Here is a 62,726-nt window from a genome sequence, read left to right on the forward strand (position 1 = left end):
TTTACCAGTAAGATGAACTGGATTCCCTTGCCACCTGAAGTCCTTAAATAAAGAAAGCATATGTTCTGACAGCTGAAGTGAAGGTTATATGCTCAAGAATTTGTGGTTGTCAATTACATTCAGGGGCTCAAATGGCCATGAATTATTCCTTCTGGCTCTAGACTGCAGTAAGCTATAGGATAGTGTCCCCTTAGAATTCAGTGGCAGAACTTATTATCTGCAATGGGAACAAGATTGGTTCTCATACACTGTCATGAAATAGCTGGGCTCATTGTAGCTAACATCATGATGCATGCAGAATTCAGGTACAGAAAGTCAAAAGAAAAACATCCTTGATGCATTTTAGTGTTTGTTATTTAGGTATGACTGTGGAGACACAGAAGATCTGATTGTGGTTATCAGCACAACTCTTGAAAAACAGTGCATGGGAGATTCCTTTGAACTAAAATGATAAGAGATTGATTTCAATATGGCACATGCAAAGTCTCCCACATTGAGAAATGCTGCTTTCCAGCCTTGATCCTGATAAAACCTGTGCAGCTGTAGTTCCAATGTAGCTTTGAGATTTGAAGCCTTAATTTTCTAGTAGATTACTGTGAGCTAATTAATGTCTTGATCCTAATGAAACACTTGAGAGAGATTAATAACAGTAATGCAAAACCTGTCCCTAAGAATTTTTCTGGATTGGGACATAAATCTTTTGCAAGACTTGACCTGTGCCTGGCATCTCCCACGAAAACGAGCAGCCATTTCAGGTGCTGCCTGTGATAACTGAAGGCTGACTGACAGTGATCTTTTCTCACAGCCATGGCACTGTCACCTGCACGCAGTTGTCAGAAAACCAAACTTTGGTTTGCCTGTGTGCTTTGTTCCTCTGAACCTGGTTAATGCATGCAAGTGTGTGTGTGTATAGTGGTAATGTGTGAGGAGCAGATGCAGCAGACCTGGTGAGCCCATGACATCTTGGACTCTTGCCACTCTAACCCTACAGAAGTGTGGTGCTATTGAACAAGAAAAGCATAAACTCTCAAATCCTAGCAATGTACTATTTCCTTTTTTAAAATCCTGCTGCTTATACAAGTTTTCCTCTTGGAGCATACATATACGCACACGCATATTGTTATCAGGCATGTAGCTATTAAACCTGAAAACAAAGATTCTAACCAAAATCCAGCTTACTGCTTTGCATTAAAGCACAGCCACAGGACAAGCAGCCCAGGCCTGCCTTCAGGCAACCTGCCAGCCCCCAGATATCCTGCTGGAGGCCACTTCTGGTCTCTGTCTGGAGCACATCACTCAGGTAGTGCTGAGTGATGGCAAGGCTTCCCTGTGGGCAAGCAGCCAGAATCCTCCCGTGGGTCATCCCACCTCACAGCCATTGTGGAAAGGGAAAGGCAACCCAGAATAGAACTGGGCTATTGCACAGACACAGAGCAGTCTGCCATCCTGCTGCCTGTAACCAGCCAGGCATCCTGTAGCCCACCTCTCCTGCAGAACAGCAGCACACCTTCAGCAATGTCAAGACTGAAATGGGAAATAAAACCAACGATGGAACAAAAATAACGTATGCTTTTAATGAGGAAGCAACACTGCTTCCTTTAAAGTCTGGAACAGATTGTATTAGTAAACTTGTAGACAATGGAATAACTGTGCTATGCTTATCTTGGTTTTGTAAAGAATGTCAGAGACCAACTGTGTTATAAGCTTCGGTTTCATTCAATACTGTACGAACTCATGCAAGATTTTCTAATTAGCAGGTCTGTTTTAACCTACCTCAGCTAGAACGCTACCAGACCCCAAATTTCCTTGAGTGTGCTCTTCTGTGAACCTAACAGTTGTAATCATAGCATTGGCTTTGAGTATTGCCAGTCAGAGTAGTGTATGGGAATATTGTACATAAATTGCACATAGTTTTTTATATTGGGAAACATCCTGTGATAATTTTATTATGGAAGGCACTCCACGTTCACTTGTATTTAAAAAGCCAGGGCATTGTTTGTTTTGGGACAGAATCTTTGTCTTTACTCCCAACTTCTTGAGTAAAGGAAACTCAAATGAATTTACATCTTTCTAATCTTCAACCATTGCCAGATGTTTAAAATTAATTCTGAATGGGTTTTAGAAGCGTTTGCAGTACTCAGGTTTTGTTTTCATAGTTGCTTTGGTGTCGGTTCCTGGTGTACTGTATCTTGGGGAGAACACACTGAGTGACATGTTGTTAATTCCTAATGAGTATATGGACAGTAGATAGGAACAGTGAATAGAGAAACTCGGTTTTTACCCTCCACACATCAGACATTCACAAAAGTAGGGTAGCTACCATTAAAGCCTCCTTTTAACCTAGCAGAAATGCAAATAATTTAAAAGGAATACAGTTAGAAGTAGGCTACCTGCATTAGTAAGACTACTTTACCTTAGGTCAAAAACTAAACATGTTTGCATGTGTTGGTTGTGTACACAATCAAGGACTTACATTTGGCATGGCCTGTAGCAATAAACCAGTTATCCTCATAGAGTGCACTCTTGTGACTTCAGCTGGATACATTTTCATAGTTTGATTAACAGAAATAATGCTTAAGCAGTTAAAATTACTCTAGGAAACTAACAACTCCACACATGAATATTTATGCAGAGCATACAGGGGCCATCTGAACACAAAGCAGAGCAGAACTTTCCTTTTGCAGAACAGCCTTAGGTGGGGAGAGGTGGGGCACTCCCACTGCTCTCCTCAGGCTGGAGGTAGTTTCCTTCTCTGCAGGCAACTTCCCCAAGGTCCATCTCATAAACTCAGCAGTTTGCATATTCTTTACCTATAGTATCTCTTATGCCAGTTTTTGTTTCCTCCAAATCCTTTCTTTAGGAGAGAGTCAGCCTTTAGTCCCTGCAGGAGCTCTTGCTGGCTTGCCAAGGGAGAACCCAGTGAGCAGAAGTGTGGCGTAGATACCCAAGGGCACCACTTTGTGTGCTCTTCTTCCTTTTGTTTCCTCAGAGTATTTCTGCAGCTCTCTGGGGTTCCAAGCTCCTCTGGCACCTGGACCCACACACTGCCTGTCATGGGACTCTTCAGCTCCTAGGGGCCAGGTTGCTTCTTAAGAGCAGGAGAGCAAAAGCCTTTTGCACTGGGATAAATCCCATCCACTATAGCACAGAGCCACATAAGGTAGCTGTAAATTGACTTAATGTTTTAAAAAACCCACCAAAACACAAAACCCACAAACACAAACTTGCCTTATTAACAAAACAAAGTTTGACTTCTTCACCAGTATGGAGCCTCTGAACAGCTGCAAAATAAATACAGCAGTTGAACTTTCTGTCCTGCAGAGCAACAAAGGACTCTCAGTTTTCACCTACCCCTGGGAGCCCCAGCCTTAGCCTTTTGTAAACCTTCTTCCTGGCTCTTTCCTCTGTGAATCTCCATTAAGTTCAGAAGCACAGTCAGACTTCCCAAGGCATGCAATGCTATACAAATTCCACTTCCTTCTTTTCCCTCATCAACTTGAAAAAAGCTCACAAGATCTTTTAGTAAGACTTAATGTCAATATAAGCACACATGTAGCTGACAATCCCTTGCTCCTTCTGCTGTGGAAAGGTATGTGCTATAAATTAACTCTCAGTGAGGACAGTAGCATACTGTGATGTATTACAAATTTGGAAAGCAATTTGGTTTCTAAAAACATAGAAAAGATAGGCAAACAGCACTGTCACCTCCTATACTTGCCTATGCACTTAACATACATAAAGGAAAATATATTGGACTGAACAAAATAAATTAAATAAGCATGAGCTTACATTGATCAGAGTTTAAGAGGAAAAGTATTAAATGCAATTTATTATATGCATAACATTCCATCATGTTGTAAATAATGCCATGATAGTGTATTGCTGTAGTTTGTTCTTGGCTGGTGATAGAGTTCTGTGGTAGTGCTGTGTAAGTTGTTTTTTATTTTATTTTTTCCCCCTCAAAGCATAGTTAGCAAAGATGGCAGAGACCACCCCACACTCTGGTTTCCCAGTTGTTCTAGAGCAAGAAGAAATGTGAGATGCAGCTTTTTTTTTTTTCTTTCTTACATGATAATATTTCTTAAGGTAAGAGAGATGAGATTAAGGCTAAGCTGCCACCACCATGGTATGAAAACCACTGTTTGCAACTGCCAACAAGAGGCAGTGCATTTCTGGGCCACAAATCAGATCACCTGTATGGATCCTCTGAGAAGGGATGCAAAATTCCACAACCAGCAGCTTTCTGGTGCCATCTAGCATGTCCTTTGGTCACAAAACAGAAAGATGAGGAAGGAGAGTTATTAGACCTTATCTCAGGCCTTACCAGCTTTGCAGCATTTTGCTTAAATAGCAAAACTAAGAATTCAATTTTGAACCAGGCAAGATAATTTGAAAACACCAAGCATCTTGGCTAGATCAACTTTGGAAGGGAGATTACAGTTACAAATCAACCACATTGCAAGTGTAAAGGGCACTTGTCACTGAAAGTTACCAGGCAAAGATGGAGAGTTTTTTTTTTTTTGTTTTTGTTTTTTTTTTTTTGGAAAAATAAGTGAGCTGCTTCTAGTTTTTACTGACAACATTTCTGGTGGTTCCTCTGCCCAGCTCTACTGAATGCTGCACACACACAGCCAGGTGGAGCAGCAGCCTGAAGCACAAATCATTAATAAAACACACTTGGTCTTCTCAGGTGCAGAAGCTCATATGCAACCTCAGAGACTGTATGTGTGGGGCTCCTGCATCTTTGCACAATACAGGAGACAGATGTGTGTTTCACTGACAGAGGCACTCAGCAGCATTTCCCCCTTCTGTTAAATGACCTTTTTGTTACTTTTTTTCATTGCAAACAGTTCCAAGTGGAATTAATTTAAAATTATTGTCATGCTAATTGGAGAATTTCTAACATTTTCTTGTGAAGCAGTAGATAGAAATATTCCTGGATCCTGATTGCATTCCTGTATCCTCCACCTCCCTTAAATGTTGTCAATAAAAACACTAACCTTTCTAGGTAGCATGGTGAGAAGACATTATGTGATGAATATTAAAAATAAATGCATGAGGTAAACCTGCTGTTATTTCTGATTGTTATATGAAGCATGAGTAACACTAATTTAAATGTTGGCAACTAAAAAAAACGCAAAGGAATCAGAAAATGGTGTTCAATTCCGGTTAAATGAAAGAAAAGAATTTGTTTCTATGTTTTCTTAACTGCACATCTTTTTTCTTTACTGTCATTTCCCATAGCTTATATGAATTTGGAGCTGGTGAAATATACATCTCTGCTATATGTGTCTGTCACCAGATCAAGAGGAAAATACAAACTTTTTATAATTTTGTACCTGTAGTAAACGTTTGTATTTTTTGAATTAGAAACAAACTGCTTTTTGTCTTTTGGTCCAACTAAAAACTTGTGTATTATTACTATTATTACCCTTTTGGAAAATCTGACATATAAGTTTATGCTGTTTTACAGTTTCTAAATAAATTCTTAAAACATTGCCAACAAATCCAGCATCAGTACTGTATTTATTATTTAAATTATGATTAAAAATATTATGCCATTATGTAGATGATGCAGTCATACAGTTTGCACGCCTATGTCCTACTGCTGATACTGCTGTTACCACAGTCAAGAATAATCCAGTAAATGGAGAAAGCAAAGAATGTCCTTCCTCAGAGCAACCATCTGTTCCTCAACTTCAGACATGCCCTGATTCAGTGGCATGAGACATCTCTCTTCCTCAGCACCACTCTGCTAGCTCTGGCTCATGTTGGTTACAGAACACCTATACATAGAGCTGTGACCCACCTCAGACACTTTGGGAAATCACCCAGGCAGCACACTCAGCCCCTGCAAAAAGGCACTCACAAAGCTGCACAGCCTTCACATGTCTGTCAGAAAGGCAGAATAAAGCATTCTGACACAGTGCCAGCAGCACCAGGGTAAGAAATAGGAACCCAGCCAAAACAATCAGGAGAAAGTATAGACAAGAGCGGAGACACCATCAATCACAGCCTTTTTTTCTCCTGCAAGAAACACACCTTGTCATCAACTCCTTTATGGCAATGGGTTTGACTGGGAAAAAAGATTTATCACATGTGGCTTAACACATAGGGAAACAGGGAATAAAAATAACTGCAATAGGGAAAGGCATGAGAAACAGCAGGTAAGGAGAAATCCCTGAGTTCTCCCTTCATACCTCATTCCTCTATGCAACTGCAGACAGAGGGCAAAATCAGACGTGCCCTGCTCTCCTCTTCCCATAATCACTGTTATTCAGTCAATACTGGATTTCATGTGTCAGCACGTGCTCCAAAACCAACACAGCTTGCTGTGCTGTATTGGTTACACTTGCACACTCTGTTCATCACCAACACACACTAGCCCAGAGAAACACTCAGTCCAACAGATTCTCGACACTTGTTTGCCAAATGCATCTAGTAACAAAACAGAACTGAAAGTGCCACGTTTACCTGAGCATAGCATTCCAAAACAATGGATGCCTAGCTCAAAACACCCTGGAGACATGATATGAAAAAACAAACCTATCTTCATATAACAGAAGTCTTTCATAATGCAATCACATTGATTTGACACAATCAACATGGGTGAAAACAAACTTCAAATAAACTTTTAATTTCCTTCCCCAAAAAACTGTCATGTTCCACTTAGCATTTCAGTTTTCAACTTTTCAGTTTAAAAACTGATTTTTTTCAACTTTTTACAGATCTTGCAAGCTCAGCTGCAAAAATTGCACTCCATTCTGACCAGGTTTCACTCCCAAATAGCTTTTGGTGGCTATGGACGTAGAAAGTGAACATTTTAACTAACCAAAGCTGATGGAGAACATAAAAGTCCCACATTATACACAAGGTGAGCTGAACAAAGCTTTATCAAGAAGTGAGCAGCAAAAACTAAGCTCAAGGGTTAACCAGGAATTATAAAATACAGGTTATCCCACAACATCCGAAGCCTATCTGTTGCCTCAACAAGTCTTGATGCTCTGTACTAAATTCTTAGTGGTTACACCTTCACATGCCATCATGATTTGACATTTCTCTAATGTCAAATAAGTCATTAAGCCTGTAACCAGACAGGAATCTTAATTCCAGTTTGAATCTGCAACCAATACTGAGTAAGAAGAAATCAAATTATGCAATTATGAAATGTGATAGCAGCATTTAGCAACAAACTCTGCACACCCCTTCTCTTCCTACATGGCTCCACAAACACTCCCTTCTGCTTTTTATCTGGCACTTGACCCCTCCAAGCCCTCTCCCTCCTCTTGGTCCTCTCTGTGCTGGCAGAGCCCTCCTCCAGGACCTGCAAGGTAGAAGGTGTGGGGGAAGCAGTGTGCTAGAAAGCATCCCTGTCCACAGTGTGGCTCTCCCTACCCCAGAACACTTTCCCATCCTGGGAGGGGGGCAGCCTCTGATGGTGCTGTTCTATTTACCTGCTGCAAGCTGACACAGACCTTGGGGGCAGGGATCACCTTGCCCAGGCTCCCAGCCCACAAGGGTACCAGTGCACCTAGGACAAGCACTTAAGGCTGTTTTCCTTGCCATGTACACATCCTTCACTGCCAGAGCTGTTCCAACAAGCTCATCTCCTTATAACACAGAAAAATTCTGTCATTTAAGTTATCCTTATCTTTGTCTCCCCCCAAAATACTGAATGTTCATTTTGGAAGTGTTACTAACAATTGCCATTTCAATGGATGGGCCTTAAAAGCAACAAAATAAAATATTTAGTTACAGAAGACAAACAGTGCTGTTCCAGAAACACCAGACTGCTGAAATCCAAATAGCACCAAAAGGCAGTTTTGGTAAAGATTTCACAGAAAAGCCTTAAGAGGCATGGAATAAAAAACAAAAACACGAGTTAACCAGGAACAACCAGTAGCTAATGAGTGTCCATGCTCATTTGGCTCAGTCTTATATGGTTTTGTTTTGAAAAAACAACCGACCAAGCAAACCACTATTCCAAAGTGCTTATTTGGAGATCTCTACAGAGATATACAAAATGAATGTGTAATGCCTGCCTGGGACAAAACTTCAGAAAAATATAATTTTCATTCCAAAGCAGGTAATTTTGAAATATTAAGAGGTTTTGCTGGAAAGAAAAATTATTGTGCAGTTCCACTATCCACAAATAATCCACAAGGATACAGAAACAGATTTATGTCCAATAAATGTTTGGAGAACACCTATTTCTGGTTCAGAGTGAGTAAGATACTGCTTTTTCCATATTCCTTCCATATAAAAGTAAAGGTATATATATTAATCAATTAATTTATGGATTAAATTAGTATTTTACTTACAGCCAATAAGCTGATTCTACAAAAAGAAATGTTTTCTTTAGCACATATTGACTAATAAAAATAACCTGTATAACCTTCTTAATAAGAACTCTAATTTTTATTTATAAAACGGTAAATTCTAATACTCATCCAGAGGCAGAGTAGTACAGAAAAATCCTGCAATAACAAATAAGATTAAAAAATTAGGATATGGTGGATAGGCAAAAGGCCCAAGAAGTCTGTGTTGGTAACAATGTGAATTCTCTTATGCATATTGTCCATTTCACTCTGTATCATGAAGTTCATTTGCTAACTTTAGATGATTTAATTTTCTTTATGTCACGGCTTTGCAAAATCAAGGTCCCATTTCTGAATTTTCCAACTTGTCCTGCAGGCCAAATGCTAGGCACTGATTTCTTCCTTTTGGCCTTCCTGAAATAGGGAGAGAAAAAACAATAATTAAAAGAAACAGCAGAAACATATGTAAATGCTTAATATGGCGAAAAAGTCACCTATTTATACAGAGTTTGGTTCTATGGAGTATCAAACCACAGCATGTAAAGATTCAGAACGTTTTTCCTTCACAGACATGCAAAATTTGCAGCACATTGCATGACTTACATTTTTAAAATGTTTAGAAACACAAAGATTTTTGGATAGAGAAGGAAGATAGAGTACAGAGGGAACCTGCTGCACTAGGATTAAGAAATGTCAGCTCACTTTCAAGCCTCTGCAGAATGTTGCCTGTGCTTTGCAGAAATTATTTCTTAGGGCAAATGCTCTAAGCAAGTAGTATCTCATGAGTCTGCTCATAGGCATTTTTCATCCCTCTGACTTCCAGCTGCAGTCTTAAAACATGTTGGAGCAGAACTGACATACTTCCAAGTAAAGCTGTGAAACTGAAGCCTCTGTTACTGCTAGTCATAGAGCAGTGTCACCATTTTTTGAGAGCTCAGCACTTGGAGAATTGTGTTGCACTGTGATGTGCATGATTTCTGAAGTAAGACTGTGCAATTCCATAAGGGAGATACACTGGAGAGGCCATGTCAAAAACACCTTACCTCTCCTTCTGTTCTTTCTGCTTCTTCTTCTTCTTAACAGCATCACCTTTATGTTCCTGCTTTTAAAGACACATGTTTTAATGAAAAACGAACAGAGCATGTTGGTTGAACAACCACCTGCACAAATAGCAAGCAATAAGTAGCCTTTGCTTCACAGAGCAGCAGGCACTTAAAGCAAGCTGGGAGACCTGAAGGAACAAGTGATGCAACACATTATGGAGCCACTGCCAGGAGTGCCCAGAGCCCTTCCTAATGCCTTACAGGAAGTACAGCCCACTCATGATCAACATGCCATCCTTGCCACGTGCAGAAGCAGAGGCTTCCTTCTCGGGCATGTGACAGGTCCTAGGGTCAGAAGATGGACTTGCTAGCAGGCAGGTGTGTCCTGTCACCCAGCTGAGGGCAGCTGTCAAATAACAGGGTTCAGCTGTGACTGGTCATGCACTGGATGCACTTTGAGCCACATGACAAGAGGAGAAGTAGGTCCCTGGGTAAGAGGGTGACAGGAAGCCAGCTGACAGAGCAATTACCAGCCCCACCAGCCTGCTCCCACCTACGTGAGAAGGCTCCATAGGGAGGCAGAGAGTAGGCTTAGAGCCAGATGGGCTGTCCTAGAGAATGGATGAAACAGAAACCTCACCCTTGCTTTAAATAATGAGTAAGATCCTAGATGGAATTGTGCTGATAAAAAAGCAGTTGAAGATCCGGCTCTCTGTGGTTAGACAACATGCAACAAACTTTAATTGGGGACCATTTTGTTTCGTCTTAAGAGGAAAGGATTAAAAAACCCTCTGCTGATTTTGTGTCATCAGCCCATCAGCCTGGAAGGGCGAGGCAGTGAAACTGACCACAACACAATCCTAATTCTGTGCCTTCATACTGCACACAACCAGCTTTTACCAATGAGATAATCCTGTGGGAGCCAGGAAACCCATCCACAGGGAGCAGCAGGTGTCAAACTCAGGCACTCCTCCTACACCTGAGGCATTATCTGTCAGGCTCTTGGGCTGGCTCCTACATTCTGCCTTTCAATACAGAAAAATTCAAACAAACCTTTTCCTTATCAGCATCCTTCGCTGCTTTTTTCTCTTTCAGTTTCTCTTGGTAAGTCCTGTAATTCACATGTGCCTTTTTGGGGGGCTGTAAAAAAGAGAGGTATCTCTAATTAAATTTTCAAATAGGTTCAAAAATGATTCACAGACTTGCACAGACAAAATTTTTCACGTGGTAGTGGCAAAACATTAATAATGCTTATAGTTCCTTTTGAGTGAGAGGAATGGACTTAAGGGATTGTATCAAAGGGATTTGTACACAAATTGTATCTTGGTGAAGACAGTAGAGAGAGACAATAATGCTCTGTTATCAGTCCTACAAGGTTTACACATACACTGAGCTAGGAAAAAACCCCACTTCCTAAAAAACACCTAAAATATTATATTTTCTTCTACACTAGTTATGAAGAACTAAGAAACCACTTATCCATCTTTAACTCACTGGGAGAAAGAAGTTTTAAAAAGTAAGTCCCTCTCTCCAACTACTTATTTTTGAATGGCCTGATTAAAAATTCATAAATGTTGGTTTTCAGCCTGATCAGTCATATTTCATCTATATTACTTCCCTGATAACACAGCTGTAATAATTTTCCAATCATCTATGAAAATAGACAAGACAGAATAGATGATGTAAAAGTAAGGATGAAGTGGGAGCAGGGTCATGGCAGAGGATCTTGTGTTTTAAGAGTAATACCAAAGCCCCTCATGTTCTTTACTGCTTTTCTGCACTGTCACAGTTGGGTGATCTCCAGCACAAACCAAAGGACAATTACCTTGGCTCCCAGCATGATGGCACGTTCCTGTTCCCAAATACGTTGCTCCTGCTTCTTGTAGCCGGTGATCCCAAACTTGTGCACTTCCAGGCGAGCCTAGAACATTACAGAAAACTGCAGGCATTTCATAATGTCCAACTTGTTGTAAAGCAATGCCTGGCAGAGTGCAACAAAATCATACTCCTGAGGAAATCCTGACTAATACTGGAAATTGGTGCACTGTAAAATAAAACTGATTTCACAGCTATACTGCAGAGCAGTTAACCACTGTCAAATTCATCTCTGGATGGTGAGGACTGTCAGGGGGACAATTTTCAATTCTCCTAATTTCACATAGAGTAACACATGGAATGGATTTCCTCCATGTAAAAAATGAGCACTTAAACACTGCAAAACATGGATGGGCAGATGGTGAAGTGGTTTGACTAAACACAGAGTTAACACTACACACAAACACCTTAGCAAAACCACTAATCAAACCACAATTTTTTTAAAATCAGTAATTAAATTCCTACTCTTCTTAGCAGTACAGAGGTCCATGCAGAATCTTCAGTGAGAGATTCCACTGGATCATAGCACATCCTGAGCAGAGATTAGGCACATAAAACTTGCAGAGATCTGCAAACAAATTAGTAGCTAAGGTGGCCAAAGTTAGTTATGCACATGTAAGAAGAGATAAGAATAAAAAGACAAATGGAAAAAGCCATTTGTTGTTCCAAAAAACAGATGCCAACACACTTTTTTTTCCCATTAGTCCCACCATAGCATTCTCAAATATACACATACATGTAACTCCACACTAGTGACATTAGACTGATCCTACTGACTTACCTTTTCAAAGTTAAATTCTTGTCTGACTTCATTTTTCTCTTCATTCACTATTTGGGTCTAAAAACAAAACAAAACAGAACATTTCAAATTAATATGACAAATAACCCCAGTTTAAATGCTGACTGTGATAGCTTTTTGAAAAACAGTGAAATGTAAAGTCAGTTGTATGGAATACTGCACCAGTTTCCAGCAGTATTTTTTCCTAGCTTTATTACCTGTACCTATTAAAAGAGACAATTTCAATGGCATTTTTCTAGGTAAGTAAAACTGCCACATGTGAACTATGCATCACTCATATCTCCATTTCCAAACCTGTACCAACAGCTAATGGAGGACAGAATTTTTTTCCAAACAGTGCAGTGGTAATAGTGCATGTACTCACAGCTGGGGCAACATACAGCACAAGCTTGATTCCTAACTGCATGGACATATATTGGTGTCCATATCCAGCATCACTACTGCCAGAGAACCAGCTCCAAAGGGTACAATGTCAGGAAATGGCAAAATCCACTCAGCACAGGCTGAAGAACTTGCTCCAAATGAGCTCAGTGAAAACTACATCTTTTCTACTCCATGATTTACACAGAAATTTTTCATCCACAGTTCTCAGTTTGGAAAAGGACTCTCCAGTGGGAACAGACTAAATCCTAGAAAGAAAACTCACAAAATCCCCAGGGAGAGAGTTACATGCTTACTTGTTACAGGAGTGTCCCACATGGGACACTGTGGAGCAGTTACAAATATCCCAGGGTTATTTTAGACTGTCTGCTTTCTGATTTCAGGGAGGATGTGCTGAGCCACCTGAGTGGAAGCTCTGCCTCCTCCCAAGCATGCTGATACAGGCAGGCAAACAGCCATCTGTTCAAGACATTACCCTGTTCACCTTCCCAAGGGTACAATCCACTCAGAGGAAACAGGAGTACTACATAAGCATTAAAGCTGAACTGAAATACATTTCATGCATTTCCTTTTCACTCTCCAGGACCTCAGGGCACAGTGAGTCACAAGTTCAGGCCCAAGGGTTACACCAGGGCTTCCCTCTGCATCCACCACAGCCAAACTCCTCCCAGCTCTGCAAAGGCTTCTATGTAGAATTGTGATTTCAACCACAAATAAACGTGGTTATCTTCAGATCATTTTGCTAACAAGCCTAATACCAGTATTTTCAGGCAGAAAAGCTATAAAAAAACTTAAGAAAAATTTTAGAGGAAAACATGCTGGAAAAAACACATTAGTTTATGGATTCAAACAACTGTTTGAGTCTCTTGAAGTTGGCAATTCCAAGCAATCAAACCCTCAATATCAGTAAGTCTCTGAATTCAACACAGCCTTATGTTGGCCCATCAGAGCTTATTTTAGAATGGGCTTCTTATCTTATGGCCATAAAGACAACTCAAGGAGAACAACCAGAGAAGATGTAAAATCTGGAGACTAATCAACCTCTCTGCCCAGCTTCCAGCCAAAGCTATCCAGACCTCCCTGTTGAAGCAACTCAGCTACAGGTTTAGCCAGTGCAAAGCAGTTTAGCAGTGACAAACCAAACCAGAGGATTGAGATCTAATGCTGTTATGCCTTCCCCCACTGACCACCTAACACTGATCCTCCAAGACAGATGCTGCTTGTCAACAGCCAGTGCTGCTGAGATACCAGAGAAGAGGAGCAAGTTTTGGCACCTCACATCCACAGATACTGACAGTTACAGAGCAGCAGACAAAACTCATGGGCACCGCAGTAACCAAGAGGCTTTGCTTTCCATTTCTTTCACTTCCTGCCATAACATCAGGCCTGTCAGCAATTTATTTTGCTGAATCAAATACATGATTCTTATCCGGAGATCTTCTGAAATTGAAAAACCGGTCTTCAAGTCCTGCCCCCTCCCCTGCTTGATCCTGCCCTGTTTCCAGCAGCCCCACTGGGAATCAGCAGGACTAGATGCCATCGAGCTGAGCACGTGGATGGCCAAAGCATCCGGATTTCCAGGCAGCGGGACAAACAGGAGAGGGCAGGGGGCGCGGGAAGGGGCGGGAAGGGAAGGGGCGGCTCGGGCCCGTGTGCCCCACCCGTGCCCTACCTGTGCCGGGCCGGCGGGCGCTGCGGCGGGGCCGTGCCGCTCCTTCCTCTTCCTCGCGCGGAACACCACGACCTCCACGGCGGGCGGGGCGGGGGCCGGCGGGGCAGCGCCGGCGGCGCTCAGCTCGGCCCGCAGCTCCCCGAAGAAGCCGCGGGCCCCGCGCCGCCCGCCCGCCGCCTGCTGCGGCTCCGGCTCCCGTCTCTCCGCCTCCTTCTCCTCTTCTTTCTCCGCTGGCGGCGGCACTGCTCTCGCTCCGCCATCCCCCGCAGCACCCCGAGCGCCGCCGGGCTCCTCACCTGTGCCGAGCACATGCCGTGGGTCAGCTCCAGAGCGCCCGCGCCCGGCCCCCCTCCCCTCCGTTCCCCGGCCCCCAGGGAGGATCGCGGTGCCGGCGCAGCGCCCGGCCCGGCCCCGCGCACCCACCCAGGTCGTAGAGGGCGCCGAGCACCGCCTCCAGCCGGCGGCGCGGCTCCCGCGGCCCCATGGCTGCCGCGGCGGGCGAGCGGGCGGGCCGGGCCGGCGTGTGACCCCCGGCGGCTCCCGTCGCAGCCGACATGGCGCCGCCCATGGCGCGGTGCCCCCGCCCTCCTTCGCCGCACCGCAGCAGGCAGCCGGGCCGGGGCGGCGCGGGGCCATGGGCGCCGCGGGAGGCGGCGGCGGGCGGCAGGGCAGCGCGGCGGGCTAGGGCGGGCGAGCGGGGCGCGGGGCGGCGCGGCGGAGCTCGCAGGACCATGGCGACAGCGGCGGCGGCGGCTCCCGGGCGGGCGCGGCGAGGGGCGCCCATGTACTCGGTAGGCGGCAGCGGCGGCGGGAGCGGTGCCGCGGGGAAGGGGCTGCTCACCTCACGGCGCCGCGGCGGTGCGGCTCTCCCTGAAGGGGAACGACGGCGCTTGGCGCAGTCTGCCCCTCCACCCCTTACCCCGGTGTGTGTCCCCGGAGGGAGGGACGAGGCCTTTCCCCGGCCCGGCGGGTCCGGATGTTTTCCCTCAGCAGTTCGCGTCCCGCGCGCCCATCTCTGTCTCGGCCGCTCCTTCCCTTTCTGTCGTGTCAGTCGCGACAGGCAGCGCTGCGGATCCGAGCGCCGCGGCTCCCCTCAGGGCTGTGCGAAGGCCGGCGGGTGAGCGGAGGTGGAGGTGTCTCCTCACGGAGGCTGTGTCTCTGTGCGGGGCAGCTCAGCCCCGCACAACCTGGCCTGCCTGCCGTGGTGAACCCAGCTCGGGGAGGGAGGCTCTCGTGGGGATGGAGTGGCCGAGAAGGGTTTTCCCATGTCACATAGTGCAAATTACTTTATTGACCTTGTTTGTTCCCTGCAGCTCCTTTGCCAGCCTCAAACAAGGCTGGTTTGAGTGTGGGGTGCTAAACCTCACCTCTCTGCAAGCATTTGGAGGAGGGAAGTAGGGAGAGAGGGAAACAGCTCCTTGTTCCGGCAGAGATGCCCAAACTTCACTTCTGTGTCTTGTCTGCATGCTGGTATCCCAAGGGCATCGCCAGCACCACTGTTAGATTGCATATCCTAGTTGTATGGAAGCAGAGGAGTTCCAGGCTCCTGCTGCTTTGCTTCCACACTTCACCACTACTGCAGTAACAGTGCATGTCACTGAATTTTCAGATGTCCAGGTTTCCAAAAGTTGTGTTTTCTAAGTGTGCTCTCTACCAGCTGGCAATTGAAGTTGGAACAACAACCTGGCTGTAAGCACAGTTACAAATCTTTAGTATTTGGTAAAGTGTGTGGTTTGGCTCCCTCAGTGCTCCTTCAGAACAGGATGTGAAAATAACTATTGCCATGGAGAGAAATCAGTTGCAGGTCAAGTCTGAAAACATCAGATGAAGAGCAGAGGCAGACAGGTGATTTTTCAATGGGTCCTTACAAAACTCTGCTCACCAGAGCTGTTCTCTGGAACAGCTGTAGCAGTGCAGTGATGCTGATGTGGCTGATAAAGCCCGTGCTGAGGGCTGGCTTTCTTTGTCTGGATTTCATGTAGTTGCAGATTGCAGGATTTGAACTTTTGTAACTGGCATAAATGTTGCTTAGATTTTCTGAGCAATGACTTGTCACATACTGATCTGAGTAGGTGGTACTTAGAGCCGAATAATATTTTCTGCTACTATTCTGAGCTATCTTTTTTATTATTATTATTATTATTATTATTATTATTATTATTATTATTATTATTATTATAGAAAATAAGGGGTTTATTTCTGGTTTATTTTTAATCAAGGGAGTTGATATAAGGTGTCAACAGCAACAGAGGCCTAATAGAAACTATTTCCAGTCATCTTAACAGATCTTAGCTTACTCATCTCTTGCAAAACAGTAACCAGTTGAAAGCTGTGAAAGAAGAGAGGTGGAAAGTTGTAATGCTAAATCACATAGGACAAAAACCCCTAAAAATTTTATGTTAATAGAGGTCTGGGTTTAATACCTGTATGGGATTGTTTCGAAAATCCCAGGCGAGTTTGTTCTGCAGTTACTGTGAGGTAATTCTCTAAACTGCAGCTGTGGAAAGAAAAGTTATACAATCTACTAAATGCAATTATAATAGAGAGATGTTCTCCAAATTTGCCTGTCCTGTGTGGGTAAAAGAACTTGAGAAGGTCAAAGACTATAGTAGGAATTGTGTCCTCCAATAAAACAAAACTGACTTTTGATGTTGATGAGACTTTGAAGGATTTTTTGTCATTCTTAAGTGGAGATATTCCTGATTTGTTTTGATTTATTCTGCCGTGTGGTGATGAATGGACAGGAGCTAAGGGTTTGCTCTCTACTAAATGTCAGCTGCTCTGATAGTGTTGCTGATGTGGCTCTGGTTGGCTGGCAGTGAAAACTGACTCCCTCTCCCAAGGCTGAAAACCCACCTGCCACTGCTGGGTATTTTGTTTGTCTGTTGCTGGTGTTCCCCTGTGTGTTTGCTGGCCAGGCTTTCCATTCAGCACCAGAAAAGGTCAGTGTAAGAGCCCATGAAACATGTTTTATCCTTCATAATCAGATTGGTTCCGCATGGGTCATATATAGAAGGAGGAGGCGGATTGAATGAAAAGATTGCCAGTGCTACCCTTCAAGTGGTACTGTGGAAAAAGACATAAGCATTTTTATTTTTAGTATCTTTTAATAAATATACTTGGTCATAACTAATACTTCTATATTTTTGTTTCACAGAGGCTTAGTCCACTTGTCTTACTTATTTGGTGGCTGTCGGTGTTTTGAAGTTTAGAGAAATACAATTTCAGTCTTGGGAAGACTGAAGGGTCATTCATACAAACTGATACAGGAGATAATAGGAGACATCTCTCTCCAGCGCAAGGGTCTGCTGGCTCAAAGGGAAGAGTTTTGTCTCTGAATTTTTTGCAGCAGGATGGATCTACAATTAGTTCTTGATGTCGTGGGGCTTTTTCCTCAGAGGCTGTGCTTTCTTTTTACCTACGTGTACACCATACTGCATTCACGTGGCTTACAGTGAGGTGGTTTGTTTTTTCTTTTTTTATTTGTTCCTGCCTGGTAACGTTTCATGTACCTTGCGTTCAAGCTTTGTGAAAGCCACAAGTCGCCAAAGCCTCGGATGCAACTTTTAAGTAGCAGGGATTATTTTCTGTGTGTTGATGATTGGGTTTTTATAATGTCAATCATGGCATTGTCTTAATGAAGCTGTGAGAGTTGGAATCAAAGGTCTTTTAGTTAATACCTATTAATCATGGAGAGGCTGGAGGCAGCTTTAAAAACCCATGTCTTCTCTCAGCTTCTTCCTGTTGAGTGGTATTAAGTAACATGGCATAGGGTGATTTGGAGATCTTTGCAGTTGGAAGAGATTAGGGTAGGGGGCTTTGGGGCTTTTTTTTTTTTTTTTTGGGGGGCGATATTTGTTTGTTTGTTTATTTTGCTTTTTAGTTTCTTTCTGGATCACTCTTCCAAGCAGGTAGTATTAGTTCCTGCAGTCACAGAGTGTAGCCTGCAGACATTATTGAAAGCTAAACATAAACCCCAAATGTTGCAGAACTATTGCATATCGGTATTTTGGTGCTGTAGCCAAGCAGATCACCAAACAGCTCAAGACAGTGTCTCATTCTTCATTTGTATGTTCCTAGCAGAAAGAGCTCACATCAAAGAAAAGAGATGAGTTTGAGGATATCTTGGAGGAAAGACGGTTGTCCAGTGACTTGAGATACGCGATGAAGTGTTACACCCCGGTGATCTACAAGGGGCTTTCACCCTGCAAGCCAAACGCTATCAAAAGTTCTGTGCTCCAGTCAGAGCAAGTTCAGTATGTTATCAAGCAGGTGAGTCTGGACAGGGAGCACCAGCATGAGATGGAGTGAACACAGCCAAGCTTTGTGTGGCAGCAGGGAAAAAGAGATTGTTGCTGATCTCCTTAAAATGATAATTGTAGTTTGGAAGATAGACCAGTAAATAAATAACTCTCTTTTGGCAGGAAAAAAACAAAACAAAACTGGAGTTGCCACTAAAACTGTCAGGTTCATGAAACAGTGTTTTGATTTTGCCATTAGTTAACAACACTTTGCCATTAATTCATTTTGCCCGACTTCTTTTTTTTTTTCTTTCCCCTCCTACTCCACTGTTCTCACCACAGAGCAACATTGTAGAAGACATTAGCTCTCCTTCTTAGACATTCTTGTACTTTGAGGGTGTCTTGTAGGAATTCTATAGGTTCATTATGGATTTATGAACAACTCCTAAATGCTACTTTCACTAAAATGAGAATTATATTTCACAGATAATTCTATCAATTAGAAACACTGTTTAAGATGTAACCATAGGGCTGGTACTACTTTAAAACAAATAAAGTATTTTATGGTTAGACTGACTGTTACTTTGCACTGTATTTAAATGCCTGAAATAAGTGTGTGTGTTACTTAGCAGGGTAATTAATTTCAGTATCCATAAAAAATAATTCCAAGCATGTAGAAATAGGTAAGATGTTTTGGTTAGTCCTGAGGGACAGGCTACTGTAAATTTTTTCTATTTGTTTCTTTTAATGGTTAGTATTACCTGTGATACATCAAAATGTGTTACAATGTGACGAAGTAAATTATGTCACTCTACACCACAAAGTAGCTCTGTTTCTGTTAATGGATTGCTAAGTAGTATGAAAGCCAAAAAAATCTTTCAACTCTAGATACATTAAAAAATTTACTGAAAAAAAATACTTTACAGAGGATTTGACAGAAAGATATTTGTGTGATGTTTTCTTCTGAAGTGCTTTTTTGATGGATATTTTCTGGGCTGGCATCAAGTGATTGAAGGGAGTTAGTAGGCCTGCCACTGCAGCTTGGTTACCAGCTTTGCACTAGAGATTAGTGGAAGTTTCTAACTGAGAATGTCCTGGGCAGTGTGCCCAGCAGTCTGTGATTAGGGTCCTTCCTGCCTGGGCAGGGTTTGCACAGCTTTACACAGGCCTACTAGAATTTGTTCTTGAGCCAAATTGTTGAGGTTACTAAAGTTCAATGTGGGAAGTTAAGGTCATTTGTTTGTTTTAGCTTGTTATATGTGACTGGTCTGGTTTTTTGATTTCTGGTTTTGGGAAATTCTTAGCTCCATAGTGGATTTGCCTTTAAATCACACAAGTGAACCTAATGGTAAGCCTTTTGCTGGTAAATGAGAACAGAATCTCTTCCTGCTGAATAACAAGAAGAATTTTTTGGCTTGCTAAGCAAGACTGATCTTTTCAGGCTTAAGTGGAAGCAGTTTTTGGCTTCTTTAAGTGGCTGAAATAATCGGTTTGAACTACATGTGGAAATACATAGCATGGTAGGTAATGCATTTAAGAAAACACAATTGACTTAGTAGATATGATAGTAAGGTATATGGAGGATTGGAGGAGATGGATTTTCTCATATGTCACAAAAAGGAAATAGTAGCACTGGCTTCCAATTGGAAATATGCTTTTTTGAAGGCTTTTTTCTTCCTTTCTTTTCCTCCTCTGTGACTAAAAGTCATGTTTCTTATTCCATAACAGTAAAAGGCTTAACTTTTCATTTAAATGTTTCAAGATTCAAATACCACATTGGAAGGATGACCATTATTTAAGTCTATTTCAAGGAACTTCAAAAGGGAATGTGCATGGCAACAGAGGAAAATCATTGATATGCACAGTTGGTAGAGACTTGTGTGCTTTGTATGCAGTTCAGCTTTCCATTGCCAAAGGAATACATTACAAAGAAATGGAGGTGTGATAGAGCTGAGGTTCTTTGGAAACTCAAACCAAAATGCACTTAAAATATTTACATTTTGACCATCTCTGTAAACATAGGCTTCATTTTACTGTTGTAATAAAAATATACGGAGCCTTCTTCAGACTGATAATATAGGAAATATTCTTTGAATTTAAATCTCTTCTGAATATTCTACAAGTTAAAACATTCATATGATGTGTCTGGGGGGAGGATTGTAGTACACCTTCCCCCTCACTATTGACATCTCAGATAATTTTGGTTTTTGAGCAGCTTTAACTTGGCTTAACTTGCCAGCTTGTGTTGGCTGGCACCAAAGAAATTCTGTATGATTAGATCCATGCCTATCACATGAAACAAAATCTTGAGGAATATTGCAGTAGTTCTCCCATAGTAGCATAGTAGCTGCCATTAGAATGGTGTGCATGGGCAAGGAAAAGGCAACAAGTTGTCACTGCTCTTTTGTTTCTCCTTAGTTAGCAAAAGAAATGGGAGAATCACCTGATATTATTCAAGAAGAAGCTACGGAAATCCTGGATGAGATGGGCCACCGTATGCAACTAGGAGCTGTCAGATTTTTTGCCTTCACTCTGAGCAAAATATTTAAACAGCTTTTCCAGAGAGTTTGTGTGAATGAAGAAGGAATGCAAAGAGTGAGTACTGGTGGGAGGAAAAAGTTAAAATATTTTTCAGACCTGTCACTTGGACAAGAGCTGTAATCATCAAATAACAAATGTGAAAAATACCCTCTGGGAAAAAAAAAAACCCTACACTCACTTTTGTTTATTAATGCATTTCTTAATAAATGTGGGAGAAAAGACAGATGATATGTAAGTATTTTAGATGCAAACAGCTATCAGGATTTTTTGTATATTTTTCAAATGCTTCCTATGGTAAGGAATACCATGTGCCTGTGATTCTGTTAGATCAGCCACTGAGAAAGTGTTTTCTATCTGATATTATAAAATACTAATGCATTTAGCTGAATTTGGGATCACAATATAATATTACATGGCTGAGTGGACTGGCTGTTCAGCAAAACCCTCATACAACTGAGAGTGGTGAAATACTGTGCACCTCTGAGATAGGAGATGCTTTAAGTTTGCCTCAGTTTCTAGGAACTTTCATTTTAGGATGTTGCTGTTCTAGAGGGTGCAGTGCATTCCCTGGAAGTCAGCATTGTCAGTCCTGGCAGCCTCTATTCGGTTTCCCATCCCCATCAAAAGGGATTGGAATTAGACTATCCCATGATGGGATGCCCCTAGTTTTTGAGTCCTGTGATGCCTGTGAGCCTCAGGCTGCTACTCTGGAAACAACTGCTCCAAATTGCCTATGGGTTCTGTGCTGAAAGGGGTATCGATTGTGTGGACAGAGAAACAACCCTCAAGCAAATGGGGTTTTGTTTGCCTTAAGCCCTGTGCAGGTCTGTATTTGCAAATTTCAACAGTCAGTAAATATTGGGACATGATTGTTTGCACTGTTCTTTTCCAGTTGCAGCATGCCATTCAGGAGCATCCCGTGGTGCTGCTGCCCAGCCACCGAAGCTACGTTGACTTTTTGATGCTGTCTTATTTGCTATACACGTATGACTTGGCCTTGCCTGTCATTGCTGCAGGAATAGGCAAGTATGTTTTTAACAATGCTTTCAGGATTCAGAGAATTGGTAACATTCTCTGGCAGCTGCAACTATAAGTAGTTGTGCTTAACTTCTGCTCCAAATATATCTTGTTAAATCCTACTTGGGTGAGGTGCTTACAATGTCTGAAAGCTGCTTGTTGGTGCTGAGTCCTGTCAAAGGGGAATTTTTTTCATAGTAAGTTTGCCCAGAAGTACCCCATCTGTAGACCTGAGGCTGGGGCAAAGATAAGGGTTGTGAAGAATACTTCTATTTGCTTTCATAGGCTGGTAAGAGGAAAAAACTTGCCCAGGTGCTGCTGTGGGTGCAGAACTTTTTGTGAAATTTCGTACAGTTTGAAGTGCAGTCACAGCAGCCAAATATGAAGTAGCAGATACCTCATGCTTGTTTCTGATGCGACTGATTCTTTTGAAGTATTGGCAGAACATTGTAACATACTGAGAATAGACCTGGCAGGGAAGTGATACGCCATATCAGAGGCCAGGATTTTGGGCATACTTAGTTGTAAAGCAGATGAAGCCAGTATATTTCTGGAAAACAATTCTTGAGGGCCTGAACAGTAAATGTCTTCCAAGTTAATGTGCTTTTTGATAATCTGGATGCTGTCAGCACTGAACTTAGAAACCTGATCTTGGAAGTTGTAGGTATCAAACAGGTCTTCTAAGCAGGCAGAAAACCAGCTCAGGTCAGTGCAGCACTGGAATATGCACAGATAAGCTAGCAGAGATCTTGGAACCTGCTGCTTTACTCTAGTCTGCTTTTCAGTCAAGAAGTTAGGAAGACTGATAGAAACTGTGAGAACATGCTTGCTATGGAAGATGGGATTTCCCTGGTCTTTGAGTTTGCTATATCTGGGTGATGCAGGTTAGATTCACAAGTCAGTGTTTCACAGCTGCCTTGATCAAGGTGTTGCAGTTTGCTTGTTTTGTATTGTTCAGAATCTGCTCATATGTTGTTATAGATATTGGTGAGAGTTTTGGACCTCAAAATAGTATCTTAAGATACTATTAATGTAGCTTACAAGGATTTTTTTAATGATTAACATTTTTTGAATGCTTTGGGTGCTTTGGGGTCAAAGTTCTAAAGAATTAGGGGCTTGTAGCTTGATGCTGTATTTCATAACTGTATTTCATAACTGCATATCATGTTATAAGTTCAAAAGATGTGGTTTACAAACTCACTCTCAAAGCAGCACCTGTGCTGAGTGGAGAGACTCTCCTGATACAGGAGAGTAGGTGCCTTTGCTTTGTAAGTTAGCTCTTAGCTTCAAGAATACAGATAGCTCTGTGGGGGATTAGCTAAAGCAAGGTAAACAGTTGCCAGTAACTCTCTAGTACATGCTCATACAGTACATTAGCAGCAATCTAGCTGGTGCTGGGATGATGTTTCTTACACCTGTGACATCTTCAGGGCAGTCATTGTCAGTGTCGCAACTAGAAATGTGAATTTATGTGACTGAGTGAATATCTGTTCTGCAGTGTTTCATGGATTGAGGTGGCAGGGAGGTTGGAGTGGCACATTGCCAGCTGATGTGTGGACTTGTTTTAAATGCTTCCATAAGAATTTTGTTAACATTAAGTGTTTTTTCCTGCTTTTGACAAGCTAAGCATTGATTATCATTGCTTAAAACTGAAAAACTATAAAATAATTTTAGCTGGTTTGGTGTACATCCCCCAAAATGATGAGTCAGGATCATAGATGGTCTAATATAGTTTAATTGGCTGCCTAATTTCTGTGTCTTCTGGGATAGGATGGAACTGCATTTTTCTAAAGATGCATGAGACAATGTACTTCAGAAGCTTAATCATTATTATGGCTGAACTTTGACCATCTAAATTATGAAAATAAATAGCTCTAAGTGAATGCAGCTTAAAAAAATGGAAAGCATATTATAATATGCCATTCTTGTCTATAAAAGTCTTGCTAGACAATTTGAAAGCAAATAAATATGTTGGCAACAAAGGAATCCTTAAAAGAGATCTTCTGTATTCTGGTAGTCTGCGTGCTAGAAATTTTGTGGTTGATTCTGATGGCTGGTATTAATCACTAAATTCTGTGTGTGTGGGGTTTTGTTTTTTCTCTGATTGTTTTTCAGATTTCCTAGGAATGAAAATAGTTGGTGAGCTGCTACGAAGGGCAGGTGCCTTTTTCATGCGACGTTCCTTTGGTGGGAATAGACTCTACTGGGCAGTGTTTGCTGAATATGTAAAAACAATGTTAAGGGTAAATAGCTTGCTGAATTCTCAAAATGTATTCTTAAGAAATTCTCTGTTGGAACAATTCCTGTGAGATATGCAGGATGTCATGGCTGTGTGATTGAAAGTCTTCATGGTGATCTGATTAAGTGCTTTTTACCTCAGATTTGCTGTAGGTGAAGACCATGTGTGCACTCTATTATTATTAAACAGTTCAGTAAGTGATAAATTACTGCTCATCAGTTGCTTTGGATTGTGTGCCCATATCTCATGACAGAATATTTTCATTAATCAAACTGTTTGGTGCGGCAAATACAATGGATGAATACAGGCTGATAGATGAAGTTAGATATGTTTGTCTTTCATTAGAAACAACCAACTTACTTACATTTGAAGTACTTAAAACTATTTGTGGACAATAAAGAAGAAATGTTATTTTCTGACTAGCTTTTTGTTTGTTTGTTTACTTTTGAAGAGTGGCTATGCCCCAATTGAATTTTTCCTTGAGGGGACTAGAAGCCGCACTGCCAAGACTCTAACTCCAAAATTTGGTATGTTTACTTAAGATTTGGAACTTTTAATATTATTAATGTTTTCATTAGTGGCTATTGTGCTTTGTAAGTTCTTTGGATAGAAAAGGATGTTGAAGTAGAGGGAAATTGGGGAAGTCTCTGAGTATGGAAAACACCATGGCTAGGTTCCAAGGCCATTCAAAGAACAGCAATACATTTCACTTGTATTCTACTGCTTTTGCTCCCTTTGCCCCATTGTGTGCTAAATTCAGTGACTTCACCCTTTTCTTCCTAGACAATAGGCATCACCTGGCCAGCAGGAAATATTGTAGTTCTAACTGTAAAACTAATGGGGAACCTTTGAAAGGAAGGTGCTGTTTAAGCACAGAGCAGTGCTGCTGGAAAGAGCACAAATAGCTGTCCAAGAGTGTTGCTTTCATTTACCCACTGTTTTAAGGCTTGGGCAATGTCTTTTGCTTCTGCTTGCTTGAAGTGAGAACAGGCACAGTGCACACCTATTAGCAGTTTTTAAAATGCAAAGATATCCTTTTCAAAGTTAAGTTGCAGTTGCTTCTACCTCTTTGAAAGAGTCGGGTGATTAATGGGGTTTTTTTCCCAATTGGCAGGTCTTCTCAGCATTGTGATGGAGCCCTTTTTCAAACGTGAAGTCTTTGACACATACCTTGTTCCCATCAGCATCAGCTATGAGAGGATATTAGAAGAATCTCTCTATGCATATGAACTCCTAGGAGTCCCAAAGCCCAAAGAATCTACATCTGTATGTAAATTCCCTAAGAACAGAACATAAGTGGATGTATACACACCCTGTAGCACCAGAATTTAAGTTTTCCCCTTCTGTTTTCATAGGGGTTGTTAAAAGCCAGGAGAATCCTCAGTGACAATTTTGGTACCATACATATCTACGTTGGCCAGCCAGTATCCCTTAGAACCTTGGCATCTGGGAGGATCAATCGCTGCCCATACAATTTGGTTCCCAGGTACCACATCTTTCCATGGTGTATGCCCAGGAAAAACATTTGTTTAGTCTACACCTGTGTGAACTAAGATGTTCTCTTGTACTTTGTTTTCTTCTCTAACCTCCCTCCATGTGACTGTTCAGACTGCTGAACAGACTGGTTTGAGCAGAGACTTATTTTGTGCTTTTGACTGGGTGTTCCTGAAATGAATTGTTATACTTGTGGCTTTGCCATGTGTTGAGAAGAGGCCACTTTAAAATTTAATGGTGATGTATGAACCAGGCAAGCTCTGTTTCCTGAGAATGTGGTGCTTTTGCCACTTAAAAGGTTCACCTTTCTCTCACTTCCTGCTTTAGTACTGCAAGCTGGTAAGTGATCGTGTGTCAGAGAGCTGTGGCTGTGACTGGATTGTGTTGCTTTTGCAGTTTTTTCTGGAAAACATAATGCTTTTGAATTTTGTTTGAAGACAGCAAATGTACAGTATCTGTACAGAGGTCTGTGCTTCAGGTACTATCATGCAGCTACTGATGCTTTGCTCTGTGCTTTTGTTTTACATAGCACATAGAATCTCCCTGCAGAGGTAAATCACCCTGCTGTAAAGTTATGGATCTGGGAACAGTATGGAAGAGATAAAGAGGGGGGTGATTTATATTTGACTTTTTGAGCTCTTTACCTTAAATTGCTTTTTTTTTTTCAGACATCTTCCTCAGAAGCCATCTGAGGATATCCAAGAATTTGTCAGTGACGTAGCTTATAAAATGGAGCTCCTGCAAATAGAAAACATGGTTTTGAGCCCGTGGGTGCTAGTTGCTGCTGTCCTGCTCCAGAATTTGCCAGCCATGGAATTTGAACTTCTAATAGAAAAGACTCTGTGGCTTAAAGGCTTAACACAGACTTTTGGAGGATTCATTGAATGGCCTGGTATGCAGAGAAAGTGTTATTTCTGTTCCTCTTGTTGCTTATGAAAGATAAATTATATTTCTATGGAAGCAATATATGACAACAGCTTTACAGAATTCTTGGAGTTATAAATGGATTTTAGGATATGCTAAAAATCATGTTGAAACCTGACAGGTGTTGACTTTACCTCTTGAAGATAATACTTTGAAAAACAGATGGAAACAGAACAGCTGTTGTATTGTGAAGTGTGGCAGGAGAGGAAAATTTTAAGATAGCTTATTAAGAGTATTGAGATTCGTGTAGCATCTGTCTTTTTGAACTCTGTGTAAGTCACAGGCTTTTTCCTGTGGGCTTTTAAAATTTACCTTTTTTAAGCTAACGGTTTGCCTTTATCTCATGTTCACTGTTTGCAATAAATGATAATACACAATCTGATGTGCACCAGTTAACTCCATGTAATGCTACATTTCCTGCTTGGTGCTGACTGCAGTATAAGTTGTTACTGATGCAAAGAACTAGCAGAAACAAATGGGTGGAGGAAATCAAAGCTCTCAGTTGTCTTTTTATTTTTAAATTTCACTTTATAAACGATGATGACTTTTGAAGGGAAGGCTTCTTCGGTGGTTTTATTAATATACTTAGACACATACCCCTTTTTATATACAAATGTATCTATATATATGTGTATAATGTATATATTGGCTGCTGAAAGGTCGATTGTGCTTTCAAACTTTGTTTGAAGCTTCTCTCTGAGAGCCAGAGTGACACAGGCAATTTTAGAGCCTCAGGATGTAAGTGGTAAGGCTAGCAAAGAACAGCATTGTGTAATGCAAGTACATTTAGCTTTCTGCTGTAGGTAGACTTAAGCCAAGGATCTTGGCTTTTGTAGTCCTTTGTATAATCAAGGATCCCTCTCACTACTGCAATAAAGAAATAGGAGCAGGCTACTGGCATAAACGAACTCTGTCACCTCTGGAAAAAAACACATTTCTTTCAGGGATCAGCACTACAGGGAATTCAGGCAAGGTCTGCTTCTGCCAGACTGGTAAAAGCAAGAATTTCAGGGCAGTACTTAAACAACATTTAGAATCTTACTACACAGTACATGCCACGTTCAGGTTTGCTTATTTATTTTTGTTTATTTTCTTAGCAACAGTAAGTAAGCATTTGCTTTAGTAGAGTTGTGATGTAGTCAGGAAATAGCAAATAGACATGGTAATGAAATGGAGGGATGACAGCAGCTGAATGGATTTTGTTGGAGTGTGCTAGCTGTGCTCAACGCATCAGTTCCATAGAAGCTGGGTTTGTTGTTTTGGTTTGGATTGTCAATTTGAAAGAAAAAATACATTTTAAAAGCCAATTTGCTGATGCCAGCAAGTACATGTACCCTCTCCATTCTTTGGTCTCCAAATAGCTGGTTATTTCTGCCTTTGTCAGGCTGGTTGGTTGTTACAGGCAGGACATTTGCAAAGTTTTATATTCGAAACAGGAACTGTAAAATTACTTGCACAGACTTCTGCTTTCTATTGCATTGGGAAACTTGGGAGCTTTAGCAAAACCAAAACAAAGTAGGTTGAAGGAGTAAATAAGATGCAAGGAGTCTCTACATGAAATCTGTACTAAAGAAAAGGAATAGGATGGTTTTTTTTCTGTCAGAGGCTATATTGATTTGAAATGCCTGTGGTGACGTGAACATGTACAGTGTATTTTAGCATTCAATGTGATGTTTTTATTGCTTGCTTGTCAAATTTATTCCAATTTGATGGAGGGAATGTTTCTCATTCAGTAAGTATGTTATGTAACAATATTTATGTTAAGAATTTTTATAAATTTTAATTTGGGATGAGGCCTTGCTTGTGTATGAGAGTTGATGAAAAAGTTTATAAAAAGACCGTAACCTCTGATTCAAAACTTGTAGTGTTGGAAATGCTTAAGCAGAAATATAGTCTCCATTTCCTTACTAATGAATGTATCCATCAAACAGATCTATCCTTTTTATATTTGGAGGCTCAGAATACTTGTTCCAGTGACAAAGGAACCATTTCAATTTGTAATTGTTAATAGGTGGAAGAATTAGAAGTGTTTTAATTATAGGAATGTCTGAAATTTGTTCTCTCAGTGTCATACTATGCCTAGTTTGCCAGTTCCTGGTATGGATTATATTGGAACATCTCTCTAACTGAATGTTTGCTGTAGTGTCTGAAATACTGGTGCATTTTAGGCTGTTTCAACAGAGTTATGCTCCCTTTTTCAACTTCCTGAGTGTTGCCTTTTCCTCCTAGATAACCTGTGTGCCAAAAAAGCAGTGCTGTCTGGCCTGACCCTGCATTCCAACATCGCTAGCCTGGTCGATGGCCACGTGGTCCTGAACGCCAAGGGAGTGGAGGATGGAGCCGTAGGGGAGCTGGTCTTCAGGCACGCGCTGGCCGTGCTGATGTGTGCCACCTACAGGAACCAGCTGCTGAACGTCTTCGTGCGCCCGGCCCTGGTGGCAGTCGCCTTGCAGATGGCACCCAGCTTCAGGAAAGGTACACTGGGGCTCTCAGAAGCTGCTGGTTTGCTCCTTGTGCCATCAGCTGCCAGAGGAGCACGAGGTTCCTGTGACTGCTAGCGGGAGCTCTCCGAGACTGTTATACTTGGGATAAGCTGCATGTGTGGGGAGGGCATGGGGATATTTTGCTTGCCTTTTTTTGTTTGTTTACCTTTTGATCCTTTTGTAGGATTTGATTGTGGCATTTAATGCATGTTCTGAGAAGCTACAAGCCCCCACTCTTTCCTTAACAGTTGAATCAAACAGTTGAATTCAAACAGTGCTTTGAGTACTTGCTGTTCTGTTATGGTTTCTACCATTGCATGTATGCTTTAAATGTCAAGTCCATATTTTATTTGAAGTAGGTATTCTCTTAAATAAAAAATAAGTGGCTCTTCACTTGCACTTACAATATTTTTTTCAGAGGAAGTCTATAGCTGCTTCAGCTTCTTGAGGGATGTTTTTTCTGATGAGTTCATCTTTTTTCCTGGCATTTCATTGAAGGTAAAACATCCTTTATACAAAAATACTGATAGTAATGCAACCAACTAAAATAGCATCTGATCTGCCAAACAAGTGAGAACTTTTTGAAAAACACCTGCAGGGATATCACCTTGGATCTGTAAGTGGGAGGGAGAATTTAAAAGGGGGTCATTATGTTGGTTGCAAAATACTGTCTGGATCCACAAAGTTGCTAATGCAATTTTTTCCCGCATTCCAGTAAAAAAAAACAAAAATCACAAAATTGCCCAATTCTGAACTATTAAAATGAAGTGTAGCACAAGTTTGGCTTTTTTGCATAAAGCTACCAGTCTTTCAGCACAGATCTGAAAATACGTGTTGAGACAGTCTTTTCAGTGAAGTGTGAATGCTGTCAGGGGTGCAGCCTGTGAAGGTTTTTGATGTGAGAGCTTTCCTAATGGCATAATAATTTCCCTCTTAGAGTCATATGGAAGCTTTACTTGCATCCTTTTTTGCTTGAAAAGACTTTTCCCCTAATTTTACCTCCTGCCCCATGCAGCCATCTATCAGACAAAGACAATATTGTTCCTGCACACTGCCTTATTCCAGGGCTCTGTGTGCCTGTGTGCACCCCTAGCAGCTGGATACAGGCAAGCTGGGAAAACTGCAGGCTTTCTGCAGGACTGGCTCTGTCAGTTTGTACACAAGACTGCTGGGTCAGAGCTGGCTCTGGTCCAGCCTGCTTGAAATGCAGGTAAAAACTAGTTTATCAGTAAAAAAAAGCTGGTTCAGCCTCACACCCAATATAAATTGATATGAGTAGTTTTTGTTTGGATTTTATAGTGATCACATACGATTTTTATCAATGCTAAGGACAAATATATGATGGTGATCTTTCCTGCATTAAAAAAGAGATAAGTATAGTTTTCACAAGAGAATTCGGCCTTTTTGAAAGGCTGATTTGTATTGTTAAGTTCTATTTGTTTGCAATTGTTGCCTCTTGCAGCTTTTTGGAACAGCAGAAAGTAGCAGGGAGCAGGAAGATGGTTGGCTATGACTGACTTTGCTAGAGTCAGATGAAAGAGTTGCTTTGATGCTTAGGGATCTTTTACCCACCCACTCAGCCTTTATTCATTCATGTGTCTGTCATGTCCTTGCCCCAACCCTTTGTGTTATCTGTCCCCCTTTTGCCCATATTGGCAGTAAAATGGTTTAGTCCTTGACATTTCCATACTTCGTAACTTTTTGGCCATTTTGTTTTCTGTTTGATAGAGGGCAGGTCAGTGATCTGTGTTATCATTTATTGCAAACAGTGGACATGAAATAAAGGTAAACCCTAGTTTAAAAAAAGATAAATACCCACAGGAAAAAGCCCTAAACTGGACAACTTGACTCTGTTTTGACAAAATCCTGAGGGAGCTCAGGCTGTCTGTTGCCACGGCCACTTTCTTTGTGCCAAGGCCTGTTGTGCACTGAGGAACTGCCGTGCTTAAGAACATGTTCCCACCGCCTTTTTGTAAAGGGTGTTTTTGGGAGACAAGAAAGTTTTGGTTCAAGTCTCTTTAGCACTGATTTCAGAAATTAAAATGGTGCCCTGTTGTGGTTTTGTTGTTGATTTTGTGGGACATGGTAGCTGCGCTTCTGTAAGTGTTAGAATTTTAGTTATGTGTTTCTCACCCAGGATTTTGAGGAAGGATGTTTTCTACTCACAAAATGTGATGCCATTCAAACGAGTCAACAGGAGATTTACCCTACTGACAAAGGAAGTGGTACAGTGTCTTTCTTGTCAGCTATGTTCAGACCTTTTGTGGAAGGTTATCAGGTAAGTTGTCCTTCAGAAAATGGTTTCTTTTTTTTCCTGTGTTTTATAGGGAAATTAGGAGCTGTGAGGCTGAGAAATGCAAAAGTTAAGAAATAGCAGTAATAAATCTTAAACACCACTTTCCCCCAAGAATCCCAGTTTTAACTTTTGGCTCAGCCTTGTCCAATTTTCTAAAGCAGTAACTGCTGTGTAAGGTGATAGCTCATTGTGGGTTTAGAAGATTCATAGGGAGTGTGCTGCTACCAGCTTCATTGTTCATTTTTATGAGGAGCTCTTGCTTAATTTGTTTTATGTAGGCTGTCCTGCCAGGTGTGGAAATGAGTTTACATCTCCTATCTGATAGCTTTCATGGGAGTCATTAATTCCATCCATATATTTTTAAATTATTCTGGTTTTTCCAAGGTTTTAATAAGGTTAAACACTTACATTCCTGTAGTAAGCAATGCATACAAACCCAGAAGGCTAAAATCTCAGGTAAGTCAGTATAAAATTGGTGAGATGTAGATATTTAACATAGTGCAATCTAGTTAGTGATCTGATACATGAGGTGGGTGGAACTGTACCTATGTGCCCATTTTTTCTCATCTTTAGAACAGGTATTGTTTTAAAAAATTAAACTCTTTTTGGTTGTAACAACAAGAATATAAAGTTAATGTCTGAGGTAGCTATTATAGAAATACTGAGTGTTATTTTAATATTGGGATTCTCTTCCTTGTAAAACAGCAATAAAACTGTCAGATGCCCTATGCAATGGTACCCTTTGAGTTCCTCTCCTATACTTTTCAAAGTGGAATAGTATTGCTTACAAGGACACATCTGTTTATAATTCATTACAAGCTGACAATCCAAAAGAAGGGAATGCTCATTTTCTTGAAAATGTTAGTTAATTTTCAGATACCTCTCAAAGGAAATGAAAGAAGCATTTACTGAGAAGCAGTTTATACCCGCAGTCCGCAACTTTGTTTTTCAACTTCTCGAGAAGGGTGTGTACAGCTATTATGATTTTACAAGAGTAGCCTGTTAATTGAAAATTATAAAAATTCTAATTGTATTTCTGCCTTCTCCATAGGGAGTACACAATGTTATGAAGCGCTGTCTTCTGACATGCAGAAAAATGCCTTATCAGCTCTTGTGCAACTGGGTGCAGTGAAGAAGAAGAAAATGTACGTAATGTTACAATTTCTGGTGTATAGAAATCTTAGTGGCAATTCTTAATGTCTGACCTCCTAGTAGAACAGCAGAACCCCAACTGCCTGAACACCAGAGGTTGACTGGATTTACTTCTTTTGGAGGAGATCCAGTAGTTCCTTCCTGTACATGATGTGGAAGTGGAATGGCATGCCCTCATAATGGAAAGACTCCTGTGGGACCTAACAAAAAAAAATCATTAACTCTTCTATAGGCTGCTTCTAATTCCCTTTACCTTTTGGTTTTCAACTTTCCTCCCAAGGCTCTGATAAGAAAAGAACAGCACTGCTTGTTTGTAATTCTGTGTGCTACAGTAAACCTTGTCAGGCAATGTAAGCAATAATCAGGAATACTTGTAGTTTTGGGGAACTTCAGTACTGAACTCATCTCAAAGCAATTTAACTGAAAGCTTAATCATTTGAGTCTTTTTACACAATTCATGGTTTATAGACCTAAGATTAAAACCAATCTGTTGCTGTATTATGCATTATTCTCTTATCAAATGAATTTGTGTTGTGGTGCTTCTTACTGTGTTTAAAGGTATGATCATGGAAGTCCCCAATACAACAAGTGCCTGCAGTGTCTTGAGTGTTTGACAGAAAATAGTGGGCAGCTGATGATGACCTGAGCTATTTCCTTATGCCTCTGGTCATGAAATGAATAGGTTAAGATAGATGTCTATAGCTAAATTCCTCTTTCAAGTAAAGGGAATAAATTAAGCACAACAGAATCTGGGGACTGTCAATAAGAGAGAAGATAAAGAAACCATGACTGTTCTTCAGTAGAAGTCTGACATGTCCTTAAATTTGGTATGTATGCTTGTAGGATAAAACAAATTACATAATTATGAAAACAGTTTAAGACAGATTATTTGTGTAGAAGTGACTGGAATAAGAAATATTTGTTGAGTAAACTTTTTTTTATTTTTTTGTAATTGTAGGCCCAGTGGATTAACTTACAGTGTAAATCAAGAGGCTGTGAGCAAAATCCTGGACATGTTTGGTAAGTGTTCTCTAATTAATTTGAAGAGAGTTTTACTTTGAACAATGCACATATGTTAGATGTAGTACTTTTCCCCTAGTAGTTCCATGGATTTAACTGCATACAAACCTTAGTAATATTTTTTACAATGTTTCTTTTCTGATGCCATTAGCTGCAGCTTTGAATCTCCCTCCTTTATTTCCCATACTGTGCAACCCAGTGGCTGAGCGCAGTAAAGTAAGGAGCAGTTTATTGGTGTGGTGTTTTCAGCATGTTGATCAGAAGTATTTAGTGTGGGTCTTTTTGTTAGATGCTCGGATACCTGTACAGAAACCTGTGGCTGCACGACTCTAACTGGTTCCTGATGCTGTGAGTGGCTGTAAGCTCCTGCTGAGAACATGGACCACAGCCCTGCTGGAGCAGGGATAGGAACAGATGAGGTTCCCCTCTTGCCCTGCCAGCCTACAAGCGTGAGAGGCACAGAAGTGTTTCTTCAGCTGGACAGCTCTCCATTACCACTTCGGAATTGCTGCTGAGGGGCTTGGAGGTGTACATACATCCTCACCATGATTTGTTTTTTAAAACAAATTAAACATTGTCTCTTTTTTTAATAAATATTTTAAGAGACGTGCACAGCAATGGCTACCTAAATACATTTTTCTAGTCTTATAACAAGGAATGTGATTGGTTTCAAATATTTCATGGATGTGAAAATGTAACAGGGAATTAAAAGACTTGCTATTAAAATTAATATTTAGAAAAAAATGTTGCTGGCTAAATTCAAGTCAAGGCCTTCATGAATGAAGAGCACAAATCAAACCCTGGGCAATAACCAGAACTGATACACATGTTGGGTTTTGTGTTTCGGTATTTTGTGTTTGGGCTGGTTTTGGTTTTGTTGTTTTTTGTTTTTGTTCTTTTTTTCTTTTTTTAAGACAGCTTGGCATTATTTTAATTACTTAATGAATGTTATATTTAAACATTGAATTAAAGCACCGTCGATAATGTGCCTGTCGTCTCTTCTCCCAGTCTGCGTTGTCGGTTGGGGCAGCAGAGCTCTGCCCTCGTGTCCCCAGTCCTCCGATACAAAAGCGGAGCCGGGACAGGGGCGGGGCCGCGTCCGGAACGGGGCCGCGCCCGGAGCACGGGGCCGGCGGGGCGGGGCCGCGCCCGGAACGGGGCCGCGCCCGGAGCACGGGGCCGCGCCCGGAGCACGGGGCCGCGCCCGGAACGGGGCCGGCGGGGCGGGGCCGAGCCGCGGACGCTGCGGCGGGGCCGGGCCGGGCCGGGCGGGGCCGGTGCAGCGCCCGCCCCTCTCGGCGGCCCAGGGGAAGCGGCATGGCTCCCGGCGTGGAGCTGGGTTTCGCGGCGGTGGCGGAGGGCCCGGGCGGTGCCTGGCGGCTGCGCAGCGCCTGCTTCCCCAGCAAGGTGGGGGGGCGGCCCGCGTGGCTGGGCGAGGCCGGGCTGCCGGGCCCCGCCGCTCTGCGCTGCGGCCGCTGCCAGCAGCCCTGCGCCTTCCTGCTGCAGCTGTACGCGCCGCTGCCCGGCCGCCCCGACGCCTTCCACCGCACGCTCTTCGTGTTCGCCTGCCGCAGCCCCGCCTGCTACCGCCTGGCGGGCCCGAGCGGGCCCTTCCGCGGTGAGGCGCGGGGCCGCGGGGAGGGACGGGCGAGGGCCGCCGGCCGCCGCCCCGCTGACCGGCGCCTCTCGCCCGCAGTGTTCCGGAACCAGCTGCCGCGGCGGAACGACACGTACTCGGAGGAGCCGCCCCCCGAGGAGCCGCCCCCGGGCCCGGCCCCCGCGCCCCCCCGGCGGCTGGGCAGCGGCGCCGCGCTCTGCCGGGTGTGCGGCTGCCTCGGGCCGCGCAGCTGCGGGCGCTGCCGCCGCGCCGCCTACTGCGGGCCCGAGCACCAGGCGCTGGACTGGCGGCGCGGGCACCGCCGCACCTGCGGGCAGCACGCCGCCGGAGGTGGGTGCGCGCCCATCGGGCACCTCTGCAACGGGGGCAGCGCGACACGAGTGCCAGCCTGTGGTTAACACTGCGCTGAGCTGCCGAGCTGCCGAGCTGCAGCTTTTGAGTTCTTAAGTGCTGCTGCTAGCACTGTCTGATCTGCCTTCCGCACCACTTGGCCTTACAGAGGTTGTTCAAAGCAACAGGGCGCCTGTTGCAGTTTTCCACTGTCCTTAACGTAACAGTTTTTCTTACCGTCAGGTCTAGCAGTGATGTACATCTTTCTTACTCATGCAGTGTTTCTGCTACGTAGTTTGCTGTAGCTTTTGGGGAGAAGGACATGAAATACTGAGATGACATTGTGAAGTGGTATCTGTCTTCTGTTTTCTAGATGACTCGGCAGATGCCATTCCAGAGCATAACGAATTCCTTTTTCCAGAATACGAAATTTTGATAGAACCTGAGGAACCAGAATCTCCTGCTGACAACAGTGAGGATGAACGAGGAGCTGCAGATACATCAAAGGACACGAAAGAACAAGAGAAACTTGGAGCTGCAGGCGTTGCAGGTCAGAAATAAAATGCTCCCTGTAATTCTTCCCAATGATGCCTGTTATCACATCTTTAAAATATTAAATACTGTGATTTTTAAGCGTTCCTTGTAAACTACTGGTGAAAAAAGGCTAAATATGTGGTCATTTGCAATGTTAGTTTATTGTAGACATCCCATAATACAAGTTGCTTTTATGGGAGAGACTTATTAAGCTCTGACCCTAGGAGCTGTTGAAGCAGCAGCTGCTGCAGATAGCTCGGAGTTACACTGTGTCCCCGTGTGCTTCCAATAGGTAAGGAACAACTCTGGTGAGAAGTCCAGGACTCTGAGCACCACTGCTGGATGCTCTTGGAATCAGGAGATTGTTAGATTGGCTTGGCTTGGCTTAGTTCAATTTGTCTTAATTTATGGAAGATAAAATTTCCTTCTCTCTACTAGGAGAAAACTGGTTTGAGGATATTTGAGCTGCCTTTGAATTAAGCAGTTGAAGTGCAGGCTCCTTCCTCCCTCCTCCCCCTAAATTCATGATGGGTTTGCTGTGACCTCCCTGGCTTTGAACACACCCAGGGTGGAGAGTTCGTGGTGGTGCCAGGGGAGGGTGCTGGGTTTTTGGTGGTCCCTTCTTGTGGTCCCAAGCTGTCTCAAGAGTGTTTAGTGTCCCCAGCTGATGTGTTTGTTGAAGTGTAACAGATACACTCTTCAGTGCTAAAAACTGAAGTCTGGCACATGCACAGCATGCGGGGCCTTTTTCAAATGTCGTATCCTGAAGGTTCTGTAGTCTCAGTGACACTTGCTGGGAGCCACAAACTTTGGTAGATAACTCCTTGCCTCCAGTAGTCCAGTACTGATATCTATGTTTAAAATGCAACTAAAACTAGTAAATGGACCTGTGTGTGACCGAATCTTAACATGCCATGAAAAGAAAAAAATCTTAGATTTATGCCAGGAATTATTTCTGAAGCGAAATGAATTTACATGTGCTAATACTGTTTTTAATTTTTAGTGTCTTCTATTAGCCTATGACTTTTATCGTTCTCTTTTCTTGCTTAGATGAAACATTTCAGTCCTTAGATGAAGAGACATTGGAAGCAATGGCAAAACATGAGACTGAAGAAGAAAAGATCTTCCGAATGTTTAAAAAACAAGTAGCTGCTGAACCAGAGCAGGTCAGAAGATGGGGTGGCCTTTGAATGTAGCAGCTCTGACACAGCATCCTGCTGCACATGCAGCATTTCACTGCCTTTTGTGCCTAGTTAGAAATGAGGATGCCTCCTCATCCTCCACACACCTAACCCACACATTCTCATCTTCCTTAATTCATGCCAAAATAAGAGTTTAGCACCTGCTCCTCTGTCTTCAACAGCCGCTGGTCAGGATGAGACACGAGGGTGCTGAATCCCCCACAGTGTGGAAGGAACCACCATCCTGCATGTGGTTCTAACCAAAGGACATGGGGAACCACTGCACTGTTCCCCAGCCTGTGGCCCTGGTTGGCCTTCCTTCTCAGCAGAAGAAAAACTACAGAGAAGAGCTCTGTCACTGTCACCAGCTGCATTGGGGGGTGGCTTGGATTTTTTTTAAGGGTGAAGGAATTGGTGATGGCTTTAAAATTTCCACTATTTAAGACAAAAATCTTCCCCCCATGCTGTGTTTTATTACTGCAAAAGGCTAAAAAGCTACATTGTAAAATAAAATCATGGTCCCTGGTTTCATTCCAAAAAGACACAGGCCTAAATCCATCAAAGTGGTGAAGAAATTCTCTCCATGTTTTGCCTGGTAGCTGAAGGATTAAGGTACACACTCAGAAAGCAGCAGATTTTGAGTCTGTTTCCTTCTCTGCTTTAGGTATCTGCCTCACTTTCTCTGACCATCTCTGTACTGACTGATCTGTCCACATGTCCTTTTGCTGATAATTCCTGATTTGCTAATAACAGAAAAACAAAGGTTGTGTTTGAAAATACCTACTTGAACATTAGGATTTTCTGCTTGTATGCAGAACTGCAGACAGAAATACGTAGATTGCATTCCTGACTGTGTGCGGGTCTGTGTGGTAATTATTGTGCTGCTTTCTCTGTCTCAAGACTGTAACATACACAACCTTGCATTTCCGGGTCCCTTGATTAGGGAAATACAAATCACTGCAAATGATCCCTGGATCACTGAAAAAATGTGATATGAATACTTGCATGATTCACATAGTTAAGAAAACTCATATAAGCAACCTGTCTTATTTAGAATGCTGCATTCACAAATTATATGTTGCCATGGTTACTACTTCAAAGAACTGACCTTTTTCTGCTCCATCTACAGCTTTGTCTGTGTCACTAAACACCAATGTTATACCAGAATTAAAGGATAGTCATGACAACTTAAAATTCTGCTGTATTTCAGATTATTAGATACTGCAGAGGAGAAGGTGGTCCACTCTGGGTGTCAGGTGAAAATAGGCCTGAAGAAAAAGACATCCCAAATTGTGTATGTGGTGCCAAAAGGAAATTTGAATTTCAGGTATGTAAGCTCATTTAAAAATAATACAGGTAAAGTATTTCAGACTCAGGATCTAATTGTGTAGGTATTTGCTGGTAACTCCAGCAAGAAGATTGAAGTTGCAACAAACTAACTATTCTAAATGGTTGTACAGAGCCTTTTCTCTTTTAATTGCTATTTCAATTCATGATGCACATTATAAATAAATTTGGCTGGAAGTATTCAGCTGTAGAATTTCAAATGCTAGAGGAATGGTGAACAAATGTCATACAAAGGCAAAACAGTTACTGGAATTCCATAGTTAATGGAATTCCAAATGATGGGAGGCTCACAGATCAGGTCAAATAAAACTTAACTTAGAATTCCAAATTTATTTGAGCTGCCATATACATAGTAGTAGCTTCAGTTGTGAATCTGGTGTAAGAGAATATAAATTCTTACACCAAATGCAGGACTGCTCTTCAGGAGAAGTGGGGATAGGGGAGAAGTCTGTGGCCTGCCTCTAAACGTTTTGGTTTTCTTTGAAGATTATGCCACAGCTCCTGAATCACCTTCAGGTTGACAGCCTCGGAGAGAGCATTGACTGGGGAACGCTGGTGGTGTACACTTGTGCTGACAGCTGTGGTGGGGCAAACGAATACCTGGAAGAGTTCATATGGAAACAAGACTATTCCATGGGCTGTACTATATGAAGATGAGTCATCCAAATGGAATGCTTGATTTGTTTCACTGCATCTCTGCACTATGCAAACAAGTAGTTGAACTGAAGTCACTGATAACTGTGCATCTTGTAACATGATAAAACTGCTGTAACTAGACCTTGACAGCCTCTCTTGTGCCCCAGAGGAGCTTCTACTTCAACCTGATAATGAAGCCAGATGCATTTGTTCAGAAAGCTTCATTTCAAATCTCATTTCTGGAAGTTTATTAAATAAAGATGAAAAACTTTTGGATTGGTGAAAATATCATTTGTTGGTAATACAACTTCAGAAACTTCATTGTAGTCTGTCAGGATTTTCAATGGGCTACTCAAAAATTAACATTCATTCGAAGAAAAGCAGATTACTGTAAACCCACTTGAGTGCTTATATTGAAGAGCTGTACAGGAGTCAGCTAAGACAAAGCTACATAGCCTTTAGCTGTGGAAATTGAACTCACTTTCCTTTCTCAACAGCTACACTAAACCTAACTTGGGAGTTTGTCACATGTTCTGATTGAGTGGTTACTTGAGATAAAATGCACAAAAAATTTTTGTCTGACTTAGAACTATTAGCCCCATGCAGAAGTAGTTTAACTCAGCTACCTGGTGCAGAAGCAGTTTAAACCAAGTCAGCCCTACCAGAACACATTTGTCTATTTGTTAGACACTGCCTGTAGCAGCAGATTTTCAGGCTGAATTGTACCTTAAGTTTGCCATCATTGGTGAAGTTTAAAAATAAGTGTCCTTTGCAGGGATTCTTCCACTTTATGACTGCGATATAGCTGAGGCAAGAGAAAAGTGAAACCATAATGCTGAGCTTTACTGTGGTAGTTGCTTAACTACTGCTGTGGCTATGGCTGTATTTGCAGAAAAGGCTTTTTGTGTGCTTCTGTATAGAAATTGACTTCAGCTACATATCCCCTTATCCTGCTCCAGCCATTCATGGCTGCTTACCAGTGACTCTGTGGGGCCCACTGTGGGGGTTTTGAAATCATTTAGATGTTGAAAGTATTCAAATAATCAGGCAAAGAATGCTGTACCTGGAAGTGGTTTTGTTTTAAGAGAACTTAATTTCCAGCAAGGTAGTTTTAAGCTCTGGTCCATGTTGTGAAAGAGCAAACTGTTTTAAGTCACTGTAGTACAGTTTGACTAATTTTGTTGAAAACCATCCTATGGTTTCTTAGGGCTCCAAGCTTTCTAAAAAGTTGAAGAGTTTTCAGGTCCTGCAAAAGCATGGACAGCCATGCATTTCTTGTTAGGAGCTCTGAGGAACATTCAGGAGCTCACAGGACAGAGTGGAACAGCACAATGTTTGAGTATATCCTGCTACATTAATAAACAACATCTTTCTGGTAAGATCCATGAAACCAGTCATTAAGACACCTGGAGAGACACTGGTGTAGACAGAAGACTGAAGATTAAGGTCACTCAGGATTTGTAAATGGACCAGTGTCAAAGCCAGCCAAAACTTAATTTTGTCTGGAATGAAACACCAACTTAGTAATGAGATCATTGTTGACAACTGGGTTAGTTTCAGATAAAAGCTGTTTGAAATAATGTGTAAGTCATAGAGAGGTTACTATTATTGGAAATTTACTCAAGAAAAGTTTATTTTTAGTTCTCAGCCCATTAGGCTTTAAGCATGGTTCAGAAGGAAGATTATGTACATGCTGACTCCAGCTGCAATGGCTTTGACATTTTACAGGAACACTAATATAGTGAGGCTGTCACAGCTGGTAAAATACAAAAGTAGTAATTTAAAGAAATTCTAGAAGCTAAGCAGGGGTCTATTATTTCAATTCAGTCAAAGGGCAGCTTGCCTAAATCCCATCTGTTGAGCATAAGACAACACATACTCAAACACAAGCTTCTTTAACCATCTCTTCTGCTTTAACACACTGGAAATATTCAAGGTAGACATTGCCAAGGATGTGACTACTGGTATGCAAGCCAGAGCACTGCTAAGATTCTCTCAAAACAACATGTCATTTAATAGCAGCGCATCTGCTATTAAATTGATTTAAAAAAAAAAAAAAAAAATCAATGTATTTCATTCTACTAGCTGGGTAATTTTAAAATTTATTAAGACAGTTCCCATAGTTGTATAAACAGGGTTTATTGTACATGTGGAGTTGAAGAAGGAAAGAGAAGAAAGGAATATATTATATATATATGTACAGTGAGCCATTTTAATTAATAAATTTATTCTATCTTGCTTAATACTGGAAAGAGGGAATGTGTCTGGCACCAAAGAAATTTTAAATTGAAAAATTTAAAAGCTAAAGTTCTGAAAATTATAAAAACCATGGTCTTATGGAAGGAACTTAAAACATATATACATGGCAATTTAAGTGGTTTTTACACTGAGTGACACAGTTGCATTTGTCTTTAAACCAACTTACAGATTTTCTATTAATAGAACTGGCATTAAAACTATTTAAAAGCTAGAATATAAATAAAAGTTGGAGGGGCTGCTCCAGGAACAGCCCAGTAAAGCAACTCACAGTAACTCAGTAGACATATTCAAGAATACAGTTCCCCTTGAGCATCAGGGAAGTAGGCACTAACTGGGAAATAGTCCAAGTCTTGGTGTTGCAGTTGCACTGGAAGTCCGTTTCTTGTTACTGCTGTGCCATACACAATACCTTTTAAAATATAACCCTGATTTCTCTGAAGCTGTAGAAACTGTTACGTTGTCTTTCTGAATCCCTTTAAAATAGGATAGATGTTTTCAAATGCTTCATAGATTTCTGCTCGTACTTTAGCACCTGGAAAAAGAGAAGGGATTAAATTAGTACCTTTCTCCAAATACTTAATTTTGGCTTTTAGAATGTGTATTTGAATGCAACTCTATATAAAACCTAAGTGTATCCATAAACCTCTATTTTTACAATCCTTTTTAACACATTTCATACAGAGCTTACATTACCAGCCTTCTCTGTTTAATCTGACAACTGCTAAAACTTCCACTGGCATCTCTGTGAAATTTTCATATACATAATTTCCACAGGAGATGCAACAACAAAGCACAGCCCTGTATGATGTTTGTGCAGAAAGGACTAACTGGTGAAGCAAGGTCTGGCAATGGAGACCACTGCAGAGGACTGCATTTCCCCACACTGCAGGGACATGACCCTTCTTTTGTCTTGGGTTTTTTCTCCGTAAGACACAGCCTAAGAGGAAGGGAGTAGGTCAAGCACCCAAGGTTGAGGAGGTCCTAGAGCTCAAGTATCTCCCCTGCTTTGGCTGCTGTATCATAGAGCATGGCAGCAGCCTGCAGCCAGGCTGCCAAAGAAAAGCTAGCTCAGTCACACATGCTTAGCCACAGAAACAGTCTTTCAGATTTTGCCCGTGGTATGACCTGCACTTTTACAGCTTTTTGGGCACCTACATACCCGACTAGGGTTCATGATCATTGCTGCTTTGATCTAGCCAAATGTGCTGTTGCTCATCTGTTAAGGAATATGGTGCAGTTAGCTCTGTGTGCAGTGGCAGTGCTGAGCTGCAGGCTGAGCTCTGGGTGCAGGACCCTCAGGCAGGAAGCCTGCTGAACAGCTGAATCTTTGTATAATACAGCCTGGTGCTGAGCCCTCCAGAAAGCCTGGTCTGACTGTGTGAGTGGGGTGTGTAGGGAGTCAAGCAGGGCACCTGTTGGCTTTGCTGGAGCTGCCCACTGCAAACAGGCTTTGGTCCTACTGCAGCTGGTGTGGCTCCAATTGCCAGAATGGCTGCTGGATGGCTGCACAGGGAAGTTTCCTTAACATCACCATCCATGGAATACTCTATTAACTCTCCTTTCTCAGTACTGTCATCTCTAAAGGAAAAGTACCTGGCAGCTTACATATCCCTGTGTGTTCTCTGTAATACAGTCCAAATCTCACCTCTTGGAGTAAGATACTGTCTTCACTTACCAGTTAAAACCACTTTTCCAGAAACAAAAATAAGCAGAACAATTCTTGGCTTAATCATTCTGTAGATTAAGCCAGGAAACAATTCCGGCTCGTAGCTGTAAGAGAAGAGAGTGAATGTTTAAACATTTGCAGACCCATGTTCCACCCTATCTTCTGGGCCCAGTCTAGGACTGGCCAGAGCAGATGTAGACTTCCCTGAAACTTGGGGAGGGTAGCAGGGAAGATCATTTTGACAGGTTCACATTGGGCAGCCTCAGTTACACCTAAGGCAGTGCAGAGATGGGAACAAAGATGCAGGTTTCCCTGTGGTGCAAGGGAATAATCTAAACAGATGTCACTTTCTAAGACAGTATGCAACAAGAATGAAATGTAAATCAGCCTTTTTTTTTTACCTGCTGAACTGCTGGTGTGTGAGTACCAATCCTTCCAGTCTGATGGGAAATTTCACATCACAGCTGCCCACCATATTCTGAATTTTAAAATCCAAAAATTTTGCAGGAAATCCCAGTTTCTGAACAACTCTTGCATACTTCCTTGCTGCCAGTCTGGATTGCTCCTCACTGAAGTGAGAAAAGGATATCTGTATTACTGCCTGAGTTAAGTATTACTTCAAGCAAACAGAATTAAACCATAAATACCTAAATGGAGAAAAAAATCTGTGTGGAGGGAGAGGGGAGTTCACACGCAAAATTTTTACATTCAAAATTAATAGGTAGCACTGACTGGTTTTCATGCTAATTTTGGTAATAGGCTCCTGGACAGCATTAGTGTTGCATTTATTGCTCATGAGACACAAAACAGTAAATTATAAATCCATGTATCTCACACTTTTAAAATATTGACCAGGGTCCCTCTAATGAGACATTAAGATCATTACTTAAATTTTCACCATAGAACAACCTCTACTGCTAGAGAACTAGTACTGCTAGAAAGTGCATATTTCTATAAAAATTTGTCAACTGGCAAAATCTTCTGCTTGATTCAGCCCAGGCATTCAAACATGGGTTTAACACAACTGCACAGCCTTACCCACTGTTGCAGAATTCACATTGCTTCAGGTTTGTAAACATCTGAGGATTTGTTTGTTCCTGATGCAGAGTAAGACAACCTGAATTTCAAGTGTCACCAGGCAGAGAAAATGTTTCCCTGTACAGATCTATTCATTCATCTCTGCTTATTAGTTTATTCCTTCTGGATTCCTAGCAGACCTCTTTGGAGCAGAATTTCTGTCCTGCCCACCAGATTTAAGCTTATGTTTAGTTTTCAATACTTGTGCTTCAATGGTCATGTTAGGAACAGATCAGACTACAGGAACCAGAGATTTGGAACTCCTGTCCTGTGATGAATGAAGCTATTCAAATATAAAATCCTTCTGTCACCATCCTTACACTTTAAACAGTTCCAATGCATTAATGCTGATTTTTTTTTTAATTATTAGAAAAAGCAAGTAACTGCAAAGCCAAAAAACTGAATATAACCTCTGCAAACCAGTCACTGAATGAAAGTGCTTCAGAAATAGAACTACCATTTCCCCATAAATTAGGAAGTCCCTTCAATCATGAACAGGTATTTTCTGTAGAAGTGTATTTAATCTGAAGCAACTGTGAAGCAAGATTAGTTGTACCTGTAGAGCTTTGATGTGTATATATGAACAACCATCACAGTACATAAGAAAAGACAGCCTGAATTAGTTTGCTTGTAATGCCCAAACATACCTTTTTGCTCCTGTGCACACCATTTTCCCAGAGCTGAATATCAGTGCAGTAGTACGTGGTTCTCTTATTCTCATAATAACAGCAGCAAAACGCTGAAGTGTGAGCATTGAGACTGTTAGTGATATACTGCTGTCATCATTACATTAAAAACAAATCTGCATCATCTATGTAGCAAGTTACACTGTAGTGCAAGGAAAACTAAGGTCAAACATACTTACAGATCACTCAAAGTTTACTTGAAATGCTTAGACCTTCAAGAGGCAGAGTCAGGCAGGAAGGATATTTACCACTGCATTCCTATTCATCTCTCATTACTATATATGGAACATACAAATAACGCTAACATTTGCAACACAGCAGTAGAAATTTAAAAATTTTAAAAATAATTTTTAAAAAATTCCACCATATGTGTTGAAATGTTGTCGCTTATAAGTAGGATGGAATACTATCCAAAAAAATGGACAGTGTTACAGTATCAGCAAACAGAACAGCTGGAGATCAAAGTCCTGTGTAAACAGAAGTCACCTCAGCTACCACAGTAGGACACAGCAGCCTGATCAGCTCTAGCTTTTCATCCTAAGTAGCATTTCCAAATATTCTTAAATTCCTTGAAGTAAGAGATACTGGAAACTGATGCGGGCACACACACACACACACACACACAGACACACACACACACACACAAACAAATCCCTGTTTGTTATATTTAACTGGGAACAGCTCACCCTGCAGTCCCATGAATTGTTCTGCTGACATAACCAAGGCGGTAGCGTGGGTTACCCAACAGCACATTTGTCAAAATATGACTTTAATAATATAGCCAAGCAACATCTTTCTTTGATAGATGAATGTACTGACTAAATGTCAGGAGTGTGTTACATAACCCTTCTATCTCTCTGCCATGGAAAACAGTGTTTCATATTGATTATTCTAGCCTACAAGTTTTACACAGCCACCTACCCCCTACCTTAGGAATTACCAAGGCATGCTTAAATTTTTGCTGCACTAAGATCTTACTCACAATTATGTAACAGCATCACTAGTATAAACTTACAGTAACAGTCATTTATCATATATGCCTGCATGTGTGCTTTAACCTTTGAGAACAGAGTTCAGGCCCACTGCAGGAAAACACTAAATGCTAAAACAAAAAAAAAACACATACACCCCAAGAAAACTGAAGCTTTCCCAAGACAAGCCAATTCAACTATGTGACATCTAAACTTTTTTAGTGTCCAACTACTGTTGTTGCAAAGATAACATTTTTGAGAGGAGCCACCCAAAAGAAACATTCTTTGCTGTTGTTCAGATTTCCCAAGCTAAAAAGAAGCCACTTATTTAGAACCCCACTACTATTAAGAAGCAGCAAGCAACTTTGAAGTCAATATGCAAAAAAATCAAATTAATTTTGCTCCATTTTAATGTTCCATCAAACTTAGCCATCAGAAGGAATGAGATGGCAGAAGTACTGGAGGAGAACATGAGAGAACAAAGGGTAAGCAAGACTATGGAAAATAAGTGAATGCCCTGTGACCGTAAGAATTCCAGAGAGGCAGCTAGGTGGAGGAAACCACAGCTCTGGCAGGAGCCCAGGATTTGAATTCTTCTTTCCTTTCTCCTTGTTGGGAGATAGGGAACAAGATTTCATCATCAGACATTTCACAGTAATATGCAAAAAGAACTCATTGACCACTACAAACAAATACACCCATGTGAACTGCAGCAGAGGCCAGTTCTACCACAAAAAGCTTGGCCAGGCTATTACACTGTTGGTTAAGGTTTTTCTAAATCTAACTACTTACAACCTGGTGCACATCACAGCTACCTCAGCAAAAAACCACTTTTTACTAATTTGAATGTCCCAAGTTTATTAAGATTTCTCTTTTAACTACAGTATTAAACTGCATATATAGCAGGTAGGTTTTTCAGTCCACTGCAGCAGCCTGCAACCACAACCTGTGCCTTTAATTTATCTGTTATAGGATGAACTCTTAATACATTTCTCTTACCTTGGGATTATATTCAGCATTTCGGGCACGAAGTGCAATAGTTTTTAGGTCAAGTTTGCAACCAAGATTTACTGTGGACACAATATTCCTAAAGACAGATCAGAGAAATATATTAAAAAGACAATAAGGAATTCGTGTGTCTTCCTCATTTTTAACCAAGCCTAATCAATTTTATTTTTTTATTATTTTGTTTCTCCAAGTGAGTTTGAATGGCATCTTTCCTACTAACAGGAGCACTAAACAGTGTTTTGGCTCAGTGGAACTCCTTTTGTAGGGCAGAAGCTCCTAAGGCATAATTGCCGATTCCTCCTTATCTGTCAGCTATTATGAAAAGTGCCCCATGAGAAAGAATGTCTATTTCAGTGTGGCAGGAAAAATTTACTGATGCTGAGAGCCTTCACCACAATCAGGGAAGTTGCAAGAGAAAATTAGATAGTACCATCTGAAATTTTCCTTGCTATGCCCTTCAAGGAGAAGGGTCAGAAATAACTGGGAACGACCCAGGAGGTAAATGCATTGCCAGGAGATGGGATAGCAGGTCTCCAGAAAGTGTGAAAAAGTTACTAGATTTTTTTTTTTTTTCTGGGAAAACCCTGAAATGTAAAGGTCCTCAGTGAGGGAAAAAAAAAAAAGAAAAATATAAGAAACTACTCTTTCAATTTATTGTATCACCATTTCTCTTTGTCCTTCCATAAATTTCTGAAATAGTCTCTTTAAAACTGAAGTTCAATGAAAATATTTCCATACCTAAACTTAGAACTAGTTCTAGGGATTTCTCCCTTCTCACAAACTCAGTGTTTGCCATGCATTGGAAAAGGGAACATCATGAACTCCTAAAGTGCAAGGAGTTAGAAATTATGATGATGTTAAATGAAGACATATAAAACCCTCCACTGGTATGCTCCAAAGATGTACCGTTGACAGATCACTAAGAAACTGTTTATATTACTAAGCGGTTTAGTAATGAAGCTAAGCTAAAAATAAAAAGTAAAAATTACTCACTTTGCTACAGGAGACTCATAAATTCTCAGGACCTCCCTTCCCAGCAAAATGCAGTACCTAATTCCTGATGTACTTTGGTCCTAAATCTTTAAAGCTCTGTCTGAGAAAGGACATGATGCACTAACACATGGGGTACTCACTGTAGTTGTGGCACTATGCCAGAGCTCTCTGACGCCGGTGTTGCAGGAGTTATTGGAGTCATTGGAGTCATTGGAGAGGGGTACAGAGGGGTGGTTCCTGGTAAAGGGGCTGTGGTAAGAGTCTGTGAATGGAAGAGCTGGGGGGTTTGACCAGATGTTCCCTGTGTGGCTTGCTGTGACGTGGATTGCTGTGCTGCCTGCTGCTGCTGCTGCTGCCGCTGCTGTTCCTCCAATATGGACAGACTGTTGGTGCTCTGGACAGGCTGCGGCGTCAGTCCTGTGCCATATGGCATCATCGGGCTGAAAATTGGAATTCCTGGAGTCATTGCACCCTACAGAAGAAAACATGACATGAAAACCACAGTTCATGAGGAATCCATTTTGTTTTGAGAGACCAAGTTTTTGGGAGGAGTCCAAAAATAAATCTGTGTTATCCGAGTTGGTCATACCAAACCTGAGGCATATAGTAGTAAATTGTTAAAAACAGAACATCCTTGGAAATGCAGCTGTTCTATAGAATAAAGTACTACCCAAATGAATCTAGGGACATGACATTTTCTCACACTATCTTGCAAGCATGTCTCAACTCTGACCCACAATTTAACTTGAAATTGTCTGAACACCAACTGTGCTCCCTGTACCCAATTCCTTCACAGCCCAGCAGCAATCCATTATGTACACAGTTTAGGGAGCAATCACCAAAATTAAATTAATCCTTCCAACATGTCAGCCGTATTTCAACTTTCAGTATTAAGAGGAACCCCATTAAGAAATCCCACACATATTCTTACATGACATGTATAAGAAACTTTGCGTTTCTTACACTTCTGGATATAGACATCAGTGGTTTCGAAATTCTGCTTTATACTAATATTATTTGATACCTAGCAGAATTTTTCAGATCTGCAAACAAAAAAACGTGAAGCTAGATGCAACGAAGAGAAAACATGTTCATAAAGGAAATTCAGATCATAGTTAATATCTTAAATAACTGTTTTTACCTGAGGGGAGGCTAAGCCTTGAGCATAGGGTGGCAAGCTGTTGTTCTGATCCATGATTCCAGTTATTTCTTTGGTGAGGCCAGAAGTATTTCCTTCGATTAATTTAAATAAACTTCAAATCCTAGAAGTTTTTTAACCGTTTAAAACATTCCAGCGAAGTAGCTTTTAAAGCCAAGCTGAAAGTTTTAGGAAAACATCAGCTTCAGAGAAATATGTTATGAGTCTAAAACACTAACCAAATCCTGCAAAGAAAAAAAAACAGTAATATCTTGAGAATAATATCTAAACACAAACCCAAAAGCAAACCTATCAGCTGCTGACTCAGATAAGAGACACCCACGTACAAACACATATAAGAGCATTCACGCGTACGCACACACGCATGCACAAACCATAAAAATAACCTTTTTCAGGCACACTCCTTAGAAATTTTGCAGTGTGGTTCTGCTGAAGTCTCTGGCAGGCCTCTGTCTAACCAAACCCTCCTGCACAAACAGCTCAAGCTGTTGATGCTCACTCTACTCCAAGCTTCTTTAGCTGCAAAAGCACTGATTTTTTTAGAATTTAATTTCCCTGACTACTAACTGACAAGCTTACAAGCCACATTGCTTGTAAGTCTCTTCCTGGCCATTTTAAGGCTTGGGCTTTCAAAAATTACTTTTTTCTTCTACAAGAAAAGCATCGCTGCTCAAATCAAAGCTAGGAAAACCTCTTCCATCCAATTCCATAAAATAAAGCACTACCAGATTTCAAACTGTAATGACACGCACTTCATGAGGAAAAAAGAAATATGTGAATTTCAAGTATAAAGGTGAAATATACAATGATTTTCTTTTATTTTTTAACTATACTTCTGTTGCTGTGTTATGGAAATAAACAACAGAAGCAGAGAACCTAAATGTTATCATACCAATGATATAAAATATTATGCCATTTATTTCTAAGTTTCTTAACTATTGCTGAAAAATATTCAAGGTCATTATCAGGCCTGAGGTAGGCCACCTCAAAATCTGAAGAGAGCCTATTCAGCCTCTCTTTTTTTTCAAGATATAAGAGCTTAGAATTACTTTAATATTTACACTGCAGCTAAAAAGGCCTGCTATTTTCCAGCCATGACCATAAGATAATACCATCTTTATCCTCACCAAAGGAATCGAGCACAGCACCCAGGTTTTACAACGCGGGTACATTAGAAGCCTAAACATTTATCCTGGAAGAAACAAAGTCAACTCCTCGACAGCCGAGCTGTTTAGTAAGAAGGCTGGAGACCAAGCATGCCAAAACCTGCAGCCAGGGCACCTCTACGCAGAGATCCCTCCTGTCTGCACCCACTTAACGCCGCTGAAGTGCTCGGAGCTCCGCTACTCACGTCGGGCGCTTTCGGCCGAGGGACAGAGTCCAGAAGCAGGAGACAGCCCGGAGGAGGCCCCGACCCACCCCGAGGCCCCTCCGTGCTCCCCCAGCAGCGCTCGGCGTGCGGCCGCAGCCCGCCCGCGCCCCCCGCTCCATCCCGCACCGGCTCCGCGCAGCCCCCGCCGCCCCGCAGGGTCCCGCGGCGCCCCGGGAGTCCCTCCCCGCTTCTCCCGCCGCGGCTCAGGCCGCCTGGCGGTGCGGAGCGAGCCCGGCCCAAGCACCGTCCCCGCCCTCCAGGCCCGGCCCGCCCCATCGCGGCCCCAGCGGCCCGTCCGCGGGCAGGGGCCGAGCGGCGGCCGCGGGGCAGCGGCGGGCACTCGGTACCTGGCGCTCGGTACCTGGCGCTCGCTCCGCTCCCGCCGCGCTCCGCGCCCGCCGGAGCCCGGCCCGCCCCGCCCCCGCGCCACGGGCGCGCCCGGCGCGTCACTTCCCGCCGCCGGCCGGACTGAGCCGCGCGGGGCGGAGCCTTCGGGAGCTGAGCAGGGCGAGGGCACGGTCCGGCACTGGAGAGCGTCACCACGGCACGGCACGGCACGGCACGGCACGGCACGGCACGGCACGGCACGGCACGGCACGGCACGGCACGGCACGGCACGGGCTGGGCGCACCCGCGGGGCAGCGGCTCTGGGGAGAGCGTCCTGGGCTCCTGGTGCACAACAGGCTGTGCTGAGCCAGCAGGGCCCCTGTGCCAAGAAGGCCAGTGCTGTCCTGGGTGCTTTAGGAAAAGCATTGCCAGCAGGTCCATCCTGACCCTCTCTTCAGCCCCGGTGAGGCACATCTGGAATGCTGTGTCCTGTTCTGGCTCCTCAGGACAGGAGAGACAGGGAGCTCCTAGAGCAGATGCAGCAGAGGAGTACAGAGATGATGAAGGGACTGGAGCATCCACTTCTGAGGAAAGGCTGAGGGACCTGGGCCTGTTCAGCCTCAAGAAGAGACGACTGAGAGGGACACCATCAATGTGAATAGATATCTAAAGGATGGGTGTGAAGAGGATTCAGCCGGGCTCTTCTCGGTGGTGCCAAGCAATAGGATAAGAGGCAACAGGCAGTTATGGATTCACAGGAAATTCTACCTGGATGTGAGGAAGAACTTCACTGTGCAGGTCACTGAGCACTGGAACAGATTGTCTGAGAGGCTGTGGAGTCTCTCTCACTGGAGATGTTCAAGAACCATCAGGACACAACCCTGTGTCAGGTGCTCTGAGATGACCCTGCTTGAGCAGGGAGGTTGGACCAGATGAGCCCCTGTGGTCCCTGCCAGATCCTGTGAATGTGTGGGGTCCCAGTGTGTGCACCAGGCCCTCACAGAGGCTGTGGTTCCCCACCTTGGAGCTGTACAGAGCTCTGCACTGCTGTGCTGCCACCTGTGGCTCTCGCTGCTGTGTGCACAGTGCCCATGGAGACTGCAGCCACCACGGCTGTGCTTCCCAAGCAGGGCAGCACACTCCTCAGGAGCATCACGTGTGCCCTGCATCTCACTGTCCCTGCCCTGTCCCTCTCCCCTAGTTCCTCTTCGAGCTTCTGTCCCAGCCCTTCCCACCTGGTGCCACTTGTGCCACGGTGCCTGGCACCACACTCCATGGCCCACCTCAAGGACCTGGTGAGACCCCATCTATGTCCAGCTCAAGAAAGACCTGGACCTGTTGGAGCAAGTTCAGAGGAGGGCCACCAAGATGCTTAGAGGGATGAAACACCTCTTGTACGAGATAAGTTTTCTTATTCAGTGTGGATAAGAGAAGGCTTCAGGGTGACCTACTAGAAAGGTGGAGAGGGACTTTTCACACGAGCATGTAGTGACAGGGCAAAGGGGAATGGCCTAAAACTGAGACGGTTTAGATTAGATATTAGGAGGAAGTTCTTTGCTATGAGGGTGGTGCAATACTGGCACAGATTGCTCAGGGAAGTTGTGGATGCCCCATCCCTGGAAGTGTTCAGTGCCAAGCAGGATGGAGCTCTGAGCAAAACTTGGTCTAGTGAAAGGTGTCCCTGTCCGGACCTTTAAGATCCCTTCCAACTCCAACCACCCGACGATTCTATGATTCCCGACTCTTGCTCTTCGCAGCGGTTCCGAAGGCGCTCTCCCCCACAGAGCAGGAGCCACCCTGCTGCGCACCCGCCCAAACACAGGGCTGTGCTTTGGCCTCACCACAGCTACCGATCAGCCTGCGTGTTTCCACGGGCTGACAGGGCAGCGCTTGGACAGGAGGCGGCGCTGCGCGGGGGCCCAGGCACACACGGGCGGGCTCCGCTCCACAGCGGCCCCGCCGCCCTCCCGCCAGAGCAGCCGAGAGGAGGCGGCGCTGCCCGGGGGCTCAGGCACACACGGGCGGGCTCCGCTCCACAGCGGCCCCGCCGCCCTCCCGCCAGAGCAGCCGAGAGGAGGCGGCGCTGCGCGGGGGCCCAGGCACACACGGGCAGGCTCCGCTCCACAGCGGCCCCGCCGCCCTCCCGCCAGGCCGCGGCGCTGCCGCCCGGCAGAGCAGCCGAGAGGAGGCGGCGCTGCCCTCCCAGAGCCGCTCGGCTTCCGCTGCCGGTGCCGCCATTTCGCCGTGAGACAGCAGCGCTCGGCGGCCGCGATGCTGTCCACCGCGGGATACGGGCCCTGCCGGCCCGAGGCGGGCTGCGGGCTGGAGGCGCCCGTGCAGCGCTACCGCTTCTCGCCGTACACCTTCAACGGAGGGTGAGGGGCCCGGGCAGGCAGCGGGCGGGACGGGGCACCCGAGGCCCGCGGCACGGGGCCCAGGGCAGAGCGGCGCCGGGGTGGGGCTGCCTCGCCTTGCTGCTGCCTCTCCTCGGTGCTCAGTGCGGGTTGATGTCCCCTCACGGTCTCCTCTTTATATGGAGAGAGCCGCAGCACAAGGAGGAGCTGGGCTCGGGCTTGCCTTGAGGCCTTGCCGCCTTTCAAGGTGTTCTTGGCTGTCCGTGTGGCTTTCTGAACACCCAGGCTCCCTCAACTTCAGCTGGTCTTAAAGTACGCATCTTTGTTCCCCAGAGGGAAACAGGAACAATCCCCAAAGGGTTGTTTCTTTGTAGTGGCTTAGGAAACCCAGATAATGGTCCTATTATAGAATCTCAGAGTTGTTAGGACTGGCCGGGAGCTCTGGAGATGATCCAGTCCAACCCCCCTGCCAAGGCAGGATCACCTCGAGCAGGTGACACCAGAACGCATCCGGGTGGGTTTTGAGTGTCTTCAGAGAGGGCTTGAGCTCCCTGGGCAGCCTGTTCCAGTGCTCTGCCACCCTCAACGTGAAGAAGTTCTTCCTCGTGTTGAGGTGGAACTTCTTGTGTTTTGGTTTATGGCCATTGCTCGTCACCGTGTTGCTAATAAATGTGTTACTGGGTTGAATGCTATCTTGCTGTAACTGTTAAAGGCAGGTGATGTTTTACACACTTGAGTTGGTGGCATGATCTGGGCAAGTAGGTTTTTTTTGTGATGGCTACTGCTTTTTAAAGGGAATCTCTTTGTTATTTAATGGTAGTAGACCTGTGGTGATCACAGAAGTAGTTGTTAAGAACTAATAACACCAGATTTTAAAAGTGATATTTATTTAAGTGTAGTGATACTGCTGTTCAGTACTTTGATTGTTTTAGAAGGATGAGTCATTATCAGGCATATAAAGTACCTCGTCCATTGAGTCTGGTTCTTGCCTGGTGTAGAGTCTCTGTTTTACCAAGTTTCCATACAGTTTAAATCAGAGTAGAGGGCCACATGCATACATTTTCTTCAGTCTGTTTAATGCCTTCTTCCTTTGGTGTTGAGTAGGAATTTACATAGCAAGGAATATAAGATGCTTGACAAAATATGAGTCTGGGTGTTGAATTACTATCTAGCTCGTTTCTGTGTTGCCTAAGAAGAGAGTTGTGCTGAAGGTCATGACTTATCAATACTATTTTTACTCTTTTTAAGGACTGTGCTGGCAATTGCTGGAGAAGACTTTTGTATCGTTGCCTCTGACACACGTCTGAGTGAAGGCTATTCAATTCACTCCCGGGACAGTCCAAAATGCTACAAGCTGTAAGTCCAGATCTGCAAGGATTGAAAGGGATGAAAAATCTTATTGCTGACCATGTCACCTGCCTCCTGCTTTAAAAGGAATTCTTAGAAGAACAAGCACATCAGCAAAGTAGATTTTGGAGTCCTGGTGACCTTTGCTGTAATGCAGGGTCTGATGTGATGTTATAAATATAGCCAGATTTCTTGTTTCATTCTCTTCAAGTTAAGTGACAACAGAACATTTTTAGCATGATACGAAACTTATTGTAGGGTTTTTTTTGCCAGATAATCAGAAGAATTTTGCACTTAACTCTAGCAAAACTTAATGCTGTGATAACTCATTCTGCTTCATGGGGAGTTCTAGTGATGGTACGCAAGTGTGCCCACTACTGCCAGTTGTACTGTATCTCTAGTTAATTTACCTGGCACTTCAGAGAGGTGTTTGTTTTAGGAGAGGTAAACCTATCAGTAGTTCCATAACTGAACTTTCTATGCTCATTTTATGCTTAGTTTGACTCACCTGGATAGCACTCCTTGGTTTACAGCTACACATTATTTATGTTCATTTTACTGCATCAGGTGCTTGCCTTGTAGGTGGTCGTCAACTACGGAGACTTGTTTTTTCTTCTAGCTTACTGTTTCTTTTTCTAAATTAATTGCATGAAATCAAAATAACATGGTTTCTTCTGGCTGACTTGTTGCTACTATGTGTCAGACTCTCTGATACTGTCCAGATGGAGATTAGTCTGATACAGTGTGCATACTGCACACGGTGACTTTGTGTAATTCCACTGACAGGCTGAGAGAAGATTTTGTTCTGAGGTGTTTTCTGAATGACTGCTTTGGGCTGGTCTCTGTGTGTTAATGTTTCTAGATTCTCTTCTCTGTTTCCTAGAATTAAAATTTCAAGTGTGTGTTGCTGTGGTTAGGGTTCATAAAACATTTCAAAACTGAGCAGAGCTAAGCTTCTGTAGTGCATCTGCAGCCAGATAACTTTTGTTTGTGCTGACACAGAAGCCACCAAAACCGTAAATGTCACGTAACCATCGTACAGGCTGCTTATTGCAGCCCTCTGGTCTGATGGAGTAAAAATTGGGCTGAGCCATAGGATCTATGGCTCCCCAGTGTAAAGCAACACATCTTCTAGCAAGGCTGAATTGCTACAGCTGGAGTCAGGGGTGCATGAGGAAATGGAGAATTTCTTTTTGTCAGTCTTACTGACAGCTCAAGAAGGAAGTGGGTTGAAGAAAGACATCTGCGTGGTCCTGTGTTTTAATGAGTCCTCTTCAAGATGTAGGTTTCAGGTGCCTTTTGTACACCATAGATCTGTTATTACATTTTAGACAACTGTTTTTGAGCACTAGAAAAACTGAAAATACTTTTATAATAACCTACTGTGTAAGAAATTGCTGTAGCTCATGCTAAGTCTAAAATTTTACGTTTTCCAGAACAGAACAAACGGTCATTGGATGCACTGGTTTCCATGGGGACTGCCTTACCCTTACTAAAATTATTGAAGCCAGATTAAAGGTAACTACGTATATTTCTGTATTTAGGAAGTTAGATTCTTAGTATTATACTTTAGACCAATAATATTATATGGTTTAAATATAACTTCTACTGGTTTTTTTTGAAGTGTTTGTATCATAACTGTTTTGCTGGTGAGAGACATGGCAGGGAAAATTAGTGCTGTGTTCTTATTAAGTCTGACACCAGAAATTTATAGACTGGAGGAGCTGGAGAAGATAATGTAAATGAGGCAACATCTATTAATTACAAAAATTTGAAGATAATCTTTAATCTTTGGTGTGTAAAGAGGCTTTACCTTTTAGACCAGCGTGTTTTCACTAATTATGCTGGTTAATAATTTTGCTTAGCGTCAGGTTCTTCAGTAGTGAGAAATTACAGAAAATGTAATTCTGGTTGAATTGTCAACTTTAGTGTTTGACTTTTTTCTTGGATGTACTCTACCACTGGCAGATGTACAAGCATTCCAACAACAAGACCATGACTACAGGGGCTATTGCAGCAATGCTGTCTACAATCCTGTACTCTCGACGTTTCTTTCCCTACTACGTTTACAATATAATTGGTGGACTTGATGAAGAAGGTAAGATTTTAAACAAAAAAAGAAAAAAAAAAAAAGAGCCTGCATTTCTGCAGGGTGGACAGCTATCCCTTTACATCTCAGGTGTACTGAGTGAATAACGAAGTTTGTGTTCCTATTCCTAACACCTGCCTTTAGGCATTGTGGTACTTACACAGATCAGATACATATTACGTATCTAGGCTTGTTTCCTAGTTTTAGTTACTCACTTGATTTTTCATTTCTAAAAGTCTAAAACCTATGTTATAATTATTTGATTACAAATAAAATTTCTAAAGGGAAATAACTCATACTTTAGACTGGAAAATTTTACAACTGTTTACTGGATTTTTTAATTGCATCTTTGAAGTAAATGTCACCAGTAAAATTGTATATGTTTCAGTCAGACCTGTGAGTGTGGTAAAGACTATTTAATATGAAGACTTACTATAGAGAAAGGTTTCTACAAAGTTACTTCTAAATGTTAACTAACCTCTAATGAAAATCATGACTTCTACATAGAAGCTGTAGTTTAATGTACAGCCCTTCCATAACTTACTGGGCTTCTGTCCAGTAATTTGGTTGAGTTGCTAAAATACTGTGTTCTCTGGCTTTGAGAAAGAGCTCAGGAGTGGTCTTGTTTGGATAATTTTAGCCATTCCCTGCAGTTTGTTTTTAGCATTTAGTTATACTGCTTTTCTGGTCTTGCTAAGACACGTCCATGATTTGTGGGATCTGGCAGGGGATTAGTCTGCCCTGCATAATGGTAAATCTCGGATTGTAAGGGTGCTGTAGCAGCTGATAGGAATCAGAGGTTTGCTTGCATGGACTAAATTTGGGTCCAGCTACATTGATTTTTGATTTGGCTGGCTTTCTCAGGACTGTTCAGCTCCTGTGCTCTGCTGCCAAGGACACTGGCTAGGTAATTGAATTTGGTGCAGCCTGTCTGAACTGAAGGGCTGAGCTTGGCCAGCTGCTGCATTCTGACTGGCATGTCCTGGTTAAACCCGGGTGCTTCAGAGCTACAGTGTATCTGTATCTCTGGTGTTGGTGCAAGTCAGTAAACTTTGCACCACCTGGTCTGGCTGCAGAGGGAAGTGTGCAAGAGACCAGAGCGTCATCCCTGGTTCTGGGAGTGATGCAGAGGCATCCAAACATGCTTTCTGGAAGTAATTCAAGAAATGTATCATTCAGGAACCATGTCTGAGCTGCTTGTTTGTGTTAGCCTTGGAACCCCTGGGGCTCTTGGTGCTGCACTACACTCTAGCACATTTTTCTGCTTTGATTATTCTGCATCAGCACTTTTTCTGTGGTTAGTACTGTAGGAAACATCTGTTGAAGCATAAATAAAATAAATGGCTTAAGTAAAATAACCTTGGATATTGTACCAGGCCACAGCCATAGCGAGTCTTCTGTAAAAAACATCATCAGAACATACTCAGTGTTGTTTGGTAAAGATGTAGTGGGGTCTGCAGTGTTCCAGGCACTGCCTTGTTGAAGATGCTTGTCAGTATTGAGCATATTTCTGAATTGTGATTACATACTAATTTTTTTTTCAGGGAAGGGAGCAGTTTATAGCTTTGATCCAGTGGGCTCCTATGAGAGAGATTCTTTCAAAGCAGCTGGATCAGCCAGTGCCATGTTGCAGCCTTTGCTGGATAACCAGGTAAAATAGCTTGTTGACTTTTGTTTTGGTTTGGTTTTTTTCCTTATCTCAGTAAACATTTGTGACATTCAAATTAGTGTAGCTTTACTTCCGGAGAATATTACTTTTGAGAGAAGTTTTAAATCTGTTATCCAGGTAGGATCTGGTAATCCATACATTTATAAATTATGTGGCTTTACCTTCTCCAGAGAAATCAAAACTTTGCTTTGAGATCTGTTCAGGTTTTTAATACATTATTAATAATGGAGTGTCTGTTTAAAAGACAGCAATGTTTTAATTGGGGAGTTATGTTTATCCTAAAAGTTGTTTGGAGGGGTTTTTTTTTTGGGTTTTGGGAATTTTTTCTTGGCTGATAACATAAATATGCCTCTTACTTAGTATGAAATTAAGAAGATAGAATTAATACATACATTTTATCCTTTAACATAGCCTTTTTAAGTCCAGTTTTGTACACCTCAGATACCATTTTTCAGTAAGAGTGTTTTTACATAAAACTGCTGGAAACTTTTTCAGCTAAATTTGTCTGAAATGCTTGAGGGATATTTTCATATTTAGTTAAAGCTGTTAATGATTGAATGGGAGAAATACCAAAGCATGTTTTACTAATTTTATTTTTTTTACATTGGTGTTGGTATTTAGTCAATTGAACCTGATATCAACACAACTTTTGTGCTTAGAAAAGTCGTAAGCATTCTTGACTTTTAGCAGATGAGAAAGGAATAGAATACTTCCTTTTTTTTTAATTTTAAATTTATTAACTGAAGGAAATACGTTCTGCAAATATCAAGTTGTCATAAGTAATTTTGTATTGCATATGGGTTTCAGGCAAAACATGGGACTCTTGTCCTTTACCTGTTCTCATGCTTAAGTTGACACTTTCATTTATGAACTAACTTACACTATTTAGTAGGATCAGATGTGCTCCAATATAAACTTAGTTTTGGAGTCTAGGTATCTTAGGGAATATTTGATTTTAAGAAATATTCCTTACTGTAAGTGACCAGAGGTAAAAAGGCTCATGTGCAGTTCTGGTACTGCCAACTTTGTGAGAAGTTTGTGAAGAATTAGATTAGATCCAAATGTTCATTGTGATTTTGTACCTGCTGAATGAGCAGGAGAAGCTTTGCTGGCTGTTTATTGGACCTGCTTCTAGTTGATTTTCTAAGAGTATCAGTATTGGCAAACTCTCAACTATTAACTGCGTGGAGGAATACTTTTTCAGCTTTAGGGTTTTAAAACAGACAAGCCATTTATTCTTGTTAATTCATCTAAATCTGTTCATTCTAGTGCAGAGACTAAAACAGTTTTCACAGATGGATAAAATAAATGCATTTTCATCTTTTCTTAGATTGGCTTCAAGAACATGCAAAATGTGGAACGTGTACCTCTGACCCTGGAAAAGGCTTTGCAGCTGGTTAAGGATGTCTTCATTTCTGCTGCTGAGAGAGATGTGTACACTGGGGATGCACTGAAGATTTGCATTGTTACAAAAGAAGGAATTAAAGAGCAAACTGTCCAGTTACGAAAAGACTAATTCAGTTCATGTGTAAGCAATGTGTATCTGTCTGTGATGTACAATTTACCTGTTATGAAGACATTTGTCTTATTAAATTTTTTCCAAGAAGTTAAACTACTGTGATGCTGAGTATTTTCTGTCTTTGTTAGAAGTTGTGTTTTTTAGAAACCACAGCAAGAAATAGCTAAAAGTTCCAAGTGAGTTTCCTTCATCTCATCTTAATCTATCGATCAGTCTAATTCTAATTTAGAATTTAATCAAGTTTAATCACCTTCTCACAATCCCTTATGCTGCAAGATGGGGGATTATTAAAATTTAGGTTCACAGACTATTCTGATAATTCTTTTAGTTCATCCTTGGTTTAGCAGGTGAAAAGCATTTGCTCTGTTCATGCTGCCTTCTCTGCACTTCATAGCTTGCTTTTCCTATCTTTATTTCTCTGATGTGGTGCTCTGACATTTGACTTTGTGTACTTATTTGCAAAGACTGTATGAGTCATCTGAAACTAGTATTACTGTGTTAGAGGGAAGAATGTTAAATGGAATTTTAGTCCTGGGACTCTGCATCTCAGCTCACCTCTGCATGTTTCTGTTTGGTTAGTGCCCAGAATTTGAAGCATTGTCCCCTTGTGGCTACTGATGGAAAATAGAATGGAGATTCCTGAGTGCCTTTTAATGCCTGGGTCCTTTGTTAGCCCTTCTGCTGATTTTGATTCTTGGGAAATTGCATCAAGTGTAATTTTTTTGTATGCTGTATCATTCTCCTGGAAATTGGCTTCAATATTAGGACCCTTAGAAAAACAGCTGCATCATCAAAGGCAAGATAATTTTCTCTTGTCCAAGAGTCCTTTCATATTCTGTAGCCCTTCAAAAAAGGACATACAGAATATCTTGTTGCTTCAGGTGGCATACTAGTTCCTTAAAAGAACAATTTTGCTGACATGCTTTACCCTCCTGTTAACATGTTTTGTATGTGACTGGCTGATTTCAGTGCAGCATTTTGAGTGCTGTGCTTTATTCTTGGCTCTGGCTGCTCTTCTCCAGAGATGGCAGTGTCAGGCTTTTTAGACGGTTTAGAAAGTGGGTAGCATTTTGAACCTCAGTAATCCAACAACTAACTAATGCTTTTAAACAGACTCTGGCTGTGTTCAGGAAATCCACCAGCTTTCCCAAAGTGTTTGTGAAGGCACTTGACCACTGGGTGCCAGTGTTGGGCAGGGTAAGGAGGGAACAGCTCATTCCTGGGTAGTTGGGCAGCAGGAAAGGCACACAGCTGAAATCACTTGGTCACACAAGGCAGAACTTCCAGACATATTCAGGTGTCTTTAACATTTTCAAAAGTCATCTGAGATGGACAAGGTTGATTGTATAAATGACTGTAGCTGTATGCTGTCTGTACTGAGCGAATGGCACACAATGCAATAAGTCTAAGAACAGAAAGCCTTTGCCTATTTAAAGTACAAATCAGCAATACTGAATTAAATACCTGCTCTGTTTCATCTGTAAAATTAAGTTAAAACACCTTAAACTCATCTCTCTTTGATATCAGGTTGATGTTGAATTGCTCAAGTGTTTCACAATAGGCTGTGAAAGCTTAGAGCTTTACGCAAAGTTGTTGAAATCTACTGAAACTATTAAACAGTGTTTGTTGCAAAGAAAAGTAGAAGAGGGCAACAAATTGACACCTGCCTTTGGGACAGGTCTGCTTACAATATATAAGGTCTAAGCAGTGAAGAGCAACTAACAAGGGAAACTATCCGATTTCTATGTGAACTAATTTATTGTTCTTGCAGGATGCCAGACGTGTAGGAGAGTTGCAATGATTTAACTCAAAAGTGTTGATACATTTGGCTGCTCTTATATTTAAGGGTAAAATTTACATCCAAAATAAATGCATGTTGACAGATTTTAGGAGTTACTAGCTTTAATTTGATGTAGTTAGGCTTGCCTCTGTAAGTTCTTTCAGAAGAAACACGAGGTGATTAGAATTTTCAGGTGACATTTGCAGTTTCAGAAGCGGCACAAGAGCAGGTACCTATTTTCCTGACACTGTGTGTCAGTGCCATGCTGTTGGTGCACTTGCACCAATGCAAGATGGCCATTTTGTCTCCTTTTCAGATTTCCCCACAGAGTCCATCTAGCTGAAGAACCAGCAGGGAAGGGAAGCTTTTTCACTGGCCCATTGGACTGAGAATACCAAGTTTGTTTCACCAAAGAACGTAGCACTGTGCTCACTCCCTTTGTAGATGGGTTTGGAACTAATGAGATGGGGAGGTTTGTTTCCCACATTTTTAACTTTCCAGTTATGTCCTGGCCTGATGCCATCACTGCTTGTGCTCTGAGTGAGGAGTTGCAGGAGTGACAGGAGATGTGTGACTAAAAAGTATTCACAGGCTGTTCAACTACAAGTTACTTGCTTATTAGTATTAAAACATCCCAAATATCAGATGTTTATTATGGATGAAAGGCATTTTTTTTTTTTTTTTTTTTTAATCCACCAAGTTCCCTAGCTTTTTATGTGAAGATTGTCATCACCTCAGGATGAAAGGTGGGAAGGCTCTGACTGACTGCAGCTCTCCTTAGTTCCATGCCTGTACTTCCCACGTGTAAATCAGCTTAGTATTCATCTAGCACTGTGCCTACAATGTAAATAAACAGTTCATGAAGCATTTTGAGCCTTACTTGGTAACAGAAGTGTCTAGGCAGGCTACGGAGGTGCAGCTAGGCAAAACAATTGTAACAATGCCACTTAGAGGTGCTAGAAGCAAAGGGCTGGGTTTGGCAGGTCTAGTTGGACAGGGATTAGACGTCTTGAATACAATTTTATGTAAGAGAAAGGAGGGAGGGCAAAAACATTCATCTTGGAAACCTTTTATTAATTTTAAACATGCTGTGTGTAGCTTTAGAGAGAGGGGTGTGCTGCAGGATTGGAATTACGCCTTTAGCTCTGAGGGTGTACAGCAAGAGCAGGAGCAGGCAGCTGCATGTCCCCTGCAGCAGTACTAAGGGCTGCCCTAAGGTGGCAATAGCTGCTCGCTGTGTCGCCAGCCTCGGCACAATTCCCCGCTGGGCGGGTGGAAATAGCCATACATAGTTCCTGTCCCGCTGAAA

At 42.4% G+C, this 62,726-nt stretch overlaps 5 protein-coding genes across 8 annotated transcripts; 3 read left to right on the forward strand and 2 right to left on the reverse strand.

Moving 5' to 3' along the window:
• Nucleotides 1-8,446: 8,446 nt before the first annotated feature.
• C3H1orf131 (chromosome 3 C1orf131 homolog) lies at nt 8,447-14,644 on the reverse strand. The gene is made up of 7 exons (XM_056486968.1): nt 14,512-14,644; nt 14,089-14,384; nt 12,018-12,074; nt 11,187-11,282; nt 10,415-10,501; nt 9,362-9,417; nt 8,447-8,477 (listed from the first exon to the last, which is right to left on the reverse strand). The coding sequence occupies exons 1-7, from the start codon at nt 14,642-14,644 to the stop codon at nt 8,447-8,449; spliced, it is 756 nt and encodes a 251-aa protein (XP_056342943.1).
• GNPAT (glyceronephosphate O-acyltransferase) lies at nt 14,596-34,483 on the forward strand. 2 transcript variants are annotated; one of them, XM_056487008.1, is made up of 16 exons: nt 14,596-14,879; nt 18,169-18,360; nt 20,748-20,924; nt 21,763-21,892; nt 24,003-24,130; nt 24,578-24,653; nt 25,241-25,392; nt 25,482-25,612; nt 26,289-26,512; nt 28,774-29,019; nt 29,446-29,525; nt 31,165-31,305; nt 32,189-32,288; nt 32,375-32,468; nt 33,434-33,495; nt 33,785-34,483. In XM_056487008.1, the coding sequence occupies exons 1-16, from the start codon at nt 14,643-14,645 to the stop codon at nt 33,826-33,828; spliced, it is 2,214 nt and encodes a 737-aa protein (XP_056342983.1). In that variant the 5' UTR covers nt 14,596-14,642; the 3' UTR covers nt 33,829-34,483. The 2 variants fall into 2 exon arrangements, with proteins under 2 accessions (XP_056342983.1, XP_056342984.1); XM_056487009.1 differs by having other exon boundaries at nt 14,597-14,879; nt 18,172-18,360.
• A 237-nt stretch (nt 34,484-34,720) lies between these two features.
• PDCD2 (programmed cell death 2) lies at nt 34,721-39,414 on the forward strand. Of its 2 annotated transcripts, none has more exons than XM_056487805.1 (6): nt 34,721-35,113; nt 35,192-35,443; nt 35,865-35,993; nt 37,028-37,143; nt 38,369-38,485; nt 38,992-39,414. In XM_056487805.1, exons 1-6 carry the CDS (start codon nt 34,813-34,815, stop codon nt 39,154-39,156), a joined length of 1,080 nt encoding a protein of 359 aa, XP_056343780.1. In that variant the 5' UTR covers nt 34,721-34,812; the 3' UTR covers nt 39,157-39,414. The 2 variants fall into 2 exon arrangements, with proteins under 2 accessions (XP_056343780.1, XP_056343779.1); XM_056487804.1 differs by having other exon boundaries at nt 34,724-35,113; nt 35,817-35,993.
• A 1,813-nt stretch (nt 39,415-41,227) lies between these two features.
• Nucleotides 41,228-50,771, reverse strand: TBP (TATA-box binding protein). Of its 2 annotated transcripts, none has more exons than XM_056487808.1 (8): nt 50,694-50,771; nt 48,943-49,184; nt 47,942-48,273; nt 46,800-46,887; nt 44,791-44,882; nt 43,468-43,635; nt 43,076-43,170; nt 41,228-41,932 (listed from the first exon to the last, which is right to left on the reverse strand). In XM_056487808.1, exons 2-8 carry the CDS (start codon nt 48,994-48,996, stop codon nt 41,853-41,855), a joined length of 909 nt encoding a protein of 302 aa, XP_056343783.1. In that variant the 5' UTR covers nt 48,997-49,184; nt 50,694-50,771; the 3' UTR covers nt 41,228-41,852. The 2 variants fall into 2 exon arrangements, with proteins under 2 accessions (XP_056343783.1, XP_056343784.1); XM_056487809.1 differs by having other exon boundaries at nt 50,680-50,756.
• A 1,958-nt stretch (nt 50,772-52,729) lies between these two features.
• On the forward strand, nt 52,730-59,730 carry PSMB1 (proteasome 20S subunit beta 1). Its single transcript, XM_056487926.1, has 6 exons — nt 52,730-53,034; nt 54,262-54,369; nt 55,797-55,878; nt 56,329-56,458; nt 57,994-58,100; nt 59,449-59,730. The coding sequence occupies exons 1-6, from the start codon at nt 52,931-52,933 to the stop codon at nt 59,632-59,634; spliced, it is 717 nt and encodes a 238-aa protein (XP_056343901.1). The 5' UTR covers nt 52,730-52,930; the 3' UTR covers nt 59,635-59,730.
• The last annotated feature ends 2,996 nt before the right edge of the window (nt 59,731-62,726 follow it).

This window comes from Oenanthe melanoleuca, chromosome 3 (genome assembly GCF_029582105.1).
Source record: "Oenanthe melanoleuca isolate GR-GAL-2019-014 chromosome 3, OMel1.0, whole genome shotgun sequence".
NCBI lineage: Eukaryota > Metazoa > Chordata > Aves > Passeriformes > Muscicapidae > Oenanthe > Oenanthe melanoleuca.

Excerpts from the sequence above, each read along its gene's own strand:
- GNPAT (XM_056487008.1), top strand. The coding sequence starts at position 14,643 with ATGGCGCCGCCCATGGCGCGGTGCCCCCGCCCTCCTTCGCCGCACCGC. Across the intron at positions 24,654-25,240 it reads GACTCTAACTCCAAAATTTG|GTCTTCTCAGCATTGTGATG; the intron begins GTATGTTTACTT and ends CCCAATTGGCAG. Across the intron at positions 32,289-32,374 it reads TTTTCAACTTCTCGAGAAGG|GGAGTACACAATGTTATGAA; the intron begins GTGTGTACAGCT and ends CCTTCTCCATAG.
- TBP (XM_056487808.1), bottom strand. The coding sequence starts at position 48,996 with ATGGATCAGAACAACAGCTTGCCACCCTATGCTCAAGGCTTAGCCTCC. Across the intron at positions 46,888-47,941 it reads GGCATAGTGCCACAACTACA|GAATATTGTGTCCACAGTAA; the intron begins GTGAGTACCCCA and ends ATCTGTCTTTAG. Across the intron at positions 41,933-43,075 it reads TGGAAAAGTGGTTTTAACTG|GTGCTAAAGTACGAGCAGAA; the intron begins GTAAGTGAAGAC and ends CTCTTTTTCCAG.
- PDCD2 (XM_056487804.1), top strand. The coding sequence starts at position 34,813 with ATGGCTCCCGGCGTGGAGCTGGGTTTCGCGGCGGTGGCGGAGGGCCCG. Across the intron at positions 35,114-35,191 it reads CCCGAGCGGGCCCTTCCGCG|TGTTCCGGAACCAGCTGCCG; the intron begins GTGAGGCGCGGG and ends TCTCGCCCGCAG. Across the intron at positions 35,994-37,027 it reads TGGAGCTGCAGGCGTTGCAG|ATGAAACATTTCAGTCCTTA; the intron begins GTCAGAAATAAA and ends TTTCTTGCTTAG.
- PSMB1 (XM_056487926.1), top strand. The coding sequence starts at position 52,931 with ATGCTGTCCACCGCGGGATACGGGCCCTGCCGGCCCGAGGCGGGCTGC. Across the intron at positions 55,879-56,328 it reads TTATTGAAGCCAGATTAAAG|ATGTACAAGCATTCCAACAA; the intron begins GTAACTACGTAT and ends TACCACTGGCAG. Across the intron at positions 56,459-57,993 it reads TGGTGGACTTGATGAAGAAG|GGAAGGGAGCAGTTTATAGC; the intron begins GTAAGATTTTAA and ends TTTTTTTTTCAG.
- C3H1orf131 (XM_056486968.1), bottom strand. The coding sequence starts at position 14,644 with ATGTCGGCTGCGACGGGAGCCGCCGGGGGTCACACGCCGGCCCGGCCC. Across the intron at positions 11,283-12,017 it reads AAGAATTTAACTTTGAAAAG|GCTCGCCTGGAAGTGCACAA; the intron begins GTAAGTCAGTAG and ends GTAATGTTCTAG. Across the intron at positions 9,418-10,414 it reads AGGATGCTGATAAGGAAAAG|GAACATAAAGGTGATGCTGT; the intron begins GTTTGTTTGAAT and ends CTTTAAAAGCAG.